The 72,089-nt window shown below is 39.4% G+C and overlaps 1 protein-coding gene across 2 annotated transcripts; it reads right to left on the reverse strand.

The window, feature by feature from the left end:
- Window positions 1-25,285: 25,285 nt before the first annotated feature.
- On the reverse strand, window positions 25,286-46,589 carry INHBA (inhibin subunit beta A). 2 transcript variants are annotated; one of them, XM_055806337.1, is made up of 3 exons: window positions 46,517-46,589; window positions 43,333-43,854; window positions 25,286-32,219 (listed from the first exon to the last, which is right to left on the reverse strand). In XM_055806337.1, the coding sequence occupies exons 2-3, from the start codon at window positions 43,718-43,720 to the stop codon at window positions 31,333-31,335; spliced, it is 1,275 nt and encodes a 424-aa protein (XP_055662312.1). In that variant the 5' UTR covers window positions 43,721-43,854; window positions 46,517-46,589; the 3' UTR covers window positions 25,286-31,332. The 2 variants fall into 2 exon arrangements, with proteins under 2 accessions (XP_055662312.1, XP_013151041.1); XM_013295587.3 differs by lacking the exon at window positions 46,517-46,589 and having other exon boundaries at window positions 43,333-44,182.
- Between the last annotated feature and the right edge of the window lie 25,500 nt (window positions 46,590-72,089).

Raw genomic sequence — 72,089 nt, forward strand, 5'->3', positions numbered from 1 at the left:
TGCAGACAGAACTGTCATAGCTTTTCATCTAATAAACAGCAGAACGGAAATTTTAGGCCACCCATCATTTAGCTTGCTTGATTATGTTTACCGAGGTGATTTCCCAACATGTGATATGAAGTGGTTGGTCATTTCAAATTCTTTTTACCTCCTATCACTATCACTAATAATAAAGAAGTGATTCAGTCATTTTGAGAACTTTATCTTCAAAAGATTTTGCATATTTTGAAGTAATTTCTCAGCTCTACTTGTATCTCTTTAGTCAGGCAATATAGAGGGACCCAACCCAGACATCTGCTAAAATCATCTGCTGGACATCACAGATGCATTTGGGAATCCCTAGCATAGCAAGATCTGGCAAAACTTAATTGTAGAGCCTCCTTCCCTCTCTCCCCTAGATGCTCATGCACAAGCTCCCCATCAGCCTCCATCAACTGTCTGCTTATGCCACAGTTGGGCAGCACATACTCATTCCATGATTTCTGCTAAGTACTGTTTAAGCCATTCTTCTGATGGGTGGCTTATGGCATTTTTATGCAAGTCGCTGTACATCCATGATTCTAAAAAAGGAGATTGCTTACCTTGGGCTTATTTTTCTCAGAACATTCCTATTAAATTCTGGTTAAGACCTTCACTAACAATTCCTTCCTTACTCAGGAAATCTCACATTGTGCTGGCATGAGTGTTGTTTTGTTTAGGTCTGGGGCTTTTTTGGGGTGGGTTTTTTTTTAGCTTTTTAGTTACCTATTACTTATGGTGAGCATTCCTGCACTGTTTTCATATACAGTACATGACGAATGCTATCAGTCCCAATATTTATAAAAATTATAAAAATCTGCTTCTGAAGTACTTTCTTGTTCAGTTTTAAGGTTACGTGGGCAGAACATGAAGTATCACACAGTTGGGTTGAATATCAGATCCACTGAACTGCTGGTTACTCTAAATATTTAGGAAGTACATGTCTGTGATCTCTAGATCTCTCCTCCTTCTCCCTCTTCCTTCTTTCTACAACCATCAACTCACCTCTCCTAGTTTTGTTTTTGATCAATCATTTCTCTTGAAGACCTAAGTTTGGACTCTCTTTTTTTCCCCCTCCTTCCTTTGTTTTTTGTTTGGTTTGGTTTTTTTTTTTTTTTAAATAATCTTAGCTTTTGTGCTTTTGATACAGGTATTTTGTTTATAGCCTTCTACTTAATTCCATATTATTTCAATGAAACCTGTCTTGCACAGCTACACAGAAGTATCCAGCATTTATGACATTTTGACTTACTGAGGTCATAAACAGTAACAGAGATACCAGAAGAATCACAGCCCCAGTGTAAACAACCGGAAATAGGAGCAAAAACGTGCAACAAACAACTGACTGTCCCCTCCATCCCCTGCCCCTGACTTGAGCATCAGGAGAGGCAGAGCTACTTCAATACTGCAGTTGAACAAGTAATCTGTGGAAGATAAAAAGTAGCCCTTTGAAGTTATAAAATATGACTTCTGTTCTCTTGTTTTCCTTTTCTGGCTCTCTTGAAGACAATTCTCTCGGTTCATTTGAAATGGCTAGTCTGCATATTTTGGTATATGAATTACTGGCAGCTATGTCTTGCACAGTTATTTAACTGGAGAAAAAGGATAACTGAGTAATTGAATGTAATAAAATTCTCCAGTGATAGTAAACACATTGGTCCACAGGCTCAAGCTAAGAGGAAGAATTGACCTTAGAAAGCAGTTTTACAGTGCTGGCATGAAAGTGTAGTCTAGCAAACACTGACTGGGTTCTGCTTCTTATGTTCAGAGGAGGAAAGACAATGAAGCACCCTGTTATCTGTTGTGAAAATATTATAATCCAATTTTAAATAGATATAGTCCTTGTGAACAGAAGTCAGGTCACATCAGTTTTAGACTAAAAATTGTTTCACAAGCCCACCTCAAAATGTTAAAGCTGCCTTTGCCCTCACAAGGGTATTTTGAGGATTAATGTCCTGTCAGCACTTTGAAAATGTAAAGTGCTAAGTATATATTATTATAACCCTTTCCATTTATTACTTTTATTGATGGTCTCGGGGTTTCCATGACGCTATGTTGATTTGCACGGGATTTTCCTGCAGTGTGCATTTCATCTCATGAAGAGTAAAAAAACAAATAGTTCTTTTTAGGCCTTGTGCCTTGTTGGATAGTCTCCAGTTCTGGGGGACTTGTTTATGACCCACTATCTCTGTGCTGTGAAAGCCTTACTGCAATACATTATGCAGCTGTTTGTTTTCAACTTTGTTTTCTCAACTGTATAAGCCTCTGCTGCTACTGAGAATAGTGTGCTACTCCTAACTGACTCCTAAGGGGTGCCTGAGTGAAAAGCAGACTTCTACCACCCACTGAAAAACACTCCCTGTGTTTTTTACAATAGTTGCCTTTTTCTGATAGCTGCTTCGGTGTGTTCAAGGAGTGGGGCTGAAGCCAAGCTTGTCAATCACGGGCAATCAGGAAATATCTTGCTTGTTGAAGTTCAGTCCAGTTTTTTCTGCCTCTTCTGGCACTGGCATTACAGCCAGACCTCCTGGTGGCCAAGCTTTTCTGAGGAAAATTCCAAACTTTATTTCAAAATTTTAGATTTACAGTTTGGCTCAGTAACATGTCTGTCTAATTCCCAGCCAAGTCCCCAGGCGGCATTTACTTTTGGAGCAGTTTGCCTCCTCAGCTCAGCTTTCCTGCAGACTTCAGAGATCAAGTTAGTCCAAGAAAAGCCAAAGGCATATGAAACCACGTGTGTCTTTTGCTTCCTCCTCTGTTGAGAGTCTCAGCAGGAAGGTTGGCTCCAATTTGTCAGCAGCGTTCCCTCGACTGACAGTCTCAGCCAGGTGGGTTTTGTTGGCCCCCATCTCCCCTTAAGAAAAGACAGAAAGACATTTGGAAGCCATGACTGCAGAATAGCCAGCCCCTCTCTGACACAGGTGGCCATGTGACAGGGCACAAGCTTAGCAGGTTGTGCCCAAATGTGTGGATGAATTGCCACACAATGCAGACACCCAAGCTATCCAAGTCTGTGGTGTTGTCATACCTCTGCCATCGTTAGGGCCTCCATCAGCTGCCATGCCTTTAACTTTATTTCTCCCTGTCTTTCCCCCCAGGGATCCAGGGTGCTGCCACATCTTGTAACCTTTCATGTCCCTCACTGAATCCTATCACAGACTGACACCTCCAGGGGAAACACAGACTCATCTTTCTTCTGTGAAATAAAGGGGGGTTTGTATCACATAGAAAGGCAAACTAAGTAGGTTGGAAGGGACTTCAGAGGGTTGTCTAGTCTGTTCTGCTCAAATCCAAGCTAGGCCTGGTTGCTCAAGGCTGTCTCAAGGTGATTTTCAAATATCCCCAAAGACGGAGATTCCCTTGCCTGCCTGGGTGCCTGGTCCATTCGGCACCACCTCATGGAGAAGAATTATTTTCTTATATCCAGGCCAAATTTCCGTGACTAGATTGTGCAACTATGCCTCTTCTCCTTTTGCCGTGTGTCTCTGAGAAGCATCTGACTTAGTCTTCTCTGTAATCACCCATTTGTTAGTATTTGGTTCTGTGGAGCATGCAATATGGATTCTTTGCCAAAAATCTATCCTCAACATCTTTTCTAGTGTGTTTTCTTAGCTTAGTTTTGCTCCCTTATCCAACCTAATGAGAGAAGAGAGGTAAAAAAGCTAACGATGCAATCGATGTTATGTTTAGCACCTTTATGGAATAAAGCAGGAGTGTTAAATATTGAAACAAGACCCCCAAATATGACTATTTGTGTAGAAAGACAGATCTTTAGTTCCACCAAAGCAATTCCTTTTCTTTGTGGGAGAAAGCCCAGGTGTCCAAAATGGAGAAAACAGTAAAATATTCTAGCTCCTTAAAATGCTGATAAAAAAATCAGCCAAAGGCTTGAAATGTATGCAACTCAGCTTAGAAATCTGTAGCTCCTTGTTCTTGCTAGGGAAGAACAGCAAGGTTTTCCTAACACACCTTAAAGATTAGTAGATTCTTTATGCCATTCTCAAGCTGTTGCTCCAGACTGCTATTCACTCATGCCCATGTTATTGGTCCCAGCTTACTGCCATATATATTTGCAATAACTTGTCCCCATTCTTTGGTGTCCACTCTAACTGGCTGCAATGCAGAGAGGGACAGAATTCCAAACACTGGGAAAAAATATGGACAAAAAGGAGCCTTTTTTGGCAGAGCATTTTTGGTATCAAAAGGGAAGTCAGTATGACAATGACTGCTCAGGATACAATTCGTTGAGATCTTTGGGCACTGCCCCTTCCAGAGAGATCAAGTGTCCCAACACAATGCTTTGTGTCTGACATGGTTCTCATCCAAGTCAGATGACCACAATCAGCTTTATCTCCAAGAGGAACTGTCCTGATCAGGAGGAGCTCTCCTGACGGAGCATATATCTGATCTCTGTGTCTACATCTGCTGAAAGGGAAGATAAACGCAACATATACAGAAGAATTGCATGCAGAAGTAGGTTTCTTGCATAGCTTCGTGGGCTGGTGGCTGACTTCTTTGGCTATCAGGATAGTTAACAAGAAGCATCATGCAACATGTCTGTATCTTGTGACCTCAGATGCGAGTTGTTAAACGATACAAAGTTCAGGAAGTTTCTTAGTCTATGAGTTCATAGTCTCTCTTCATTGTTCCTCAGGGTAGTGCTGAAATAGGAAATAAACCCAGAAGCGGTACTGTTTATGCCATGCTGTCTCTGGGGCTGTGACTCTCAGGCCAGGTGAACAAAACAGATCTTTAACCTTAGTAGTGCCAAAGAGGAAAAGGACCTATATTCTCTCCAAGACCAGACAGATTTAAAAGTAAAGCCTAAATCAATTATTGCTCAATGGATCCCAATAGAAAAAAGGAAAAATAATAGAAGTTGTGGGGTTTGGTTTTCTTTTTTGTTGTTGGTTTTGGTTTTTTTTTTGTTTTCTGGATAATTCTAAGGCCATTGTTTAACTAATATATTGGTGGAAACAAACCACTGGGATGAATTCACCAAGAACAAATGGATGCTCAAACAGGAGGCTCGGGTCTCTTGTAAGAAAAGGAAATTTTCTACAACTTACAACATTAAAGCTTATATCCTTAGAATATTGTTCATTTGTATCAAATCCTGCAATGTCACAAAACACAGCACTTTAACTTCTTTACTACCTAGAGTAAACTTTATAGTGGATAACACTACATTTCATGTGCTGTAACAAGCTGTCTTCTCTAACAAGACTCTGCCATGTACTTTTATCTCTGACACCTAATCTTCAGAACTGTCATAGCATTCATTCATAAACTACAGGAGAAAAAATTCTTGAACTTACTTAAATATCTATGTTAGGTGTTTTTCAGTATTGTGTTTTGGGACCCGCAGTACCAGAGCCATTTTCCACAGCCCGAGATGTGCTAGGTAGTCAGCTGGCCATCAACACATTAAATACTTTTTACACCACAAGATGGTTAAGGCCAGTTCATATATTTTTATATTGTTTCATTTTTTCTTGTTTTCATATTTTTTTCTTTTTTCTTTCCCTCCATAGATTTTCATATAATCTACCTTGCTCGATTATCCACATATAAAAACTCTTTTTCATGCTTCCACATCTTTAGAGATATGTGAGAATCCGATTGTTAAGAACTGTACATCCTACTAGCATGAAGGAAAATAAGGATTTTTATCCACACATGTTTTAGTAGTTTCTTCTTTTAATAAATAAGATTCTCAAATCTTACTTTTCATTGGAAACAAGTATAACCCTAAATAGAAATATACATTGATGTCCAAGGATTTAAGTTTGCTCTGCAGCAGAAGCAGCTCTTTGTGCTTTTTCCGCATGTTGCTGAAGTGTAATTAACGTAATACATGGTCTGGGAAAATATATCTGACTTAGCCCAACTGTGCAGATTACATCGATTAGAGGGAACATTGGGAGGCAGGAGACCCTTTGGTGTCAGTGTCCTGAAAGGTCAACTTCTGTGCCTATCTAGTAGGTTGGAAAAAACCCTATGGAATGGACTTTTATGTTGTTACTTAATTGTAATATCTTTTCAGCTGACCAAAGATCAATTTTCCTGTATTCTTGCTTTGCAGAAAGGCTGAGATCTCATTTATGTTGCCCCAAATCACTCAGAAACTGCCATTCTAACCATCTAAATAATCCAAATTTATTTCTGTAAAATATGTCTCTGCTAGATGTTAATACAAGTATTGGGTCTTCAAAAATGTATATCTGCACTCTGGACTTTAAATGGAATAGAAGGCTTTCAATGAGCCCAATTTCTGTGTATCCTCAGGTTCTTGCAGCATCAAGAGTGTAAGTTACTTTCCTATTCCTTAAGCATAGGGTAAAACAAAGTGGTATATGGAAATCAGACCTTCTGCTTTGTGGACTATGAAAAAGCATTGGATATAGAGAATGAGAGTGACGTATGCAAATGTAAGATTACAAAATCATCATATGCAATAAAACTTAGTTTGTTATTTCTTTCTCAAGGGAAACCAGGCAGTGCAGAAAGACTGTCAAATCTGGATTATGAAATAAATGGCATGAAAGGGAGAGGGTAACACTTGCCATTATTTCTGCTTTCACTGTATTTGTCCAATCTCTGGAGAATGATCAAATCTCCTTCCAAATAGTAAAATCTTTCACACAAAATAGCTTCAATATATGTTCCTGTGTATGCCAAGATAGATCAAGTGCTTTATGAAAGAGACGCAGAACTTCAATATATCTTTCCTTTTACCTTACACCTTGGAATGGCTCCAAGTTATAAGATCACAGAAATGGAAAAGACCTATTAAATTATGCATTTCCTTGCCAGTGAAAGTGTACTCTAAAGTATATAGTATTTTCCATCTCAGGCTATTAGGCATCTATTCCTTCACTTGAGGACTCTATTCCATAGTGCAATAAAAACAGTGTTGGGAATTTTCCCTACTGCTCAGCCTGAAAATGGATTTGTTCATTTGTATTGCCTTACTCACACCTGCAAGCCACCCTTTTCTGTCCTTCCTCCTTGAGAGTTCAGACACCAAACTCTTGTAAATTGTCATCATATATACGCCAACCTCTGTAAAGTCAACCACGTGCAAAAGGAAAGTGGTAAATCTGTTTTGAAGCTGAACTTATGGGCAAACTGCTACATTTACTATGGATGAAATATTTTTCTCCTTTCCTTTCACAAAATTTCTCAATTGTATCAGTTCATAGCTCTTTGGCCCAATTGTTATCGTTCTCACTGTCTTCCCAAACACTTAGATGACTAAGAGATGAAAAGGGCAATTTCAACAGTACAGTTCTACACTTAAATTTATTTCAATAGGTTTGCATATTTGAATTTAGAAATTACTTAAGAGGCGTGTTTCTTTCATAAAAGTGTGCAACCTTGTTTAACATCAGCTCCACATCCTCTGTTCGTGGAAAAAGAGTTAACTTAGCAAGCAGAAGCTGTAGTGGTCATGTTGTGTGCTGAGCTGGAGGGAGTTCTCCCACAACTCCATATAGCACATGTAGTTTCATGAGGCCTATAATTTCTGTCAAATGGTGCCTTCAATCACTGTCTCATTCTTTCTTTTCATACTTGAATTTAATCTATCTGAATCTTTCTTTAAGCAATTCATGGCAGGTAAAATGAACTGTATCCAAATGGTTACAAAAGACATTTGAAAGGTGCAAAGAAGATGGAAGCAGACACTAAATTCACTTGTTGGAGAAGGGCTATGTAGTTAATTTAAAAAAGAAAAAAAAAAAAAGTGGAGAGGAAACACCACTGGTTTGCATGAGAATTTGTGGGATGGCTGCCCATTGTTAAATTAAGTTCATCCATTCATTTCCAAGTATTTTCATGACACTGCTTGCTCTACTTTTTGCAGTGGATACCAGCCAGGTTAAGGATTTACAGCCTTCTATGGTGACTCTTGCCAGTGCATGAACCTTGAGGTGTTCAGTGTATATAAAGAGGCTTTAAAATAAAACTTGTTTGCTGTAGGCATTCACTGCTCGCTCTCTTTCCTTTCTCTCCTTTCCCTCTCTCTGCCCCTCCACCACCTTAATTTGTCTATGGACTTGGCTTCTTTGTTCTTTCATGACTAATATTACCATCTGTGACATTACATATCAAGATAGCAATGCAACATATTAAGCACAGGAAAACCCGGAATGTTTGAGCTCATCCAAGCATTTGCTGCTTAAAAGCTCCAGCATTACTTGTAGCCACCTGAAGCATCCCAAAGTTTCTGAAAGCACATTGCAATAAATCAGCAGGTTTCTGTGTTGTTATTGAAATGAGATATAGGACTTTATTGGAGCTGCCTTCTGGAAAATAATCTCAGCAATTTACTCGCACTTTTATTTCTCACTAAGGGCTCATAAAAAGAGGTTTTACTTTTATGGTATTAGCCTAACTACCACCGAGGGCAGTTCACTTTGGGAACTCCTCAACTCACTTTTGTTGAGATCTCATAGAATACAAGGGAAGCACCACTCCCAGATCAGACCTATGACCACGGCCTGTGTGAACTATGCTCTTGTGCAGCTGAGGAACAGCAACCACGCAGGACCATAAACAAGTGCTTATCTCTGTCAGCTTCTGCCCTTCCAAGGATGGGGAAGGGGCAGCAGGTGTGGAGAGAAATGTATCAAGTAAAAACATCTTGAAATGGACATGTCCCAAGATGCAAGATCAAAATCAGAATAGAGGTCTTTCCTCCTCCTGCTTCTTGTATAGTTCTAGACAGATCCAAATCTTATTTACCTAACAGGGGTTGCAGTAACCACCAAGATCTGATATTCTGAGAGACAGCTCTTTCCCTCCCTTTGCTGATTCTTCAGACAATGAGTTGCTTCACTGTTTATATCAAAACCTGTACTGATCTGCAGACATCAACCTGTCCAGCTTTTCTCTGCATTAATAATTTTCCACTTCAGGTTCTAGTACCTAATGTAGAATTGAATATTGAATAACTGTATGCTTTACAATGTATCTTATTTGCATTATTGCATTCTACTTTTTAAAATGACTATACCTATAGCACAGTAATCATAAAATAAAGACTGGTTTGACTATTCATTTGAAAATAATGAATAAAGATTCATGACAATATTAGGAGTGTTCCTGCACATCTGTATTTGAAGTCTGTTACCTCCTTTCTAGTTTATCCAAGTTCCCCTCTAGCACAAGTGAGGTGGGAGCACCTCCCCTTGTCTAACTTGCCTGTAGCACCCACAGCTCCTGAAGCTTGAGGAGGTTTTGCATCTGTTCCTCATAGTGCCACGCTGTTGGGTTGAGCTTATGCAGAAGTCATGACGGGAAAGGGAACTATCATCTGTGATTAAGGTAGATCCAGTGCTGTAGGGGTTTTTTCTGTTTCTAGACTAGATGGGGAACCAGAAAGGAAGATTTGACTTTTACATTAACTTAATTGACTTTGATTTGACCCTAGGCTAGGCAATCACAGAGATGCATTGCTCTTGCCCCTTATTTAGCACAAATTGTAAACTAACCCTGCTAAAATATCCTTATTGTGTTTTGATATACAAAATACGTATGGGTACATGTGTTACAATGCAACATTTCTATGTTCTTTTTAATTCTCCTATGTCTGCACATTTACAAGTCTTTCCTGTCTTAGATGACAAATATTCTACTAATTTTCTGTTGAAAAAAAGCAAATATAATTTCTCTTTTTGTGTAAGTCATAGAAATGAAAGAAATATTATATAAGAAAGATATAAAAAGAACTACGGTAATGTTATTATTAGAATTTGTTAGCTTGATTAGGCATGATGGTAGACTTAGAAAAACATGTAATAGTTGCATTATTCAGAGTAAGGGAAAGATGAGCAGGAGAAAGGAGGAAACTGGAAAAAGGGAAAAGAAAAAAAAAAAAAAAAAAGGAGATAATAGACAGCAGGGTGAGGGAAAAAGCATCTCCTTCAACAGAAATCTCCTTAGCTTTTGTCCCGGGTCTGCAATCGACCTTGCAGGGCCCAAATGTTTGCTAGTAGTGATGCCACCGGCCTCTGTTTTGTGTAGGTATGGAGTCATTTATAAGCACTGTGTGGACATGTTATGTGGTATGTGATTTATATTACTGTAGGGTAAATTATCTTCCCCTGAACAGGAATTTAAGGATAACCAATGTGTACACTAGACAAACACGTGTGCAGACTCACATGCGTGCTCAGAGTGCACACATATAACATTAAATATGAGAACCTGTCCATATAAAAATTGACAGAGGTGTAGGTGTTGACCTAAGTGGGGCTGTTTCCAGTCTATAGCACAGACGAAGTTGCCTGTTGCATGCACGTGTATTGAAATATGTGTGTAACTTACTGTAGTTCTTTGCATTATTGTAAGAGAGACAGGTTGGCATAGAAAGTGTATTCAATATTCAGTTTGTTTATGTTATTCAGATCCTATCTAGGTCTTGTAGCTGATGTCTTTAGACCTTTAGTGTAAGAGAAATACTCATGGTATAGCTATGGATGACTGAAAAAGACATGTCATTGACTTCTGGTATCCACTTGTAGGACCCAAAACCACCTTTGGACACAGGCCACAGTTAAAGATGATGGCAGCTTCTGTTTCTGTGCTGTCTTTTGGGTTGGGGCCCACGGGACCTTGTCAGCAGAGAACTTCCCCAGGGAGCTGGGGCTGGGCACTTTGCTCCGTGGGGCTGCAGAACAACCTGCAACAATGAACCATGTTGCTCCACCACACCTCAGATGTTTTCCACCCTGCTGATATCCCCTCCCCATGGACTCAGGAGCAGGGCAGATGAGGCACAAGAGGCTTTCCCCTAGATGTGGTCACTCCTGGCCCAGGGTGTCCATGGGGCGGCAGCTGCCCCTGTGGAGACGGGACTAGGGAAGGCAGGTGCTGTTCCCACGACCAGAGCCCAGCTCCCAGGGGTGGAAAGCGGGGGTCAGGAAGTTAGCAAAGGTCAGCCAAGTCCCGCTGGCTCTTCCTAATCCTTTTTTCCACCCACAGCCCCTTGAAACTCCCCTGATTCCTCCCAGTGCGGTGTCCGGGGGTGTTGCTCTACTGCTGCAGGATTGAATTTATTTTGCTCACTTCCAAATTATGCTTCTGCAGAGTCTCAAGTCAGCTTTGTTTCAGCTGGTGTCGAGCAACACACAGGAGAGATGTGGTTCTATTACATTGGTTTGTTTTTCTTTTTCTTTCTTTTTTTTAACCTTTTTTTTTGTTTTTACTATTTTGACAGGAAATCTTTCTCCTATTTTTCTTGCATAAGAATGAAGTAACCCCATGAAAACAAATCTGGTTACTTGTTGTTTACGTGTATAAAACTGAAGGGACAGTTTTGCTGGTCGAGTTAGTTCTTCCTAATCTGAAGACTAGAGTCGTATAAAAAATTTATTTGTATTTGTGTGCTGGCCAAACCAAAAAATCAACAATAAAAACATTTCTTTTGGTCCACCCAGAATTAAAACTTGTCAGTTTTCTTGCCAACCAGCAACACACAAATTTGAAAGAAATGTCATTTCAGGTCAGAAGACATTTCATTTAGGCTTTTTAGCATTCATTAAAACTGAATATAGGTAAATTTCAAAAGGAACCATTAGTGCAAAATGAGAAGTGAAAGTTTCTGTTTTGAAAACATCAATATGATCCATCTTGACATTTCAAAATGTTTCTTTTGACCCAAGAATTTCATTCTGCTCTAATAAAGATTGTTCTATGTAAGAAAATTAGGGGAAGCATTTTGATACTGATGATGATTCCTTACAAAGCACTGGAATGGTTAAAAAGTGGTTAAGTAGCAATCTTCTTAGATATAGCTGGAGAATGTCCTTTTTTTTTTTTTTTTTTGGCTTTATTCAAAGAATGCAGGCAATAAACCAAATTAAAATACATAGACTATAGTGTCAAGGGAAAGTTTTATCCAAACAAAATTGAAATAAATTCATGCATCTCACTAGGTTAAAAAATCAAATAAACAAATAATTTTGCACATATGTCATGGTCTTAACATTTTGTCATTGCTCTTCCGCTTTTAAAACAATAAGACCCAAATGTGGATAAAATCATCTTACTCTTCCCACTCAAAGTGAACAACTTTTTCCAAGTTCTTATGCTGAAAAAATGTGTTTCTCAGGAATTAATGATTAAAACTATATAGAATAAATGTTTTAGTGCTCTAGTTAAGGAAAAATAAACAACTGCATTAGCTAATCTGAGTTCAAATAAACAGATGCATAAGCTGGGCCATTTCAAAGCAATGCAGAACTGAACAGAGACCATTAACACTCAAAACACTTCATAAGCTTCAGAGATGGTTAACCTCTTCAAAACAATGTGCCTAGGTCTTGCATGGCTGCACTGAAGAGGTGAGGAATAACACCCCTATGTAGCAGCAAGCTGTAACGGCAGATTTGTTGAGCATGTATCAGTACAGAAGGTGGCTCACATGAACTTAATTCTAAAGATGAAGAGAACAGAAAATATGGTCTCATTTATTGCTCACTGCAGCCAGCAAAGCTGACCAGGCATAGCCATATCCAAGGCTTTTGAGTCTTAGCAAAAAAATCTGAATTTTCAGGAGTTTTAGCTACTGTGTGCCAGAGAAGACTCTTTGAAAGATAGCCCAAAATTTGTGACATGGTATTGACCCTTGCTTATCCAGTGCTGTGATTTGAATGATAAAAACTTCCATGGTTTGTAGTAAAATCTTGGCTACCTGTGCATCTTAGTAACAGAGGTGGAAAGCATAAAATCTGTACTTTGGTGCACTGTGGATTTTAAAATAGATCTCTCCAGATTGTCCCAAGTGAACAACTTGGATTGTCTGTGAACAACTGTGAAAAACGGACCCAAAAAATAAGGTGCATGTTCCACTGCATTTATTTTTAAATAAGTATGTGCGTGGTGTGGGGGTGTTAAATACAGAACCATCTGAACTAGCAAAGGACTGAAAGAATGATATATAGGTCTCAGAACACATAAGAAATAAAAAGGCCTCATTAGGTGCAATATTGCTGATATCCAGATAGAAAACAAAACCTGCCAAAGTCCTAATTCAAGCACTGTTTTGCAAATGTTTTAATTCAAACTGGCATGGATAACTTTGTATGAATTTTTGATTCTATCAGCTTTCTTCACAGCTCTATAAAATAATTCAGAATCATTGCCCAACTTCTAAAATTTTAGTTCACTGTGGGAAAGGGGGAGACACTTAACACTTTCTGAAAAGCAAGCAAACAAGAATTTGTTCCTCAGGAGTCCACCCCAGGTTTTACACAGAATTCAGTACATGTCAAGAGACAATTTTGGTGTTTTAGCCTTAGCCAGCACTATGGGATTACACATAGGAGCACAGACATGATCAATAAGGTTTCTAGTTACAGAAGTCACTATTAAAACCTTTACAATTGCCATTTGCACGTAATTAACATTAGCATGTGGTTTACAGCATTCCCCACACTATGAATGCTGCTGTAAAGATAATTAGGTAAAAGTTAGAATTGTAAAAATTTCAATTTGTGTATTCCTTAATATGGAGTCTCAATGTTGTGATTTAACTCCCAATAACTGCAGAAGCAACAGAAGGCTTTGCATGGGAAAGGAAAAATAATATTTCTTTCAAGAGCTTCTTAAAAATTTGTTTGATTTACAAAATCCTCTATAGTCTGCATTATTATAGCCTAACTAATCTATACTATAACTCCAAATGTATATATTGTAATCACTTAATTTTTGCTCTTGCAGAAATTTTTGTTTCTTCTGTTAGAAGAATTCCACTTGGAAAGTTCAGTTTCAGGATTTGATAAAAATAGCTGTAGGAACTCCTGCTGTTTTTGAGGTCAGAACTTTTAAACAGGTTTTCACATTTGCCAGTTTTTACAGCCCATTTTAAAAATATGTGCTAGTGTCAGAGAAGCCCAGCTGTGCTGAAATGATAAACATGACTAGGGATGCTTCGGACTGTGGATGACCTATTCAAAACACAGGAATGAGGACTGATTTTTCAGGCAAGGGGAGAGCAGCACTTCTGGCACCCTAGGGACTTTTTGCATTGTACTAGGTGTGTACTCACCTGCTTCCAAAATGTGGGCCCAGGGAATGGTCACACCACACTAGGAAGCCATGAGCTACCTCAGCTGAGATGTAGTATCTCTGCATCACCTCACAGCCTGCAGTGTAGACAACTCCTGAGTGTGTTTGAGCTGTATAAACATAACCACAGGCTAAACAGTTCCATTGTTGAATACAGATTTCTACTGTGCTTGGAAACAGAATTATAAATGCCTTTTCATAAAAGCATCCTAAGGGTAATGGATGCCTAAAATACATCGGCTCCATTATCAAGGAGTAGATTATCCCAGCTGAATACACAGTATCAGAGTTTCCTGATTTGTATATAACCTACATTCTGAACATTTTCCTGGAGTGCTGTTAGTTTGGGTTAGTAGGACTTATTGTATTCTCAGTGTTGAAAGATGAATAGGCCTATCAACTGAACAGCATAATAAATTTGTTAGGCTGCACATGTAGTGCTCCACCTCTCGCTCGTTCTTCATCATGTATAATGTAGGCTAATGCAATATGACAGCTGTTAGCAGAAAAATGGTGCAGCAGCCATAAAAAAGTGATTTATGTCTTATTACCGAGGCAGCTAAAATTAAGAAGCTGGTGTTTGGGAGGGCAGCAAACAAGTGAAATGTGAAACACAGCATATATATATATATATATTCATGAAACATAGGAAGCTGTGAAATGCTTAGACTGACAGAGAAATTCTCCCTGGATATCCACCACAAGGTTAGACTAATAAAGGACATAATTGGCAGTGATGTTTGTGGATGTTCAGAGTTGCCTACATGTCACAGCTGCTTATGCTGGAGTATCAGAAGCATGTTAAATGCATCTCCTGACGTGAACCTAAAGATCCTTACTACAAAATGACATAAGAAAGCCTAATTTAAGGTGGCAGCTGGCAGAAAGAACAACATCTCAAGCAGGAAAGTTGTTCTTAGCAGCCACAATGTAGGGGAAACAGTGGGATGGGAGAAATAACGTGGGCCTCGCTCCCTGCTTCATTTTTTCTGCTGGTGTAAATCCACCAGTTTAAGGTTACAGTCACAGATTAGGGATTTTTCCCTAGATGCTTAAACGATGAGCATCAGAGAAAATTCTGCATTTGGTTTACAACATACTTAATGTGACTAAACATGATCATGCAACATCTTGTCAGTTTTGCTACTGAACGATGTAACACATTAATTTAAGGCTCAGTGAATTATAACCACAACATCAGATCGCTCCTTGGTTTCTGTTCAACATACACTGTGTATATGTACTATAAACACACATATGTCTATGTACGTATATACTCGGGCTGCTGTTAAGTGTGAAGTTTTTGGTTCAGTGGGTGGCACTCTTCCTTCTCAGTCAGTACTAAATTAGTTCTTTCCCCCATGGTGCTTAATGAATAGTGGAATATGGTCAGGTCAGAGAGGTTAATAGCCCTACTTTTGTGAAAAGTGCCAGGGGATCTTTCTTAGCAAGCAGTGAGAACCTCACATTAAATACCATTTGAAAGGCAGCCTGGGACATGCTCAGAGTTACAGACTGGGGTGCTGCTGTAAAGCAGAAATAGGGGGAACCATGCTACATGGTTAAGCGACTGAGTCATCCAGCCCCCCTAGATATTTACCAGATGCAGTGAAACTTTATGTGGAGTTACGAAGTAATAGCCAAGGGTAGTGTGGCTGGAAAATACTAGAGCTTCTCTTTGGCATTTTGATTCAAGTAAGTATCAGAGAGGAAGCTTTCACCTGGTAGTGTGTAGTCATGTTGTAAATAATCCTGGATGGGGATCTCTCAGACCCTTTGCTGTCTTACTCTGGGTGCAGTAAAAACTGAATAGGTTGGAGGAAGTGAGACCTGTGGCAAAAATGACCGTATTTTTTGCCATTGGTAGAGGCCTTAGCGTGGACAACAATTCCAGTCCTTTCAGGGAAGAGCTATAGAAGCCCTGGTTTCTATGCTTTAGATCTCCTGATTGACTTTCTTGCCACTGGGTAACCAGGATAGAGATTATTTTAACAGATTGTTTTATGTTTGATCATATCCATGGCAAAGTGAAACAGCTAGGAGAACTCTATTTTGTGATGCCTTGTTGAGCTTTTTCCCTTTGCAATTCAGTGTGGCTAGAAGTTGCACACTGGCAGCTATATGGGCCTCTGTGGGATGACAGCCACTGAAATTTAGCCATCAAAGTTTGTGTGACTACAGGATTAGGTACAAGTTTGGCAAATGCCAGCAGTGCCAGTGGACAGGCATTAGTAACCATAGAGCATTTCTATACCTAACTCCACAGAGACCTAGATGGTCACTGCTACCACACTGAATTTTTCAGTCACAATTGAAATCACATCTGGATCCTCAACTGTTTCCCAAGGGCATCAATGACACATTGCCCTCTAACATACTACTGACCAGTGTCCTCAGGATTCAGCTTCATACATGGCTTGTCTCCCCTCCCCAACCTTTCTGTCTGATACACAAAGAAACTCTTTTGCATGGGCAGAGAAGCCTACTAGACCATTGGTGGTGATTTCTGCCTCCACAAGCCACTTGGGGATTAAAGTACCAAACCCCGGTACGTGCTCACATCTTAGAAGAGCATATATGATTTTTTGCATCACTGCTGTATGCCTGAGTGAGCATTGCCTTGCACTGACATCAACCGCCTCGCTGCAGCATCATGCCAAGGAACTCATGCTGCTTCTGCACCCATGACTGGCTTTGTCTCTGTTCTGAGCATCCTGTGTAGGGAGCCTATAACTGCCAAGTGTGGTAAAGTGGCTTGAGAATGATCCTGTCCCACTGCGGCAAGGGCCAGAAGTGACAAGAAACATGTACCTAGTTCAGTGGGAATCCTTAGCAAAAAGATTTAACAAGGACAGCTGGATCCACCCCACTAGCTCTGTGAGATTGAGATGCCTATAATTGTGTCTCTCTGCCATAATTGTCTTCGCAAGCTGCATGATTAAATTTTACTGTAATTAGGGTACCATACTATTAAACATAAACTTTTTCATCAGTTTCTCTGCAATCTCTCTATTAGAGGATCCAAAATACTGTCTTTACATTTCTGGTAAAAAAATATTCATAAATCCTTCTGTTAGTTGATATTGAAATAATATCATTACATTTGTCATGAACACTGTTCGCTCACTAGGTTATCTCCTGAAAAGTGTGATTGTTTCAGATGTCCAAACTAGATGTTGAGACTAATTCCAAGCATACAGGAGTTTGTCACATAATAAGATCTTACATTGATATGGCCTGTTACCTGAATAGATTCCAGAAATTAAGTACAAACCATGTTAGGAATCACTTCAGCTGTCATTGCTCAGTGGTATTCAAGGTGAAATGAGGTAACTTTTAAATAGCATGAAGTAAGGTTGCATAATAATTTAGGTCAAAAAGTGAGTAACATGTCATGTAACTGAGAAGTTAATGAACAAAATATAGTGAGTGTAGAACACCAGATACCATGCATCACTGTCATCATTGTAGATCCTTTTAGACTATTTCTTGCAGTCCAAGTAGAGAAAAATGTTAACATTGCTGTCAGAAACAGTTTCTGCAACGAGATACTCTGATGACAAAGGATGCTTTCCATTTTGATGGGCACTGTTTAAAATATGTTTACAAGTACAAGGTACAATGAGTGTACATATATTGGAAAGCTGAAGAAGTTACTTTCTTGTGAAGTATAACAGCTTTAATAACTGCAGTAGAAAGAAGTTATTCCTGCCCACTACAGCAGGATTTTTTTGCCCAATTATAAAAGGTCATGTGATATCAGGAATTGAAGCAGTGCAGGCAGACTGAAGCAAGCTGTACTTATTTGTTTGCCTTTCCTTTTTGGAATGGCTGTGCAGCACACATGGATCAAAGCAAAGGGTCGTGTGTGTGTGGCTGCAACCTCTACCATTTCTTCTTTTATGCCAGATCACACAAAAGTGTTCCAAAATCAGGCAAATTTTGACAAATACTCCTAATCCTAAGGAATATAATCTGATCAGGTGAACTTGTTATTCTACGTAATGGTTTTACCGAGCCATCATTTTTTTATTAGTTATATGTTATATATCATCTTGGCCAAGTATACTGCTGAAAGATTATTTTTCTACATGTTTTTTATCTTTCAGTGACAATTTATGCTTTACTTCTGTGTCTTTCTAGCTTTGCACAAATCACTAAAGCACCAAATCCTTTACTTTTCAACAACTACCTTAGTAGATGCAAGATTTCCTTCTAGAGAAGCACCATAGCCTCTTTGTTTATAAAGACAAGGCATAGGGCCACATGTAATTTTGCATCTAAACAAATAAATATGATGTTTATATGCCGCTTCAGTTCAAAATCAGAATTTTTATGTTAGTCTTCAAAGTCTGTCTTGTTCTGCTTGCTATATTTTACAATACTTCCCTGACCTCCTGCCTCTTTACTCTCTTGCCTGATAACTGTACAGAGAGGTATTGCAAGGATCAGCCTGAGGAGTAGCTTACCATTCTCCTTCCACGCCAGAGTTTTCTTCAATAACACCCTGAACGCCCTTGCCACAATCCAAAATTAAGGTTCTTCAACAGACAGAACTGAACTGTAGCACCTCTATTCTGTGCTGGCTGAAACTACCTGGGCTTGGGTCCAGACACCAGAAAGTTTTTTGGGGAGCGCTATGCCTGTGCTTATGTATGCTTTGTGCTTTGCCCTTTTTTTCTTTTTTTTTTTTTTTGTGTGTGTGTGTGTGTGTGTGTGTAACTGTCTTCAAGTGCTCCATAATGAAGGCTATTTCTGCCTTTGTTTATTCCAGAGTTTGCTAGATCCTGATTTCAGTTATACTTTCCTTCCTCAAAAATAATCCTAATGCAGTAACTTCAATACTCCTCTGGTATCCCTGAGATCAGGTCTGATTCACTTCTCCTATACGTAGCCTTTAAAATCAAATTTGTTCTTTTTCTCTTTAAAACTGTCATTATGTTCTACTGTACTTTAAAATGTAGTATTACTTTGAAAAAAGAGCGTAAAAATGACATCTCAGGATTCTATATTTGTCTGACAGTTGTTTCTGTTGCAAATGTGCTCATTTTATAAGTTAAAAAGCGATTTCCTAACACTTAGCCCTGCAAAATGCACAGGCTGTTAGGATTCAAGCTGTTGACATACCATCATCAGATTCTGCAACCAGTGTAGGCCACCTTATATTGTAAAGCCTCTGTCTGCTTGTACCACCCTGTCTTCTTCATATCATGCCCTTGGTGACACCGTCAGGCCCTTTGCATTGCATGAGCCTGTTACAGGACTAAAGGATCACATTATGCAAGGGAAATACACGACACAGAATAAAATGCAGCTCAGGCTTTGTGTTAGAGTGGCAGAAATGACAAGTATTAGTAACAGTAAAACTTTACTTCTCTTACGAGAGGCAAACATAAACCTGCTTGAGGTCATTCTTGGGGGGGCAGGTTTGAGGCATAGCACTTTTACCACAGAGATCTGGTCACCGTTCTGCTGAATGTACCAGGAAAACTTTCATTTGGTCTCAAAGGAGTGTCTAAGAAATTTAAAGCAGTACCTCTCAGTTTTGTAGAAAGGGTGATCTGTTCAGCTGCTTTGACAGGAAATGTATTGCTAAGGGTGCATAGGTGGCAGCTGGCCAGGGAAGGGGTTAACTGAAAATGGTGGATGTAGCATATTATGGCACCAAGCACACTTCCACATCTCCTTGCAGTCAAAGGTCTGTCTTTCATTTTCTTTCATAAAATGTATCAAACAATTTGGCATTAAAAGTACAACTTTTGTCATATTGAGAATAACAACGTGTTATAAGACAAAGGAACAAAGGCTGGAAGTTGAGGGAAATTAAAAAAAGGAAGAAACAAAGAAAAAATGAAGATGTGAAACAGTTGTGTTTAGTTTGGGGAGGGGGGGGGGCGGGGAGGAGAACAAAACACTTCATCTTTCCCCTACCTCCTTGTCTCTTTTTTAATATACTTGAAAATGCAGCATTTGGGAAAATCTACATGTGTCTAAATTTATGGTCTGTGTTACTTTACTCTGCATTTCTTTATCACACTTTAGTCATCCATATATCATTTTGTAGAAAGCGTATGTGGCAGGCTGATGCATGTCTTATTTTATAAATATTTATTACCTACTGGTGTGTTCTGATCTTTGAAGTTACATCCACTTCTTTTCAGTGTATGTTTCCTCCTTTTCCCTATTAAAAAAAAACTCTTGTCAAACAATTTTCTTTATGTGGAAATACTATCAAGACTAGTTTAATTTTGTTTTAGCTTCATCTTTGTTTTAGTTTGTCTTGCTTCCTCCTACCTCCCTTCCTTTTCTTTTTAGATAGTGTAGGCCAGGAATAATAATGTAAACACCATCTCTGTTGCTGTTGCATGAATGCAGCAAGGCAAACCTGGCCATTCATAAGCTGATTTGCCCGTCAGTCAGTCTCCTCAGGGATGCATATGGCTTGTGCAACTGAAACAGCTAGGAGGACTTGAACTTGAGCTTGAAGGAAGTAGTGACTGAAGTAGTGACTGGCCTTTGAAGAGGGCTCAGAGGTAATCATCACAGGCTGTAGCTCTCAACAATGAGGATAATACAGTTTTCTGATCTTAAAAACATGCATTTAAAAAAAAAACCACCCAAAACAAACAAACAAACAAAAACCCAAAAAACAAAAACACACACATAAAAACCAAAACCAACTGGGTTCATTAGAAGGATAACCAAGCTGTCTGGTTTGCTGCAGCATAACTGTATTTTTGTTTTGTTGTGTTGAGTGAATCCTCTCTGTACACACAGAATCAGCATCTGTTCATAACCTGATCCTCCGTGTTGTTCTACCAGAGAGAGAGTACTACTAAGGTAAACATGAAGTAACTAATGGAGAATCAGCAATGAGCTTTTCCAATCAGAAACATGATTACCTAAAAATTAGGTCTTATTTTTCTTCCCTCTGTCTGTCCCTCAAAGGAAATTGTGTGAGGAGAGCTTGAGTGAGCTGGACTTTCTCAGCCTGGAGGAGAGAAAGTAAAAGGGAGGCCTAACTGTGGTCTTCAGCCAGCTAAGGAGTTTCTGTTTTACCCTGAAGTCTGCCGTTCTCTTTCGATAGCCAAAACCATGTTTGCATTTTCCTGCTATACCAACCAGTCTCATAAGCAACGAACCTTGTCTTGCCTAGTAATCCCTAACATTCAGCTTCCTTTTCTCACTGATACCACTTTGTCATAATGCTCAAGTCCCTTTCCCAAGGTGCAGCTCACTTCTGTCCATGTGAAGTCAAGACTTTGTCATACATGTCCTGTGTTTCCTGTCACTTTACAGTTATCAATACTGATTTTCAGCTGCTTTTTCATTGTCCTGTCTTTCTGCAAGTCCTTTCTGCTAAGTCCTTCTGCAATTCTGTGCCACCAGCCATTGCCTTTGCTATTTTGATTAACTTGGTATTGTTAGGAGACTTTGTCATCTGACTTTTCATCCACTCTTCAGATTTCTATGCAATAAATAAATGGTCTGCAAGTTGCTTTGAAATATTTTACCCTTCCAGCTGTCCCTTTTAGTTCCTTCAAGTTTTCATAGGTTTTTGCAGTTTCTCTTTCTGAAAAGGCACTCTGCTCTAGTAGAGGTAGGTAGATAGAAAGATGGACAAGTAAACTTACCTTCTTGCTGAGTGTGGTATAGTTACTGTTTCAGAACAATGTTTTGGTAATAGATTCTTGAGCCAGGTTCTGCATAGCAGTTTGCTTCTCTTGTGCGATTCCCTGCCTAGCTGAAGAGGTCATTTGTGACAACAAAATATTTAATCTCTTCATCATGACCTGATGTGATAGTTACTGTATGGGAGTAATTGAAACCAATCCCCCATTGCTGCATTTCCTCTCCCTGCAGTTCCTCTGCTCTTCCGCAGGTCCTGCAGACCCTCTCGGTACTTGGGCTGGGTTACTTGCAGGGAAGTTCTAGTACTGGGCTTCTCCTGTTTGGACCTGGAGTTTCTATTCATAGAGAATGTCTCTTATTTGTTGACATAATTAGCTTATTTATCTGATCTCTCTCTTTCCTGCCTGGACATGCTGGGGTAGCATAAAGCTCCTGTGCCTGAGGGTATTTTCTTATGCTATGGAAATAGGAATGAGAAGTGAAGCCTGAAGCCTAAACCTAGAGCCAATTTCACCACAACAGCTGTGTACAAATGACCAGGCTGTCCACTGAAAGCGTGAGAAAGGAGTAGGATTTGCACAAAAAGGTATGCATTTGAAAGCATGACAAATTTAAACCTGATTCATACTAAGGTTACTTGCCAGTGCTGAGACAGGCCTGAATTGCTTCTAGGAGTTGTGTCATGTGCTAGAAATTTCAAAAAATTGAAATAGTGTGATTTGTCACTTGTTAACCAATCAGTCTGCTCAGTCTTTAAGTAGATTTGTGGCTTCTGTACACACCCAGGGTGGCAAAAGCAGTGAGTGTCTGATGCCTGAAAATGGTGCTGCATCCTCTTCCTGCATTGCACCACTTCTGAGGCTGGCAGGACGCTGGGAAGGGCTCTGTCAGTGAAGTAGAAAACACACAGCTCAGCTGATAACTAAAATTTAGACTTTTGAATGGGCTCTTTCTATGTAGAAAGATCCTGTGAAATCGCATTCTATAACTACAGATTTTTCTGCCGCTACCCTGATTTCGGTTATCTTCACATTTTTCAAAGGCATTCAACTCTGATCACTCTCATATGTGGTTCATTAATGTGCCTACATCATCTACCATCTTACTCTTTGCTGTTTTATACTCGGCGACCTTTCTTGAAAAATAGGACTTCATTTTACTTTCAGTTAAGCCATCCAGGTCTGTAATACCCTGCTGACTTCATTACGATCAAACCCAGGCCTATAAACTGCATCCTAATGCAGCCATAAGAGACATTCTTGTGTGTGTCTAAGTTGTGGAGGAGCAGTCTGCTCAGAAGCTCCTCTAGGGAACTCCGTTAGTATCACTTGCCAACTTTCCTCTGAATGTTTTTCTTGTTTAAATAAAGCTGCTATGCTGTTTTTGTCTGCTGTTATATGACATTCAGGAGGCCATAACTCTGGTGATATGCATTTCTATCTTCTCAGAAACAGTAACTTTCTCATGCAATAGAGACTGTATTAAATAATTGTTATGGTACTTCCTAATGTGGTGTTGTAATGCGTACATTGAATTTGCCATGGTGTCCATGTGACATTGCAGTGTCGCTATTCAAAGATAAAATAAACTGATTCCCTCTCATAGTCGTCATCAGACAAAGATACATAGATAGTGTACACTCCTGTGGACCTTTCTCCCAACCCTTTCACTTCAGGTACTCAGAGTTACTGACTGTCGTAGAGAAAAGGGAAATCTCACTGTTCACATAACTCTGTCCTGCAGAAAGGATTTGTGATGCTTTGATGATGAGCTGATTTGTAACAAGCTGATGAATTTCTGCACTTTTTCCAGTCAGTGCAATTTGCAATTCTAGCAAAGCTGATGAGAAGCAATAGTAGATGGGAGAGATGTGATCAAATGGTGACAGTGTGCAATATAGCTCTTTTGAAACCATGAAATGCCCAGGGGTCATAGAAGCTGGGCAGCAGGTATTTGCAAGCCATGTATTTGATCACTGTGCTATATTTCTATCAGCAGCATAAGGGAGAACAGTCACTCTGAGCCTTAGGCAGTACTTGAAATCAGTCTGGTGGTTGTATTTCAGGGAGACAGACAAACTTAAGAAAGAAAGGGCTCACTGAGGGCAGCCATTAAGACTACCAAAACATAGACTTTGTTAGCCCAGTGACAAGCACGGAAAGAATCATGATATGTGCAGAAACTAGCTCAGTGACTCAATAGTCAAAGCAGCAGTCTGAAAATGTTCCTCTAAGGTAGGAAATCCACACTGAGTAGACACTATCTGTGTATCTGTTTCGCAAAATCATTTGGTGTTATCTGTCTTTATCCGTGTATTACTCGGATAAAGTGTAAAGAGCCAGTAAAGGCTCGGCCTAATTTGTTTAGGACAGTTCTTTTTGAGTTTTAGTAGATTGTTCTTCTTGTGGAAAAGGCAGCTCTTAGTTCCCCACTGTTCTTTTTGGATGAGGCATTTCAACAGGCCTGTACAATAGCAACACTTCTCAATAGCATTCTTAAAATAAAAAGAAAATCAAACGGCTGGAGATAATGGAAAAAAACCTGGATTATACCATACAGTACTGCACTTATGTCAGAGAAAGGGTAACTCCCCATTTTACACCTGAAGTGTAAGCTTCATTTATACCAGGTTAATACAATAGCAGTGGGATTCAAGTAGCCCTTATGATTTTATTCTCTTAAGCAACTTCCAAATCCAGTTGCTGACAATAATAATAATAGTGATTATAACAAAGGAAAGAAAGCAATATTCAATCATGTCTTAATTATATCTGAAACAAAGGCTTTCTCTAGGATTGCATTGATTTCTTGAAAACTTATTCTCAGTAAGAGGAAAGCAATTCACCCTCCGTAGAAAGGCTTTTAGTGCCTTATTAGTAAAAGGCTTGCTTATAGCTGTGGTAGCCTATGCTTGAGCACGGTGCAAATAATCCATTTAAAGATCAACCTCAAAATTCTTGCTCCCTGATTCTCACCCCACTGGAATGTAGCAGGAGTCTATTTATCACAATAGGAATGCAATGACTGGTGAAAACCTGTCATAAATTCACTTTACTTTCAAATATGAGGGTATTCAGATAATTTCTCACTCAGACCACTAGGGATCAGATTCCTGTGATCAGGCCTCTTTGATCACTTCATTTGACTACTAATCAATCTATAAACTAGTGCATGTGAACAGACAACCTTGCAGTTTTGTCTTGGTAATACAAATTCTCCTTTTATCTGTGTAAGCATCGAATTCTGGATTATCCAGGGGAATTGTGGTGATGGTAGTTGAAGACCTTACAACCTGCAGGCAAAGAAAAGTTGCTGTTGCTTTTAGGTTTTCTGCTCAGTATGTTGTCACAAGGAGAAGTGAGCAACCTAAAATTCCATTACACACGTAGGGCCATGAATTCCAATGTTCATTTAGCACAGTCACACCAAAGAGAAGACATCACACTGTTCAGTGCAAAGAGGCACTGATATTTTTCACCTCTATTTTTTTTCTGTTATTTCCCCAGCCTCTGTGAATTTCCCAACCAGGAATGCATATTAAGAGACAATTACACAATGCTTGGTGAAACTCCCTTTATTTATTTCACTTGTGGTTTTGCTGCTGTTGTATAAGAAAGAGCAAAATAACAAAAAGAACAAAGTAAAATAAAATAGTAGCTGACCCAAACATTTTTAACACGTTGAAATCTCCCTCCGAATGCAAAGACTTTTACTTTTTCTTTCTTTCTGCTGTTTGTTTCTTTCTTTCTGCTGTTTATTTCTTTCTTTCTGCTGTTTCTTTGCATTGATTTGCACAAGCATTTTCTCTGTGAGCCAAATACATCTCTGGTATAACTTCACTGAAGTCACTGGACTTACACCAGAGGTGGTTTTGGTCCTCTGTCCTGGGTAAATACAGTAGGAATAAATTGGTCACACAGGCAGAGTGTCTGGCAGTAAGTGCACTGAGTGGTCCTGGCAAACCAATAGGAAAGATCTAAAATAAAAACCCCAAACAGGTCTTTTATTTAACATAGGGCCTAAAAATCTACCGGGAGCTGCTGAATACTGCCCACTAACTGTACAAAGTATAGGTAGCATGCCTTCCAAATATCAAAATACCAGACGGAATGCCGTGAAAATAAATAACTTCTAATATAAACAAATGAGAACATATCAAACTGTTACCTCTTTAAACATACTGTAAATAAAAAAAATACCAGTCCTTCTACACAATAAATATTAAGAAACCATTGACATAGTTGAAATGTACTCATATAAATTAACAACTTTAATTACATTAGCCGAACAGACATTGGTTAAAGCACTGCATGTAGTATGCAAAATAATAATAATAACAACAATAATAATAATAATATCAACAACAAAACACAAAATGATAAAAACAAAATAGGCTTCATAATATCTTGGCTTTCATAATTTATATATATGTATATACATATATATAGTTGTGTATATATACTGTAGATATATATAATATGTATATATACATACATATATATATCTTCAACCCATCGTCGATGTATTGTTTTTGAAAGTATTTAAATACAAAGAAACCCATTGAGAATTAACACAGATTCACTATATCTCAAAAAATAAATAGCTATATAACCCAGAAGTGCTGTTTGTTTCTGCCCATGAAAATGTTGCTTATAGTTGTTCACGAAAGGTCAAATTATGATTTTATTTACTCATACTGAAAACCTTTTTACTCCACACGTAATGCAGTGAGAGCAGATGGGGAGTAAAGCTTTTTTCAGTGTGAGGAAAGTAACTAGCATCTGATTCTTATACTGATGCACACTATTGACATGAGGTTTAACTTAAAGAACTCAATCATTTCCAGCTCATCTCTTCTACCTACACTCCAGAAACAGATTTTGCTCACTTTACTGATGCTGACTTGTAACTTTCTAGGAAAGGAGACCCTCTGAAATTAACAGCATTGCTTACAGAGTAAGGCACTATTCCACAAGAGTAACTATAGTCCATAAATTTTTCATTTTGCACATAGACTTTACAGATGCCTGAACTTCTCTTCTTCAGAGATATTGCTGCTAGCCTCTTTGTGGCCCTGTGGTGTCACAGTAAATGAACTTGATGGCTTAAATCTCAACTAAATACAGAAAAAGGAGGTATATATAACTGAGCCCTACTTTGCAGTGATTTGGTAAGAGACTGTTTCTATTAAAGTCAATGACAAAACTCCCATTTTATTCAATTCTAAGGTATTGGGCCCTAGATTGGTATTCTGCTGTGATACATGAGTGCAAAATAATTTCAAGCATCTGTAAGCATTTCCTTTTGCTAAACCCTAAGAACACAAATACATTCAGCCCTCCCAAAGACACATCTTAGCATACACTTCTGCCAGTTTCTTAGGCCTTGTATCTAGTGAGCATCTGATTTAGAGAGAGGAAAAGACAACGAATTGTGGGCAACTGTGAAGTAAGAAGATTGTGGAAGTACTAAATAAATACATCTCTGTGATTAAATATATACCAAAAATACATTTTCAGTATAACCAGGAAGTAGGTTATATGGAAAGGAATGTGTTAGTAGTTGAAAGCTGCTTTTTTTTTTTTGTGTGTGTGTATTCATACCTGAAAGAAGTAATTTTTGAGACTGCATGCCCTTAAACAACTGTTTAAATATGGTAACAATTTCTAATGCTATTTTAAGTGCATATAGTTTTAATTAAATCAAATTATCAGGATGGGATGTTTTGCTGAAATCAGTCAGTTTTGATTAACTTCCCGATTTCTTGTTTTATTTTATCATATACTTTTTCATTTCCCCCTACTTTAAATAACTGACCACAAATCGAAACCCCATGACTGAATCTAGAGATCGGAGGGAGAAACCTTTAAAATTTGTGACTAGTATACACACAAATGAAAGCTAAAAAACAGGGCTTAAGAACAGTTGCTTCTTGATTTGAAAACCTTCTTGGGTTTGGTGTATCTAAAATGAAACATGCTCACCACATCTAAAATTGTGTTTTCTTTCCTCACTTTTAAGTTGTCTCAGGGTCAGTCCCCATTCACAACATAAAAGCTGGTATCATGCTTGCTATCAGACTTCTTTTTAAAGGCAATTTCTGCTTTGGCCAGGGAAACCGTGAGTTTGAACATACTCTGTTTGCAGCTAATGGGAGTTTTGTCATTGTCATTTAGAGGAAGGTGCTGGGATCTCAGGTCCTCCCAATGCTCTCTAACTAATCACACTTGAGAACAGTTTTTACCAACATGAGCCATCTCACCTGCTTCCCTTGCCACTCTGTTCAGAGATCAACCATGATGCAAGCAGCCTGGTTTAAATAATTGAATTGAACAATGTTGGATATGGGGCCATTCATTCAAAATCCTTTCTCTCCCTTCACACTGCCTACAGCAAAAGGAACCTGTGATTCACCCTGGCTTACTTTTACTTGTGTAAGTAGTTTTACTACTCTTGTAAGGAGACCAGTAGACATCAAAGAGCCTGTTAACATGAGTAAGTGTTCTGGGACAATATGCATCCAATTTTAAGGACAGGTCTAAAGCCCAGTGAAGTAAAAGGTATTCCCTTCAGCAACTGTCACAGACTGTGTCCCTGCTCCTGCTGTTCCAGAGCCTGGCTCTACTTCTAGAAAAATCAACAGTAATTTTGCCAGCTGCTTCAAACGAAGCAGGGCTAGGAAGTTGGTTTGTTTAAGTTAGAAAGATAAATTATTTGTGCATCTTTTTTTTTTTTTTTTAGTTTTTCTACTAGCATTTGGTATCCCTCCCTTTCCCCAGGAATAAAACACAAAAAACTCGACAAACTTCTGCAAATAATTTAAATCAGAAAGCCTTGATATTTTACAGAATACTTTAGTGACAAATTTAGTGTTTACCCAATAGTTATAATTTTTTAATAGTTTTTTTTTTGCAAATTGCAAACAAGTCTGTAAAAAATGCATTGTATAAAAAGTACATAAATGTATAACCCATTAGCTGTACTATGCAATCTAAATAATGTGGAATAAATTAGATAGAAAACTTAGCTATAAGCATGTATGTTGATATCTATTCAACAGAGGAAAGGGCTTTTTTTCCTTTTCTTTCTTTTTTTCTTTTTTTTTCTTTTTTTTTTTTTAATCTATTGATACGTACAAATACGGACATGTGCCCATGTGCACATACATACATATGCACACACAGAGAACAGCCACGCACACATGCACACACAAACAGTTTTGGCTGACAAAAATTTAAGGCCCTGATTACACTGTTTAAACATGGTTCTTGCCAAGAAGGTGCTAACACGCTATCCCTAGCGAATGTGACAGGGTTAAATTGTGCTATCTTTCTTTTTTTATTTATTTTTTTACATATATTTATATATATATAGACGGTGCTCTCAACAAGGTGGGGAGCCGCGTTAGCGTTTCTTTCTGTGAGAGGTGTTTTGAAGCTTGTCCCATCAGAAGGCAGCTAACAGGGGCCTGGTCCTGCAAACCTTTGAGAGTCTGAAGCTTCAGGCTCAGGGTTATCAAACTCAGTGTAAACAGGGCCTAAAGGTTTCTCCCATTGCCTCTTATCATCTCCCTCTACTCAAAGACAAATGTTCTAACTGAAACATTCTTTTAAATATGACAGCAATAGAATTTTTTTTTAAAACTATCTACCTATGCCCTACGGGTTGGACCCTTCAGGTTAGGTGTTGACACTGAAAATTAGGTCTTACAGGTAAAGCGCAAACCCATCAAGAGGTGCCATGCTAGAGGGTGGTGGTTGAGACAGCCAGTCTTTCGCTGAAGACTTGCATTTCAAACAGAAATCCTATCACAACTGCCATTTTCTGGATATTTGCAGGGGTGATGGTGGGCAGGGCCCAAAGCTGCTTGCAATTTTACGTCAAGACTTTCTAAGTGTACACCAGCACTTTAGGTTTCTCTCACAGAAAAACTATTTTGAACATGTAACCTCCCACTTGGTAGTAACAAACAAACAATCTTTTAACATATTGTGCTTTGCACACAAACATTCATTGATTTAAGAACATTAAAGTGAAGCCAGAAGTGCTTATACTTTGTGTATACATACATATATACATACAGAAATATATACATATATATATGTATATCCTTTGCATGATGTTTCCCAACAATGCACAGTTCCTGTGCACCAGGGACAAGTCTTAGTGTTGTACATGCAAAAAAGTACAATTATGCTTAGGTGGACCTCAGATCCTAGACCTTGGATCCAAATCCCAGGGCTTTTCTGGGCTTACTTCAAATGGCAATTTTCTGTCGAGGGCATTATTTGAATTTAACTGGTTAACAGCCTGAATGTAATCAACTCACTGACCCTTAATTCAAACCCTAACTTATTACATTTGAATGGTACCAACCACAAACGGACTGTTTAGAAGCTCGCACAAATGTCTTTGGTGTATGTGTCTATTCATTTTAAGGTACAAAATAATAATAATTATTATAATAATAAAAATAGCTATTTTGTGTGCTGTAGCAGTTCTTGTATAGCTCACAATAAGTGCAGCTCTCAACCCCTCCCACACCCAACCACCCTCCCTTGCAAATATTTGTTAAATAAGGATTAGACAGGTCAGACACCATTGTAGTGCAAATAGTAAACGATTAAAAATTTTTTTTTACAAAATATAGAAATGTTTGGCTCCAGTAACTGGACAAACATGTTCCTTTCAAGTATCTCTCACTGAAGAATTTTTTTAAAACAAGTTATTTCCATTTTTAAAAAAGTCTTTCTGGTTTGTTTTTTTTTTTTTTTTTCTCTCTCTCGCAGGTAAACAGGTTCAAACCAACTAGTTTGCATAGTTCTAACATTGTAAGCACCTTTACAAAATGTAACTTTTATTCTTTCATTCATTCTTTTTTTTATTCTTTTTTCTTCATTTTCCTTTTTTCTTTTTCTTTTTCTTTTTTTTTTTTTTTTGTAAATGTAGTGCAGAAGATGAAGGTGTATACACCTGCACAATATTGTCCCTTTACCAATGTTAAGTATATGTATGTGTATAGTGTCTATATGTATAGAGATATGTATATAAATACATAGCCATATATATATACACACAAACACTACACACCTACTCAGTCCCTCAGAAATTTGGGGGGAAGTGCCAGTGAATGTAATGTTCATACACATGGCTTTTCAAGGAATTTCAATGATATTTTGGACGTAGTCCAAATTGCTGCAGGTTAGATGAGCTGCTACCATGGCTTGAACTGATAGGTAACTAAGGGATGGAACGTAACTCCCCTAGTAATAACTAATGTTTAGTATACTATGTAATAACATAAGGAGCATACTGAAAGGAAGGGGAAATCCCCAACCCATACCGCCATTCAGACGTATCTCATTCAAGCCCAGGTTCATGAAACTTTCTTCCTTTTTATAGCCGAAGTCTTTTCTGATCCTCCATAAGTCGTCTTTTTCTTTTTCCCTTCTTCTTCCCCTCTCTTTTTTCTCTATCTTCTATTTTAGCTTTTATTTCTGATGTTTGTTTCATCAAAAAAGGTTATACCGTGTCTGGTCTTTCCTCTTGGGCTTTTGATAAATTTTCTTCTCAACTTAATGAGAAGGGTCTTGCGCACACATGCGTCTATGAACAGCCACACTCCTCCACAATCATATTCTGTATGTCTTTCTTAATGATGTTCTGGCCATCGTCATAGTAGAGCATGGACATGGGCCGCAGCTTGGTGGGCACGCAACATGACTTGAGGTTGGCAAAGGGGCTATGGCCCCGCATGCGGTAATGGTTGATGACAGTGGAGTGGAAAGATAATGATGAACCAGATGTGCCTGCTATATGGCTGGGGCACTCTCCTTCGCAGTAGTTGGCATGATAACCTGTAGGTGCAATGATCCAGTCACTCCATCCTATGTCCTTGAAGCTGACAAAGAACTGCTTCTTGCAGCAAATGTTGACTTTGCCATCACACTCCAGGCCTCGTCTCCGCCGCCTGTGCTGACGGTCCTCTGAGTGTCGGGCAAGCATCATCAGGAAGGGCCGATGTGATTGCTCTTTCTCCTCTTCTCCTGTGAATTCTCCAGCATCCTTTTCCTTCCCTTCCCCATCATCTTCCTTTTTCTTCTTCTTTCCCAGTAGCACCAGGCTGGCACCCGTCTCTTGGCACAGGTCACAGGCAATCCGCACATCCAAAGAGCTCTTCCCTTGGTCCAGAAGTCTCTGGACACTGCTGGAGACAGGAAAGATGTGCCAAGTGCTCTTACGGGTGTCCACTGCCTTTTCTGAAATCAAAGTCTCACTCTTTTCACCTTTCAGGCCCCCATCCTCCATATCTTCTGCTCCTTCAGAGTTGCCTTTTGGCTGCCGCTGCTGTTGAAACAGGCGGATGGTGACTTTTGTCCTGCTCCGGTTGGCCTTGGAGACCTTCAGGAAAAGCCACACTTCAGCATGTTCCACCACCGATAATTCACTGCCTTCCTTGGAAATCTCAAAGTGCAACATTTTCTTGGCTGTGCCTGATTTGGTAAATGGAAATAGACAGGAAGAACTTGTTAGTATGTCTGCTTGCATTCTGTTAAAGAGAATTCTGTTACTGTCTCCACAGGCATGAAGTTCCCTAGGTTTCCTACTTGACTTTTTGATTTTTTGTGATTCTTGTCTTCTAACCTTCATTCACCTGATCCCCTCCTCAGCTTGTCTGTTGTGAAAATTATCTCCTTAGAAAGGTATTTATTTGCCTGTTATTTTCCAGTATCACATTTTAACATTTTGTTCTATAGTAATGATACAGTCATTTATGTAAAGCATCTCATGGCAAATAAGCATCAGTAGTTGTTAAGAGTTCATTTGCCCAAGCTATCTTTGTGATCATTGCTAGCTGAAAGGCAAAAAGGCTTTTTCGACAGCAGTCTGTGACTGTACGTACCATATACATAGAAATCTGTGCCTAATAGCTAAAGTTAGGGACTGAGTTCCAGCCCTGCCAATTCTTTGGTAGTACTTTGGACATTATGTGGGGATAAGGTCTGCCCTTTCTCCCTCTGTAAAATGCCATTCTTCACATGCATCTTAAAGAGAGTTGTAAATTTCAATTGTTTCAAAAACAAAGAAATACTAAAACATGAGCATTGGCTTTGGAGGTTTGCAGAGTTACTTTGTAAAGAATTTCAGAATTGCAGCAGGCAAACTCTTCATCCTGTGAGATGTTAGCTGTAGATCCTGTTCTTAATTTAACACACTGTACTCACTGTGATTATAGTAATGGTGAGTACACTGAGAAATGAGCTAAAGAACTGTATAATTATGGGGATGGTTCTCTGGCATAATTGTATCAACTTGCTGAGATGTCATGATGATGATTATGATGGTGAGGAGGTGTTTCTCTGATACAGAGCTCATATCCCTGGCAGAAGTTGGAATGAATAATGAGGGCTCGTTAATGATTTGATCACTAGAGCATGAAAAAGTTAAGAGAGAATGAATTAGCTGGGGGGTGGGGGTGGGGTGAGGTAGGTGGGTGGGTGGCATTATTTTTTTGAGAGGTACTTTTCTATTTTCTTGACAAAAGGAAAAGCTGTGTTGGCATCTTTTGTTCTTTCTCAGTGTGGAGGCCAGGATGGACTGGGGTCACAGATTTGAAATGCACAGATATCTGGCCTTAGTGAGAAAGAAATGGTATTCACAATTACCAATTTGTCATTGATATTATTCTTGAGCTGCCCACAATTGTTGACCCAATTCTCTATGCAGTGGTTCTACTTGTCACAGAACTAGAACTTTGCACTCTAGAAAGGGCAAGTGGTGACCAAAAGTGAAGTGGTTGGACACGTACAGGAAAAATTGCTCTCAGAGCAGCAAGGCTCTCCTCCTTGCTTCCCATGATCACTGAACTCGCTAGTAGGGGCTCCCTGTCCATCTCCTTGCTCCCCCGTTCTCAGGTGAGGCAGAAGTGGGGCAAAATCACAAGAGACATCTATCCCATATTCACTTCCAAATTCAAGAGTTCCTGGTTTCTGAAGTCTGTAGGCAGGCTGTGCTGCCCTTTGAGCTACCTGTTGCTTTCCCTCTCTGTGAAGTCCTGGCACTGACACACTCAGCTTTCCCTGGTGGCATTCCCAGGTCAAAGAGACAGACGTTTCTGAATTGCAGTGGCCAAAGGGCACAGCATTTTGGTTTTGTTTTCCCTGTAAGTGAGAGTGTGAAACTGTAGACTTTTAACTGTAGCTGAGATAGGGAAACACATGGTTTGTGTTAACTGCTTCTACAGGCTTTGCTGATGCCAGTCTCCAAAGTGAGTTACATTGATTTCTCAGGGAGCTACACGAACCAGTGGGACAGTGCCTTATAGAAAAGTCAGAGCAAGCCAACCAGTACTGCAAGGCATGGTGGAGTTACTCGGGTTTTATTATTTTTAAAATAACATTCATTCAATACTGATGGAAAGTTCATTAGTCAGCTCTTACCAGCTAACACCAATTTTTTTCCATTCTGGAAATGAAACTACAGCAAACTTCCCAGCTCTGTTGGAGCAAAGGGCAGGAAATAGGCATTAATCCCACTCCTGCCCAGGTTTCAGACCATGAGGATGTAGATGTGCAATGACATTCCTCATTCCCAGGAAGTGTGGTCAAAGAGTCTGGTTGCTTTGTATGTAGGGATGCTATAAAGAGTGTGTTTTATGAGAATGAAGACTTCTAAGGCCTGCAAGGACCAGCCAGCCAGCCTGTGGCTTCATTTCCCCTGACTCTTCTAAAGCAAGCTTCTAACGTTATCTTATCCCCTTCCTTGGCACAGTCACAATAAATCCTTTCTGAGGGAGACCTGAGCTTCAGGGGAACCTGAAGGCAGGTGACTTGCCAGAAGTGGGTTGGGTTGTTGCCTCCAAGACTCTCCATTCAACCCTTTCTGCTTGCTGTCCCTAGTGAAGGAAGCCTTGAGGGGAAAATGGTGGTCTAGACCAAGCTGCAGAAAGTGTTCTGGCACCAGCAGCCTCTTCCCAGCTGGTTTCTTTCCCCAGAGCTCACAGACTGGTGCAGGGAATAGGCAGATACTGCTGGGAAGTGCAAAACTTATTCTGTGTTCCTGAGGTACCAAGCTGGGCACAGACAGCAGTTCTGGCACTAGGGGGGTTCCCATGCATAAGCAGATCAGCTGTGCTGGACATAAACATGGAAAACTGGGCCAGTCATATGCTCTGAAGACAGGAGCCGGGGTGTTCAGACCTGGCTCAACAAGAGAAGAAGCTGTATGGCCCGTCCGATCAGAAAAGTCAGGCAGTCGTGTGTTACAGAATGACCTAATACTGTTAAGTGCTAATGCATGATATTTCACATTCTGTTATTTCCATGCTAGTGGGAGGTGAAAATAGTTATGAAGCGACTTATCTCCAACAGTAAATATTCATATTACCTTATGCACTGGTCAGAAGCGTAGCAATACAACCAGTCTTTTTGGCAGATATAACATGAAAGAAACAGGACCTCAATAATTCTCTTAATTAGTTTTTCATATACTTCTCTGTGTGTGAAAGTTGAATTCTTCCTCATTACGAAAAATACTAGAATAGTACGGTGAAAGTACCCAAGTACTTGCTTTTTCTTCACTTGAGGGAAGAAGTGAGCTTGAACAAGGTAGTATAAGACGTGTCCTTATACAAGGATAACAGCCTCCCTGTAGGTTGTTAGCTACAATAACAGCCTCTCTGGATGTGGTTAGTTACGTTTTCACATACGAATGCTTGATTCAGATTTTAAAGAAAAAAGATGCAGGAAGCTTATATGAGCCTAATATTTCTGGAAGAAACAAAATCCTGAGTCCTCAAACCTGCATAGCTAATAAAAGGTTTTATAGCAATAAAAAAAAAACCTTTCCCTTTCACAGATCTTTTTAGAAGGAGACTGGGAATGGTGAAAAGTTAGGGATAAAAAGCATGCTTTCACATTAGGAAAAAACGAAGCTTTTCTGAATTCTCTCCACATTCACAACTAGTTTGTTGCGATCACACAGCACAAATTGTATGAATCCTGCAGTCTTTACGAGGTCACTATGCTCAGAGAAGCTCATTTTGAAATCAGAGTCTGGCCTGTGATAAAACTGAATTGAGATCTCTGGATCCGGCTTGTAATGATTACACATGCATTTTATAACAGGACCTTTATTTCCAATAGGTTCGGTGCTACAATAAAATAAATACTTTAAATGCTCTGAGACAAAAAAAAATGCTGTATTTCATTTTCTACAAATATTGCTTAGGGATTTAACAGTCTTTCCTTTTTGGTCTGAGTTAATGACCAGGTTCAAAGCTTTGGCAATATATACTGTTAATCTAACTGAAAGTGAAAAGGAGACCTTCCTGAAAGTTGGGGATGGTATCACTTCCATAATTACACTTTGTTTATCCTCTTGTCCTGCCTTTTCATCTACCACAGCTGATTTGCAAGGGTCTTTTTCCATTTCTAATCATCCTGCTCCTCCTGCCTGATTCCTGTGGAAAGACCCACAGCCCAACAGTGGTAATGCCTTCATCACTTCCATGCTCGTATAAACGGCGATGTCAACAGCCTGGATAGTTATCATAGCGGAAAGCAGCTGAAAAAGGAGATGAGGGATTACTTTGGGCCCCCTTTGATTGCTTTTCCTCATCTCCCCTTCCCAAAGCCTTGGAGAGGCCACCTCTCTGCTTTACTGCTGAGCAAAGTCCCTTCCAGGAAGAGGGCTGTTACGCCTAGGGAGCAGTCTAGCAGCACAAGTGACACCGACAAATGCTGTGAGAAATGGTTAAAAATACAAGCCCTAAGAAGTAGTGCATATATGGTAAAAGCTTTAATGGAAGGAGTTACTGAATGGAAAGAAAGTGTAGCATCAGTATATATAGCATGAGAGTTTGCTCATATCTGTTTTTCTCTTCAGTGGTGCTCGCGCACCTTTTTAGGCCAGAGCCCTGAACATGGGAGCAGAGGTGTGCCTGCACAGGTACCCTCCTCCCCACCTCTGGAAGGGCTGTTCAGGGCTCACACATGGGACTCTGCCCTCGGGACCCACTCCCAAGCGGCACTGGGCGGTGGGCATGGTCGAGTCACAGGAGAGTGTGAGGGACTGGCAGAGCCCCGTGGGCCCAGGCGCGGGGAGGCTGGTGGGGCAGCCCTGTGTGGGGCAGCTCGCACTGGGCTCACAGCAGGAGCCTGCGGCTCCAGCGCTCTGCCTCTGAGGCTAAGGGTCCTTCCGTCGGTGTCGCTGGCTTTATGCAATTGAAACTGATTTATTTGCAATTTGCAGTGGGATTCAAGACCGAGCCCTGTTACTTCAAGCTATATACATATACTAGGTAGGGTCTAAACTATATGATTTACAAGGATCTTTTTTTGAGTAAAATGCTACTATACTTAACATTACTTTTTTTTTTTTTACTATATGCTGTTAAATGATTATTTTTTTTGTAATGAAAGTGATTATCCTTCCTGACATTACAATATGATTTATTCTTAATTCCTCTTAATACACAGTATTTAAATTTTCCTTTGAAAAATGCTCACTGTGTAAGAAGGTGCTGTTACTTTAAATTTCCATGCTTCGCTGGTGCTTAATTTTGAACTGTTTTTGCATTATACTGTAAGTGAACTGTTTTTCCATACAAAGCAACCTTTTTTTTTCCCTTTTTTAGTTGCTAACTTTACTACTGCCTATGTTTAGATTTGGGGGAATTTGTACCGCGTGCCAATCTGTAATTACATTCAAAAGCATCCTTTTCTTCACTTCTCATTTCCGTTCCCCAGGAGACAGAAAAAAATAGGTTACTAGAAAGGTTCCTCTAAAGAGAGTGAAGAGAAGAGCATGGTTATTGAGAGATAATTGCTCAAAATGTTTACTAATGAGTGACCACTAGAGTTACTTGAATTGTTCACAGTGTAGAATTTATTCAGTGAATTTAGCACTGTTATCGTCTGGCAATTATCCCCTAGGCAGACTGATTATTACAAATGTGTTATTACCACGATTAGACAGTGGCTGTTTCTGTGAATGCGTTTCAGCCTATGGATTACTGGCAAACGATTTATTCTAACTATTCATCACCCCTCATGTGTGACTGGTCATCCAGGTTACATACTTTTGTTCCTGCTCCCTGACTGCCTGACATTTGCCTCTTACAAAGGGATAAGCAACTATGACACAAATAACAAACACCTTATCTTTATGTTCACATACCCTTTGCTGCCAGCAAAAGGAGATTTTTTTTTGTAAGAAAAAATAAACCAAAAAAGAAAAACAGGAAAAAGAACTATTCCCCAAGTGTTCATGAGGGGGAAAAGCAGCATCAACCTTATTTAAATACCTTCTCTTGAAAAGTTAACCCAAAGGAGCATTGACAAGGTCATTCAGAATGTGAAATAATTCAGTTCTAGTGAACGTTGACTCTCTTCTGCTATTTTGTTAGGAGGGAAGTACTTTACATCCACAGCCTAGTTTGTTCCAAATTGAAAGCCCTTCCCCCACATGGCTTTAAATATTTAGAGACAAAAAAGGTGTTTGTTTGGTTGAAGTTTTTTGTTACTTGATTTTTGCATTTACCTCTAAAATAGCTCAAGCAAAGTTTAGGGTCACTTGCACCAATAATATATTTCAAGGTAAAAACATTACCATACTCTCTCTAATAAAAGGGAGAATTTTGTGGTTTTTTACATACTTTTAATAATTTGTTTTAAATCATAACATTAAGTGGATCAGAAGCTGCCAGTCTGTTTTCATGAAAATAATTATTTTCTGTGCGCTAAGGTTGAAATCCCAAGCCCATTGAAATGAATAACAGAAATTTCAGTTGCTTCCAGTAGAGTAATGGTCAATCTTAAATCAATCTTGCAAAGCTCCATTGCATTAAATGACATTGCCTTTTCATACCCATATAGACATATCTAGCTATAAGAACTCCTCACCATGCATCATTTACACATATGCAATATAGAGACATCATGCACACAGCAGAGCACATGGATGCATGTACTTATCTGCAGGAATCTATTCATATTGCAGTGATGTAGGTATAGCTACATGGGTGTATAAGCATGTCTGCCTTGGCATACCTGTACATATGGACATATGTGCACTATATACAGGAAAATGCATATTCAGCTATTCGCAACTACATTTGCATGCAAAACTGTGTGCATGACTGCACACAAAGATTGGCACACATAGTACTTTCTGTCTCTCTCTCAGGTATCTTTTTCTAAACTGGTTCCCATGTTCTCAGATTTGTCTGTGCTTTCTTAAGTTGTTCTCAAACTAACCAACCTCCCTGAACTCTCACATTTTGTTACAATGAAACAGATAAATACAGAATGGCTTTCTTCTTCTGGAAGTAACTTCCTTTCATTTGGTAAACTTGAAATCTTTGATACAGTATGCCAAAGCACAACAACAAACAAACAAAAAACCCCCAAAAAACAACCAAACAAAAAAAACCCCAAAACCTCCAAAAAATCAGGGGAAATAGGCTTGTTTTCTAAAACCCAAGGAGATTGCATTAAAAAAATGTGAGAAAATCAGCTCAGATGATGATTCATGGTCACATTTCTCAGTATCTTGTAAAAAATAATAATGATAATTTCTGATGTCTCTAGATTCCCAGAACTTCTAGTGTCTAGTCCATCTTTTTCCCTTTGCCTGTTTCCTTCCTGCACTATTTTACTTGCAGTCTTCCACTCCAGTGAATCTCTGCCTTTTAAATAAGCTAAAAGTAAGAAATGAGCTCCACTCAGAGAAGCTACAGATAAGCATAAAGATCTCTGGGATTCAGGATCTAATTAGGTAGCATAAGAGCTTGCAGGAAGGTTGCCTTGCGTGGAGCAAAAAGCCTTTGGAGTGTGCCCTCTCGTGGCCATTCTTTATTCAGCACGGATACCTGTGCCATTAAATACATTCGCTTTCAAAAGAAAATTGACTAAATGATTTAAAGAGACACAAGCAACCCATCCATTTTTTCCTCCTGAACTACCAGCCTGGCTATATAGGAGTAGGTGTCATCCTAAGAAAAGGCATGAGTGTGTACACGCATGTATCTGCACATGAAAGTAGGTCTCACATGATCAAGTCGGTTCACCCTGAAGTCAGTATGAAGTGATACAAGAAGGTAGAAGCAGTCGAAACAGCTGTCAGACTTCTCATTTTTTCCTTATAGTTTTCATAAAGATAAGCCTTTGGATTTCAGTATTTCCACCCAGTAATTCCTATCACCTTCTCGGGGGCTGATGTTATCAACCCATTTCATTGGTAGTTTAGTTGCCAGGATCAAATTAACTTGGCAAAATCCCAGCTCTGCCTAATAAGCTATCTACTTAAAATAATGAAAGAGTTAGTAGCCAAGCATATTTTATGGGCATTAGGTATTTCAGTTATAGAACTTGTTGGGTTTGCTTGTCACAAAATTATATGACCCCTCTCCTCAAAAGACTATTTTTAAGACCTTGAAGCAACCCACAACTCTGGCACAGCTACCCTCATAGAAGAACTAATCGAGGTTAGTAATCTTATTTTGATATGCAAGTAGAAAATCATTTTCATGTTTTACTTGTAAGAGTGCCAAAGGACAGTAGGGTGCATTTGTAAACTTTTGCCCAATACTCACGGTCATTAGTTCTGCAAAGATCTGCCTGGATTTGTTAGCTGTGAAAAGTACCTGCCAAGTATTTTGCTGATTTCCTGGACATAACTACACCTGTGCTTCAGACAAGTTCACTGCATTTAGTTTCCCCTCTAATTGTCCAAAGCCTGTGCTCATTTGATTTTTGGTCTATTTTAGAAAATAGCAGTCTCAAGCCAGAGCCATGTGCACAGGGCACTGTTTGTTCATTCACACCATTTCATTGTATGTCTGACGATACAGCTGATGAAAGATGGAAATACTACTTTTTTATGAAGGCAAGTAGTAAATGTGGCTTCTGGAAGGTCGGGGGAATGGCTGGTTTGTGTCAAGTCATGCCCAAAGGAACAAAAAGCCTAAAGTCTTATTTCTCTTTCCATAGACCTTTATTTGATACAACGTGAGATGTTTCCATTCATTTTCATTGATTTCCCATTGCCCTCTTTCGCGACACAGCGAGTTTCATGTTAAAAGCAGGAAGAACATTAACCTGACTGTGAGAGGAGCATGTTTACTCTCCTGCTCGCTGCTCTGAACTTATCCGTACTCTTCCCAGTTCTCACAGAGTGAAAAGTGGGGACTGACCATGTGGTTAGATTCTATTCCTATGTTTATAACACACACTTCTTATATGGCATGTCACTGGCCTTCTTTCTGCCTCACTTTCCTCAGTAAGGAAAAATAAGAATGCCTTAATATCTGCCATGCAATACTGCTGTTGCATGAGTGGAAGAGATCCCAGGTAGAGTTTCCTTAAGCTGTTGCAGCATTGGCATCTGGTAGATCTTCTGACGTTAGCAAGACACCAGATATGAATGGCTATAGATGAGAAATGTGTTTTAGCAGTCTGACGTTACTCCGCAGAGTGGAGTTATCATTTCCATTATAAGCCCAAACCCTAGAGCTCAGTATCTAGGTTGCTAAATACTCCTTCCTCTCCCAAAATCAAACTCTAGTGGGTATAGGAAAAGGCTGGAGCAGCCCTCCTCCCTTGGCTTGCAGGACGGGCTTAGTGTGAAGGTGGAGAAGAGCAGCAGGGAAGAAAAGGCATGGGAACACAGCAGATGCCCCCCATCCTTCAGCTGTGCAACGCCATAGCATATGTCTTCTTAAACTAATTTGGCTAGCAGTGGTAGGTCAATGCAATGCAAATCAAACAAAGTGACGTGTTAATGCTGGGTAGTTTGTGGAGGGGGATCGGTGACTGGACTATTGGCCAGCGTGTGGGTAATGGCACGAATTTTGCTGCTCACGTGACCCTGAGAGCCAATAGCTTCAGGAGTCGCTGTTGGAGGGTGTCGTACTGAGTAGGCATATATCAAATTCCAAATTCCTTTGTGTCAGAGCTCAGGAGAGACAATAATGTGTTTACAAATGATTGGGACTCACACAGTGAAGAGAAAACACTGCTCATGCCATATGTGTTTCACTGTGCTTAGAGCGAGCTGCTGAAAACCAGGTGGGGAATCCGACGCATAGACAGCTTAGAGATTTCCTTGCTTTTAAAAACTCATTTCTAAACTAATTTTGAGCTGCCCCTGCTTCTAATGACCACTGGCATTGACACCTTCTGCATGCTTTCTGAAGTGGAGGGGATGGAAAAACCGAAAAGCCTGAACTTTGATACTGAAAGAACTGATAATGTGTATATTAACAAGGACTCCAAAATCAAGGGCTCCTTGTACAGTTGGAAATCAGACAGCCAGCAGGAATGTCTGCTCTTAAAAGCATGCACACTTCTTGTGCATGGCTTCCCTGCAAACAGAACATCTGAGTCAACAGGTTTTCAGGACTGGAAACTCTGAGTGTTGTCTTAATTGTTTATACTGCTGCAGCAAACTTTTAAACAAAAATGCTTGGAGTTCCTTTGCATACTTTGCCTACCATATGCTGTACCAAACAAAACAATGACATTCTTTTAAAACCATCTTGGCAACAAGAAAAATACTTTGGCTAGACAGCATCATAAAAAGTTGCTGTTAGTTAGATGATAGAGTTATTGCAAGATACTGCTATTGATGCATGTATAAACATACTCTCATATACTAACCGATATATATGCACATACATACACATTGAATTAAAATGGGTTCTGGTCCTATTCATGTAGAAACAGGACAGTAAAATAAAACTTTAGAGCTGTTTCCTGTAGGCAGCTGATGTGATTATTAAGCTATTACTTAGTAAATATCTATATTCTGAGCTCTTACTGTATAAGAGTTAGAGAAGACAGAACTGTGAAAGAGTTCAAAACACACCCTACCAAGGTTACATTTTTTGGCAGGAGTGTTTTAGGAACAGAATCTTTTTTCCAGTATGCAGAAGTCTGCATTACAAATTGGATCAGCTACAGCAACTTGTCCGGTTCTATTGAAGTCATCTGACAGTCCCTGCAACTCTTTATTGCCGAAGATGCTGTGTTAAATTAAAAAAAAAAAAAAACAACAAACAAACAAACAAAAAAAACAACGCCCCAAAAAAAACCCAAAGCCAAACACATAAAACCCTCTCACTTCTAGAAGTTAAAGCTGCTTCATCTGATTTTCTAGCTTCCACTATAATTTTTTACATGAAAGGGTTGTTTCTCTAGTTTGCAGCTCACTTTCTGTCTTGATAAACTCCCCAAAAGGCTTCAGCCCTTTTTCTTTCACCATCAGCTCTGCAGTCCAGTACTTTACTGTAAGTACTCTGGCTTCACAGGCACAGTTTGGAGGACCCCGCTGCAGCCTGACTTTCTGCTCAAGATTGGTTAGAGAGCTTCCTCCCTGTGTGGCTGACTGTGCTTAGCAAGTGTAATCTGTAGCCAAGACTAAGTCAGAAAAATCAAATTCCTTCAGAGTCCTACCCCCCACCCCCCCATCCCATTCCTCCTTCTCCCTTCCCCCAGGTCTCATCCTACAACCTTGCAGAAAACATTATTGCTGAGGAGAAGAAAAGAAGTTAATTGCAGTTCTGGCACAAAGGATATTTTACAGGTTTGTTTTTCAAGCACTCACCTGATTCTGCAAAAGTGATGATTTCTGAGGTTTGCTCCACAACTTCATTCATTTCGGCTCTTCTTCCAACATCATCCTCTATTTCCACATAACCATCCTCTCCCACCTTTCCCACGTGGAGTTTTTTGATGGCATTTAAAAGTGCTGCCTTGGGCACCGGCTGGGTGATATTAGGTCTGTCCCTCAAGTGCAACATGTTCAGTATGTGCTTCTTTACTGCTTCCACCATCTCAGGCTGTGAGCTGGGCACATCCTTTGAGAGCGTGGCGAGGGCACATGATGGACAGTCAGTGACTGAACTGTGCCCCTCGGATCCTGGGGTTGGGGAACTCCTCACTATAATCCAGCAAAGCACCAACAAAAATCCTCTCTTCCAAAGCAAAAGCATCCTGGCAGCAAAAGTTGTTGTGATTCCCTTTTTAAAAGGCCCTGCTTTTCCTCCCCCTTCACGCACAGTTTTTTTTGGGGCTGGTTTGTTTTGTTTGTTTGTTTGTTTGTTTTTCCTTCTCTTCAGCAAATTCTCTGGAACAAGAACCAAAAGTTTTCTGTGAAGTTTTGTTTGCAGGTTCCCTCTCTGAATGCAATAAGTGCTGTAGATGTTTGTGGCTGTCAGGGAGAAGAGTTCTGACTCTGTCTCAGACTAGGAGAGAGACACAGAGAGAGGGGGAGAGAGAGAGAGGACGGATTGGCCTAAAGTGAGTGAGTGAATGAGAGAGGGAGGGAGTTTTGTCTGTGAGTAAAGGCTATGATTAGGAAGGGGGAGGAACAGGCAGGCTGGCTTCCTTATGCTCATTGCTCCCCTAACACACCTCTCTTCAAATATCACTACTCGTGGTTTCTGCCCTCCCCCCTTTCTAAAATCTCTTTTCATGCCTGTAAATTTACTCTTCTTTTTTTTTTTCCCCTCCATTTGACCCTCCTAGCTCCCCCACCACCCCCACCCCCTCCTTTTTTTCCCCCTTTCTTTCTTCCTCTTTTTTTTTTTGTTTTGTTTGTTTGTTTTATTCCTTCAGCGGTATCACTGGCTTAACTAAACAGAGGAAATATGAATGAATGAAAAGAGAGAAACCTTATATTAACAAGCACCTTGCTCTTGGTCCTGCCTGCTATTGTTAGGATAGCAGGAGATGCTAAATAGCTTGTGAATGAGATGGGGATGAGGGCAGGGGCTCTGAATATTTTGGGCAGAACATTATTCTGCCTTGAGTAGAAGAAAAAAGATCTTTCATCCTCAGTTCTAAATGCTGGAGGTTATCAACACTGGCAAGAGATCTGACAGGAGCAAAATAACACTGTTGTTTGTAGGGCTATATAATACATGATACACTCCCCAGCTGCAATATGCAGTCAGGCACTGAAAGGCTAAGCAGGAGTTGGTACAGCACATATTTGTGACATGCTAAGGTTGTGCTCTCCCACCAGAAATATCACTACTTCTATGCTAGTCTGTGCCTAGAAGTTCTCAGGCAGATATATTTAGGTTTGGGGTTAATTTAGTAATGTCTGAAAAATGCTTTGAAGGTGAAAAGTGTTACATGTCATCTGGCCAAATCATACTCCTGACTCAGGCAAATCCCTCATCGGTGCCAATAATAATTCTGCCTGATTGAAGACTTAGTAAGATCTTCTACATTTGGCCCATTGTTTTTAGAAGGCACTTTTTCTTTCATTCATTTAAACCACACAGAGCAATCATAATATCAGAATAAGACACTGGGAATGAAAAGCAATCTACAACACTGGTAGAAGCTGGAGTTTCAACCAGCGTTGGTAGACCCTTGTCAGTTTATGCCAGTGAAGGTTTTGCTCTGCAGTGAAAAGACATTTCCTGTGTCACTGCCATGGCTTCATGTCGCCTTTACATTCTGTAGCCTCGCCATTCTGTTCCTTAGCTAGCAGACGCACTCACATTTGAACATGGTAATGGAAAATGAGAAAACTGCAGCTGATAGACTGTAATTTTGAGGTTCTTCCCCTCCACACTTTAACTTCTACAGATTTTCTTGGAAGAGTTTCTGCTCTTTTAATATTTACCCTTTTTTTTTCCTTCCTTTCACTCTCTCTTTCACACATCTCTGTCTTCTCAGGTGTGCTTACCTCCTACCCAGCAATTATTCCACTTTTGCTATATTACCACTGACCATTGTATTTTAGTGGAAAGGAGTAATTTATAAATACAAGCATTGTAAGGTCTCTAATTTCCATGAGATGACTACAGGCACATAGGCTGAGAGACAGGCAAGGAATTATAGTTAGAGTAAATGAAACATACAGAAGTAATTGAATAATCAACCAAAGTTTTACAAATGTTATATATTGCAAGTCCTTTTCAATTAAGCTCTTTTATAAGTCTTTCACTGTTATAAGGCATCCACAGTACACCCTCATCTGTGTTTTACTGACCTCAGTTGCTATACTGTTATATACTGTTACACTTACGGGTCTGTCAGCATTATAAACCCTGCAGCCATTCTTATAAACACATCTTTGTAACACAAACCTCGCTATAATACATCTAAATTTCTTGGATCTTGTGAACAGCCCAAAGTCTGTTGTAATTATGTGAAGTCTGAAAGTCAGCTTGAAATAGAACTAAAAGTTTAATTGGACGAAAAAAATAATTTCAGACGAAAATATGCATTCATGATTAGATGTACTAACAGAAGACATAATTAAAGGAGTTATTTATAGTTCTAATATAACACCTATCCCAACAGTGTCTAATGAAAAGTAAGGGATAGGCATAAATCAATATAAAATACAGGTAGGTATATTTAGGTTCTTGCTGTGGGGTATACGTTGCTTGCCATATATAACAGGTACACATCACAAACAGTCCCTATTACATATAGGTATAGCATACTTTACTTGCATGCCATGATGATGACAGATTTAACATTAAAGCATAACTTTCTAAAAACCACTGTTTTCTAAATGCAAGTCCACTGATACCGCTTATATATAGTTCATTTGTACTTACATACATACATATAGATATATGTAGGAAAAAGCATAGTGTTTTAATAAATACAGAAATAGTGGTTCAGACTCTTTCTGTAAAATTACCTGAGCTGCAAAGCTTTGTATATGCATTCATTCAATATAGCCCTAACAGTATGCAACAGCATGCACAGGAATTAAAAGTTTTAATTTTAAAAGAAAAAAAGCTGATTTAAAGTTTTACCTCTCTAGTCCTGACTCTCAGAAGGAGACTGCTGTATTGTGCATTAAGAACTGCTGAAGTTCCTCTTTGTGGTATTTATAATGCGAAGCTTTATACTGTACTTCTCATGTGTACACTCACATATAATGTCTGTCAAAAAGTAAGTGGGCCGGATCACTGTGCTGGATTGGTTAATCCTGTTACATCAGCAATTGACTGTTTTTCCTGTATGAGACATACTTCTGGTAATTATCTAATGGAAACTCCTAATTGTCTAGCATGACAAAATATCGTGGATTCAACTTGTAGTGGTGATCTCTGTATCCATTTAAAGAATAGAACTTAAAATCAGACTGAAAGCAAACATTATGAGTCAGGAAGACATACTCCAACTTGTTTTATTGCATAGCTAGATATAGATATTATTAGATGTAGATATCATTGATTTAGTTCAGCTACAGTATTTGCCAGATACTTAATTACTAGCTTGCAAATTGTTTTCTTCTTCTTTCATACTTAAGGATATACCAGATAATCTATTTGCAAATTTGGATTATTTTCAAATTCAGGAAAATGCATTTGATTAAGAATCCTTTTTCTGTGGATTATTTTTTTCTAAATCAATCTTTGTACAAATATGTCCTTCTGTTAACTTAGGGATCTCTTTAACACTTTTAAAAAATGAATCATATTGCTCTTGTCCAAGTCTCCTGGCTTCTTGATGTGCAGATTGCATCACACTATTAAAAACTGTTTAGACATCTAAAAATAAGTTACAATGAATGACAAGTCACATTTTTTGCAAGTGTGATATTAATACATGTGGAATAAAATAAAATGCAATTTTCATTTCAGTTTAGTGAAAATCAGAAACAACTATGCCAATTAGGCAGCACAAAAGTAATATATATAAGGTCAAAAGTAAATCCAAAATCCATCTTCTTTCTTGAACACACATAATAGCTGGCTTTATGTGGTACCATTTATGACAAATGGCATGATCATGCAGTCTTTACTCATTCAAAACACCCACTGATTACCAGAAAATCCCCATCCTTCAGATTTTTTTTTTTGGCCTGAATCGTACTTATAATTGTATTTTTATGTCCTGTGGTAATGTACGTTTAATCTGGATCAGGGAAGAAAGATTTTAAAATTTCAATTTAAAGTGATAACAGGGAATCCTAATAGCAACATTGATTCCAACCAGTGTGTGTGCTGTATTCTCACGACAGCTTTGGTAGAATGAGCAAAATTCAGGAGTTAATATGAAACATATGACCAGATAGGTTGTTTTGTTTCCCAGGTTTAATATGCATATAATAAGTTTTCAGGCTGTAACGTGCTGTGGATTGAACCTCTTGAAACAGGTTTCAGTAGCTTTCCTGTGATCTGACATTGGTGGTTCCAGTTGTTACAAAGAACAGTGCTTTTTTTTTCCCTTCTTTTTTTTTTTTTTTGTTATTGTTGGTTTTTTCCTTCAGGGACAGTGCAAGACACACTTGAAGAAACAAATAACAAGCATGCACATACCTAGTTATTTGCAGGACTGTGTTTTTAACAGGGAACCGAAACATGAGTTTTGGCAAAGGAATGGAACTCTGTTTTTCTCAGGACCAGGCTGAGTTTGGTTTTTAGATGACATCCTAAAACTCTTTGAAATTAGTTATGTACTGGTAGTGCAGTGACTGCTGTAATTTGGCAGCAGACATATGCTCAGCAAGAGATCTTGTATTGCATTAGTTTTACAGAGAATAGAAAAATTGCCCTGAAAGTAACAGAGTTATCTTCTCCTTGGGCTCGGGGGTAGCACGGTGCTGCATTTGCAGCAGCTGGCATGACGGCTGCTGCCCATCACACCCCTACTGATGCGGCACCCAAGCGGGTCCGTAGCTTCTCCCACGACGGCAGCAGATCAGAGAATTCCCAGTGTGAAAGTGTGTGGTCCGTGACAAACAAAAAGAGAAGGCTACCGAGTGAAGCACAGCAAACATGTACGTGATTTATAGTGCAGGATAACTTCTGAAAGGAGATTAGGAGAAGTGAAAAGCATTACTCATTTCAGAGCATGCTCCTTATTGCCTCAGGGGAATTTGTTGTATAGCTTATACCAAAGGCCTAATGAAAGCTTTACTCAGTGACTAATTTTTTTTCACACCTATTTCTCTCTTTACAAATATTTTTCTCCCCACCCCTCCACTTCTTTTCATTTTGTTGAACACAGCAACACCTGCTGGCAGGTGGGTCCGGGAGTACTGCTGGAAAGACCCACTGATCTAACTCTTCAGACCAGCTGCCATTAAGCACTGCCAAGCCATATTAATGAGCTGCCTCTATTTTTACCCCTTCCTGCCAGAAAGGGCAATTGCTCTTGGGAAAGACTGTAGCTGTTTTTTTTGTTGTTGTTGTTGTTGGTTGGTTTTTTTTCTTTCTTTCTTTTTTTTTTTTCTGGCAGCTTCAGAATTCAGATAATCATTGTTCATTTAGGGAAGTTGGGATTTCTAACTTAAATTCTGATGCCACCGATTGAGACCACATAAAACATTGGAGTGATGCTGAGCCTATCTTGCTGGCTCGCGGGCATGTTTTAGTTCCCTGCTGGATCAGAAATAATTAAAGGAATAGGAATGAGAAAGAAAGGTTAGTATTCCAGCAACCTGTCTCTTTTTTTCCTAATTGTGGATTTTATCTTACAAGTCATTTAGAAAAATGACCCAGTGCCACTTCATTATTCCCCTAGTGGAGATTGTGTGATTTACTGGCTATTTTGGAATCCTGAATTGCTCACAACAGTATTTCTGCACCTTTATTCCTGCTTTGCAAAGCAGTCACTAGAAAACACATTGGCACAGATTTCTGTGCAAATCAGCTGGAATCTCACTCTGTTGTACCTTATTTTACTGTAGTAGCAAGAAAAGATATGCCAGAAACTTATATTTAGAAGTTTTATGTTTCTACTTTTATGTAAGTGGACCAATTAAGGCCAATCTTGCTGTTGCTGCTAACTCTAATGCTTATGTGTTGTTTAGAGGGGCCAGTGATTTCAATCATAATTAGTGAGCTGGTCAAAAAATAAAGTTCATCTGAGGATAAGAACTCAGTCTAGAGGGTGGGGTAAAGAATAGCTTTCAAGTTCTCGACTTTTTTTTTTTTTTTTTTTAGTATTAATGGATGACACTTTGCAGGGGGGGAAGGGTAAGTCTGTTTTAAGAGAATATTATATAAAGTCAATCTGACTAATAGAAGCAAGTATTTTAATTTTCTCTTTAAACTATACCTATGTCGTCTGCTGTATCATTCATTGATCTTTTTTCTTGCCAACTCATGGAACAGTGAGCTATTTCTTACAGGGATATTTTTATGTCCATGTTATTTTAGCATATGTGTTACCGCTTTACAGTTAAAAATAAAAACCTGGAGATAGGAATGCATAAGTCAGGTGACACAGACGATTTTATTAGTGTGATAAGACACAAATGTGTTCTGTAATCAGAGCTTGTTCAAAACTTTGCATTTGGGGGAAGACCTATTTTCAAAGACAATTTTCTTGAATTTATAGGGAGTATGGAGTTAGGTTACGATTGCAGAAGGTAGTCCAAAGAGCTAAATCTGTTCATACAGGTTGTCCATCTGACAGGTGATTTCTCAGTACATTACTGGAAAAGTAATATTTTTAAATTGAGAAACAGCCCTGTAATGTGTAAAATGTTGAGTGATGCTGTCTTCAAAGATATTTCCAGAGGTTATGATTAGAGTCACATCGATTATTTAAACCACACAGGGAGGGAGCCCCAAATGACATATTCTATTTGTTTCCAAGGAGGGTGAAAAATTTATGGCTAAAGTTGGAGCAGCTTTTAACATTTATAGGTAAATGAAAGCTATTATTGAAAGGTAGATTCCACTAAATTAATTTGCATGCTGTTGAAAACTTCGACTGTTGTACAGTACATAAATCAAAATTATTCCTTATGCAGTTGCACTTTGATCAGTGGAGTTTTATTAAGGATATATTTTGGCCAGCTGCAAAATAACAGGGAATTATTTTATTTCTCTGACAAGCCCTGAATTCTCTTTTCTGTGTTCCTTTTACTACAGTTAGCCAAATCACAGCAGGCACAATGGTGTAAGTACAGACCGTGTTATCTTTCAGCTTTTGGGGCCAATTCTTGATGCCACTGAAGCTAGTGCTGACTGTGGGAGCAGAAGTCAGTTGAATCAAGCTTTGACTCTGAAGGTTAATATTAACCATTGGTGGATGGAAAGAGAAACAAGAAACTGGGTCTTACATAAAAACTGTTCAGATAATTTCTCACTGATGTACTTCCCAAGTAATGTTGCCTCTGGATTTGAGAAAGATTTACCAGTCTGTTTGCAAGAGGAGAGCTGGGCCCTTAGTTAATGTAAGTTGGGGTAGCTCTCCTGACTTAAGAGACTGGGTTACATCAGTAGATCCTATCTAAAGCCCTCTTTTGTTTGTTTGTTTTCTTAACTTCTACATATTAATGTCTGGCTTGTGGCTTTTCCTTTTTAAAACAGATCCCAGTTCTTGTATTCTAAGAAAGGTCCAATTTCACCTTGTTTTAACTCCCTTGATGATGGAGATACATTTTACCTGTTATATTTTGATTACTTCTAAATCTGCTGATGTGTGGGAGGGAATTGAATGAAGCTTGTAAGCTTGCCACTTTCGTTGAGCTGAACTCAACAAGAGGGTACACTGGCAAATCTTCCAAGGCAGTAGTCATGGACAGGCCATTGGGAAAAGCTGCAGTGTCACACATGGACAGACATTCCCTGTCTGTGAGAGTGGCCAGCAAAGAATTGGCATAAGTGAAATACTGAGGACACCAACAGGTGGCTTAGAACAGATATGTTGATCTTGTGCATCATTGCTGCTTTGTCCATTGCAAATCCCCTGTGGAGCAAATCACAATGTAAAAGGAAATATATCCTGAAGTGAAAATGGTAAGGGGAAACCTGACTGCTTACAACTGTTTACTGAAGAGTGTGTTAGATAGGGACCCAGGAAATCTGAATTCTCTGGCTCTGTCCTCAACTGCTGAAGAGAGTTACCTCAACTCCCCACCTGTAAAATGGAAAGAATCAAGATCTCATCTGAGATCTGTGGGTCAGAAATTACAAACAAGCTCTTGCTGTTGTTTGGTTTCTCATGACCCTTTGGGATCTGAATAAAAGAAACCATAAGGGGAGGCAGGGTGCAGGTGAGTGCATAGGCACCAGCTGAGCTTGTCTGACATCAAGCCGAGTGTCACTGCTCCCCATGCCTTTTACCTTTCCTTGGTACTGCCTCAGTACCATCTTGGCACCACTTGTTCTTGGTGTCCTTCAGTGCTCCTTTCTGAGGTGCCAGTGATCTTCTAGGAGACACTTTCCAACACTGCATCACACAGGAAGGAAGAGCTGTGGGGGCTCCCCCAGGAGCATGAACAAATATCTGTGTCTTCACTGAAAATCTCAGTCTAGCATTTTTGCCATTAATCACCCAATTCAGAACCTCCTCAACTTGACACGATGTCCAGTTAAAGCACGTAATGTGCAATGAGCAGCACCATGCTGTATTCTTACTGCCAGCACTGATTTTCATGCTGGTTATTTAAAGTAACATTTGGACTGATGTCCAATACAGACACAGGTCACCTCTGAAGGGTGGGTTGGAGTTTGGTGATTATTTTCAGGGAAACACAGAAAATTACTGAAAACATTTGACATATGGGGAGGTGACGGGAGTAAAATAAGCAGTCATCATTTGTTTATGTAATAAAGCTGTGCGAGCCCCCCCCCCCCCCCCCCCCCCTTTTTAACAAGCATTGGAGATGACCTTCAGTTTCCAGGTTCAAATTTAAACCTGCCTGAGTTCTGAGAATTTTTCTTAGAATTTTACTCAAATCTGGGGTTATAACAGTTGAGATTTGACTTAGTAGCACTGAGGTTAAATCTTTGGAATGGATATAAGATCCTCAAATCTGGATTTAATTCACTAATCCACTTCCGTTAATTTTCCTCATGTGACTTCACATTTTATGGTTGAAATTTTATACTTGTAGTTCTGTGCAGGTGGGAGGTGTAACACATAGACAGTTAAATACCTACTTGCCTGGTGTCTGTCTACAGACTACAATGTGCATGAACAATAAAGTTTAAGTGTATATATTAGTGAGCACAAAATTGTACCTGCCAAGCTTAGAGGTCTTGTAAAAGTGTTTTTAAAATGAGCGTTATAACACCCAGTAATAGTTGGAGGAACAGAGAGCTGATAGGCAGCAGCGATGGCCAGTTGCCTAGAATATCAGTTCCTCTTCAATAACTTTTGTATGCCAACTATGAACTTATAAACAGTTATTTTCTTTATTCATTGTCTGCTTATTGGTGTCATGCCCTCGTGATGACTCCTGCTAAAAGGGGTGACATAAGGTAGCTCAGAATAAAGTTTTTGTGTGCAAACAGGGCTCATCTGTGTGTCCATGCACACATTTTTTAATTGCTCCTTTGAAGCTGCCCATTCAGGGACAGTAACCAAGCATCTAGGAAGTATAAAAACCAACAAAGAAGTGTTCAGATGTTTCTCATGAAGAAGATTCTTTTGGGGAGGGTTAGTTCTGATTCTTTTTTTTTTTTTTCCCCTTAAACTGAATTTAGCTCATGTGATCAGAGCCAAATTGACAGCTTTGAACAATAATTTAATCTGCTTGCTTACAGGAGAGGTGCAGCAGGGACAGCCACAGGACAGCCTTCCTCACCCTCGTTCTTGGGTATGCAGAAGTTAGCTCATGTCCTTGGTCCAACAAGTTTCTGGGATTCTTAGCAGAGCTGCCTGCTCTAGTATCTTGCTTTGAGTAGGAACTGAACTGAGAGAAGTGAATCCTTTCATACAAACCAGCAAACAGCCAATCTGGAAGTGACATCCAGGGAAGTATTCCCAATGGGTAATTGCAGCCTAGGGAGAGAAGGGTCTTGGAGGTATTCAGAGGTCTCCAAACTTATAAATTTAATGGGCAGTGGCAGACCAAAAAGCCAACAGAATGTTAGGTGGTGTCAGGAAGAGAGGGAGAGCGAGACAGAGAGCACCACTTTGCAACTATATAAAGCCCTGGTGCCCCCACAAGGTGGGTGTTGTATGCAGTGCTGGTCTCCGCATTTCAAGGACATAGCAGCATTAGGGAAGAGCCATCAAAATAATTAAGGTTGTGGAGCAGCTGATTAATAAGAAATTGAAAGGCAGCTTGGAAGAGAGAAGGCTGAGAAGATATGCTTTGGAGTTTAGAAAATCATGAAGATGGCAGATAAGGTGAATGCCGAACCAAATCCTGCAGTACTAGGGAGAACTCGTTGAAACTAGTAGAAGATTTAAAACAGATACAGTGCTTACACAATGGAGACTGAGCTTCTGGGATTTGTTGCCACAGGAGGCTGTGGAGGCACACAGTATCAGAAGATTCAAAAAAAGTCCATAAAAAACTACCAGAGGGAATAGGCAGGGACATATCCTTTAACATCCTTAATACAACAATTGCAGATGCTGGGGAGTTTGAAGGGACAGGCCCACGGAAAGCAGCCAGGCTCACATTTTCTCTCCAAATAGCATGTACTGTTGCCACTGTTGGCATGAGAAAAGGGGGTTAGATGGACCACCAGCGGGACCCTGCAGGAAGTTTCTCATGTCCTTACATGGTAGTGAGGCGCTCCTATCTTCATGCTGTGGAAAGAAGAAGAAAGCTTCTGAAGGTGATTCACAGCAAAACCTAACTGTTCCTGCCCTGAATCACCCTCAGAAAAGCCAATATCTCACCATCAATTTCAAAGAAAATCTACCGTAGACAAAAGTTAGTCTTGTGAATAACCACGTTAGTCACAACTGACACAGGCTGGGTTTGAACGGCTGATCAAGGACTAAAAAAAGTGTCATATACAAAATCTCAATCCAGACCCCTCACAGTCATTTTGGTGAGTGTTTTTAAGAGCAAAACCACTGTATCGGATTATTAGTTAACTTTGATCACAGGCAATTGGAAACATTTCCTTAACCAGTGATGTTGAAGCAGTATGTCAAGCTTTGGTTAAGATGAAAAGTTAAGAAAACATCTTTTGTATACATTAGACTGCTTTCTCATAGTCTCAAAGCTGAATCACTTGGGAAAGACTGCCTCTGCTGTTCTAAATTGCCCAGGTATGGCTGGATGTCCTAACGTTTATGGGAAGCCTGGTGCATGTCACTGTCTGGAAACAGACACGGGCGGGCAGCAAGGCTGGAAGTGCAGGACGACATCTGAATCAGAAAGAAAGGTGAAAGTCAGGAGTTGATTCTTTTATGTAAAGCTACCCCAGTAGCTTCCTTTGACCACTCCAGCTCATAGAAATGAAATAACCGATTAAGTGATAGTTTTCATTACCTGATCTCTACATACAATGATCTATTTAGACATGCAAATATTGACATTCTTGGGCATATATTACTAGAGTTGCAGATGTGTGAGACATTTTTAGGTGTCTGCTGAAAATCTAGTCACACCATGAAAAAAAAACCAAGAAAAATGTTCCCAAGCATATTCTGAGATTCAAGAACAGGCTAAAACACAGCAAGAACTGCACAGAATCTAAACTTGTCTTTTTGGTTCTAACTGTGAAGTATAAGGGATAAAATGACTGATCACTGGTAGCATGAATACTTGGTATTCAGATGGTATGCATATCTTTTCAGAAATCAACTGATTAATCACCACTGTATCCTCTGAAATAGGTATGTCTTTTAACTTGGAAGATAAAACGTGGGAGCTTGGTCATAGTGCTTAATTCATTGTCCAGGGCTACCAAAGAAGCCTGTGGTCAGGATGGAAATTGGAACCTTCCATGTTTCCCAAGTTTGTCTTCCTACTTGCTAAAATATGTTGATACCTACTTATGAACTGTAAAACCATTCCAAGCTGCACAAAGCCTCCAACAGAAAATGTTTAGGATACAGTTAACTGTTCTGTGATTGAACATTTCAGTATCTGTAGTACTCCACAGCTCATCTTCTGGCTGAGTTTCCAGATATTACCATTGGGACTATTATTCACTGATTCAGTTTAGAAAGTTCTTGTTTTGCTCAAAAGATGTCTTTGTGAAAATGAGAAGCACAAAGTTATTAGCGTTTGGACAAGTAAATGATTAGCTTGCACACTCTATCTTTTGTTTAATTGATGTTCAAAAAGGGCATTTGAATTGTCCCAGCTCAGAGAACGTTTTAGTAATGTAACATCAAACCTCTGTGGCTCTCATTTGGAGCTGTTTTCTTAGTGCCTGCAGAACAGAGAAGTTGAAAGTAGCATCATATGCCCTTTTTATTATCAGTGCAAATGCTGTCCACCTCACATGAAAAAGTTAACTTGATAGAAAGAGTCCAAAGTATCTGACCTTCTCTCAGGGCACCTCATAGTTATATTCAGGGCTGTATAATGCAAGTGCTGTTAAACTACAAAGGTAAGAATTTACACTGGTGGTGCTTTCACAAGAGAATTTCAGTTCCGTTGGTAAATATTTCCAGGTGGCCAAGGCTAATTTTAGGAGGGCAAATTTTCAAAGGTTAAAAAGCAAGCAGGATTGCTGTAAGTCTCTATCAATTTGAAAAAAGAAAATGTAATTAAACACAGCATTCTTGCAGAGATTAACCAGAGGCTTGGCATTCTACATTCCATGCCTAGCTTTTTTGTGTTGTTCCTTTTAAAATCCATGCTCCAAAGATGCGTTAAGTTCCTTTTGCAAAGATATTATGGAATTAGCAATGAAGAAAGAAGTTATTATAGCAGCAGATGAGGCAAAAAACAGGGGTCGTGCAGCTTTATGTTGGAAAGGCAATAGCCTTTTTGGTAGTTTTTGGCCAGTTTGGAGTTTGCGTGTGTGTGCGTATAATGACTGGAGAAAGGCAAGAGCTTGCTGCAGGCCAACCAAAATATCTTGCAACTGTAAAATGAAGTAGAAGAGTTAAAATGGTGGCTTCTATTCAAAACTTCCACCAGAAGCATCCTTCCAGTTTCAAGGGCCCTTTGTGCTGTTAGATGATGTTAGTCCCTTGTTAGTCACTGCTAGAAAAAAAACCTCAACAACACACAACTAAGTTTGGTCGGTTTGCTCAGCTGCTGTTGATGTCACTCCTTGCCCACTAAGAGTAAGTTACTGTAATAATCCTTCCCTTTTATTAATCATAAATTTGCAGAAAGCAAAAACTGGGTGACATCATTGTTGAATTGGACTGGCTAACTCATGCTCAGCTTTAGTCAACTTTGCTATAACAGTTCTTGCGTGTCATATGAAAATAATTAGCAGCTCTCACTTTTCATGTCTGACCAATCATCCCCTTTTTTCCTCTTTATGAGGCTACAGGCCTCTGCCTATTTCAAACACCTGCTAAAGGTGTAATCTATTTAGAGATGAAAGAGAATATCTTTAACTGGAAGCTGGGACATTCCAGGAGATCCTCATAGGATGAAATCACTTGCTATATAAAACATTAGTGGTATTTATTATAGTGAAAACATCATCTTCTGTAGTATAACATATTAAAGCTCTTCAGACATAGGCTATCATCATACTCTGAATGTGGTTTCAGCACTGGTACATTCCACTGTGTATTTTCTCCTTTTTTGTTTTAGATAACATAAAATGTTTGCCTGCTTGTAAATCTATCTGTATAAAAAGGCAAATAAACCAAACTCCAAGGGCAATTTGTTGTTGATGATTTTTTTGAAGGATATTTAATTAGTCATCTGCTAAGAAGCCAATATCTTTCTAGTCTTGCTGACCTATTGCCTAAGACCAAGGAAGAGACAAACTCTACCCTTTACTTTTAACTCCATATTGCAGACATTTTGAGGCCAAAAGACACCTTCTTACTTTAAGAGAATTGCAGCTGAGAAGGGGTATTTAGACAGTAAGGGAGAGTATTTTCATTAGAGGAGGTGATTCATTTACACTGGGGAAGGAAATACAGGTAGGACTTTGAGTTAGACAGCTTTCATCTGTTAAGGGTCAGGGAAAAGAATAAAGAATGGGATGAATGGGAAGTACTAGGCAGACAGATCAAACATAAAGGTAGATGAATTTCAACAAAACACCTGGCGATCTGAGATTGGTATTTCTATAGCTTTTGACTGGTTTTTTTTTTCCACATATTATGTTAGAATGGGTAAATTTCCTTTTGGGCAGTATAGATTATTGGAGAGATTGGTCACAGATATATACCTTTTTCTCTAAAGACCTAATTTAATTTCTATTTCAATCAATAGCAAAACTCTCCTTGACTTCAGCTGAAGTGGAGTAAGTCTTGGGTTGTTCTTGATATGGCCAACAGTCATTTCTAGCTCTTCAATTCTGTGGTGTTTAAACTTCTGTAAAATAATGGTCTCTTTTTCCAAGTAGACTGTGTAGTTCCTCAAGAAAACATCACAACATGATATAGTTGCAGAATAATAAATTTATCATTATATAATCCAGTCTCACCTTCCATAAGATAAAAGATGTAGAAATTAATTCAATGATACCTGCATTCCCATTTCTCCAATGTGACCAAATGCTGTTTTCACAAATATGTCCACTCTTGATGACAAAGATCCTAAGGACCAGGTTCAACAGCATAAGAAGTTCCTAAGTTCTCATAAAATCATTTGTTGAATCTGAATAAAACAAATACAGAATAAGACAGATTCCATGGCAAATTACTGATGTGAATAATTGTCATTATTAGTAGGCAAGTGCCCCTTAGTTCCAGTTTAAATTTAGCTAACATTAGCTTCCAGCCACTCTACACTGTCATGTGTTGGTCAGCTACTTAGAGATGTTTTTACTGTCTGATACTTTCTCTTATTGTAGGGATTTGGAAATCATCATTAAAATTAGATTTTAACATTCTCTTTGGAAGGTTAATTTTTTGAGCTTCATAAGTTTGTCACTAATGAACACTCTTCCCAGGTTAAGTCATTCTTGTATTTTTCCTGAAACCGTTCTGATTTTGTGCCCCTCTTTAACATCCCCTCCCCTTCCCCACCCCACCCCCACCCCTTTTGCCGTGGGTATGACATAAATTCTGTTGAAAGCTGTATTGCACTACTCTCTGCGGCACTAAGACACCTGTAATGCACTTGAGCAGAACTTAGGAAGTCAGGTCAGTATGTAAGACAAGGTCATCTATACAGATCACTGTCAACTGAGTACTTTGCATAAGTGATCTACTCTTATTACTATTACTGTGGCACCAAACTTTCATTACCTTTAGCCATTGCCCGTAGTGATTTAATATTATATTCCATGTAATGTTTTCAACTGCTATACTAAGTAACACTGAGACGCTGGAAGGTTCAGTGGAATTAAAATTAATTGCCTTATTCTGTACAGTTCCTCATGAATAGTTAAGTTTATCAACCAATTTTTAATTTGATATAAACACATTTAATGTCTGCTATGTTGATATTATCACATTGATTTTCCATTCCAAATACTCATCAGATCGGTATTCCATAAAATCATAGAGACTGGTATTATTTATGTTTTCACTCTTTAATTTTTTTACTGAAGGAATCCAAAACCAGTTATTTTGTCCTGTTCAGTGTCAATGTGCCCAATGTGCAATAATGATTCTTATCCTATGTACCCGTTTTAAACATAGGAAAAGATAGTTTGACTTATCTGGATCTTTAAGAATCCAGCAGAGTGTAATGAATCTAGGTCCTTTTTGTAATAATCTGAATTCTCTCTTTATTTTATTAACGTTAACACCCAACACTCAGGAGATAAGAGAGCACCGAAGTCAACTCCTTTAAAATAGCTTGGAAAAATGCATTTGACCTGGGAATGGTTAACATAAATACGTGAAGTTGAACAATATCTGTAGTTATTGCTAAAACACAAAGTAATTCATTATAAAACATGCATGCAGTCTCTTTTCTTTTTTACAGAAAAATACAGAAGAGAAATATTTATCATACATGTTTGCCCTTTTTCTGTCATTATTGCTGACAGAAAAACTTCAAATAGAATTTGACCTGATGTATTGCTAGTATTCCTTTTCTGCCTGATTTATAAACTAATTGGGACAAGAAGTATTTATTTTTGAAGTTAACTCCTATTGATCATGGAGTTTCATGAGTACTTTTAGCTTCCCTTATCAATTATTTGCATTCCTCTGTGTCTAATTTATTGAAATAACATGCTGTTCAATATTTCAGCAGAATCTATGGTTTTAATAGGTAGTAAAGGGCTTTAGGAAAAAAAGAAATCGTATCACTAAAGAACACCTATAAAATAAGGCAGTTTAGAGAAATACACACTACTATAGATAAGGACTGCTTAACTTCATGTCAACTGACCATGCTTAATCTTCTGGTCCACTTAGGTTAACCATAAATTGCCGTAACGTTTAAATGTCAGTCCTTCTCAAGGCTGTCTGATTCAAATTTAACATCATGTTATTTGTCATATTTACCATTTTGCCTAATTTTCTACTCCAGTCTGTCTTGAAATATGCTATAACCTTTAAAGAGAAGCTGTCCATGTCATGTTTGGACAGTGTTACTGAAACAATTCAAGGAACTTGTGCTCCTTCTGCCTGTAATGTACTTTGTTCTGTGCATAAAAGGCATTTTAGTCTCCAGGCCATTAATCTGGCACCTTTTATGAACGTTAAATTCAAAGCCAAAAAGGTTCAGCCTAGGAAATAAAGAAGTCTGTATCCATTTCACATCTCAAGGAAAATACAGGCAGTCAGAAGTTAATTGCCCAGTTTAGAATTTGGCTGGAATTACTTAACATGCTTATTCATAAATTCAGTATGCCTAGATTTGATAACTTGCCCCTGTATGACCTCACTCCAGTATTTGCATTTTCTAAGATGATACACTTGAAGATGTACTAGCATCATGCTGCAAAATATAATGTAGCACCAAACAACATTATATAACTTGAGTTGTAAGAAATTTTATTTTCTTTTAATCAGTTTCTGTATGTTCATATATGGTTACATCTACATACATATATATACACAGACATGAACAGATGATGATGAATTTTTTTGTGTGTGTGAAGCCAAGTGCTTCACTTGCCAGGTGTTAGGAAGTAACAGAAGGGAGGTGGATTTCTCAAGCACATCTACATGTGGTGTCCTGCGGGTTTTGTCATGTCAATTTATGCTTATTAAGCCCAGTTTCTTTGGGCCGTGTATGCACTGCAAATGCCATATCATTCCTTCAGACCAAACGGCAAGGGCAGAGTTAATGAGTCTGCCCCTGTAGCACTCTGCATCCTCCTAATGGTTGTGATAGTAGACTAGAGCAGTAAGAAACATTGCATTGTATAGCATTCAAGTAGATGAGGCCCACTTAATTTCATTGAATCTTCTCATATAGTTATAGATGACTGAGACTGCCTTTTTTCATATGAAGGTGCACCTGGCCAGTACAGCAGCCATCAGTTTGTACAGTGTCTTGCTGAATGTTTTTTGTCATTTTTCCTGTGATTGCCCCCTTGTCAAGGGCTTGCATCTTCTCTCAGTTTCAGCCAGTGACATTCATTTAAGATTATTTTTGAGGGACTAACCCTTATGGAGTCCCTTCTCCTGAGATTCTTTTTCTAAAACAGGTTTCTGCTCTTTTTGAAACTAGCCTCTCTTTTTGTGCTAACAAGGCAGAGATTGCACAGTAGGAATATCATACTTCTTAGAGCTTGCAGGGCAATCCACACTGTTACAGCTCCTGACACGTCAGGCAGGAAAGTGTAGACACCGGTCATCATCCTTCATGCCAGTCAAGAAGAAGTCAAGAGACTTCTGAGTTTATCAGAGGCACTGATGCTAGGCATGGCTGTCACCATGGGTCTGTGAGATCTATCAGCTGTGGTCACACACCACGCGTTTCTATTTCAGTAGTTGTGTGCTCAGTGCCATCAAATGTGGCATGGTTGGTATTGTGTAATAGATAGATGATGACTCCACCTGCTAGGCCATTTCAGTTCCCATCTCTTTCAGGGAAGAGTTCTCTAGCTCCAGTGCGTTTGTAATGCTTGCCAAGCTGGATATGACTCCTAACTGGCATCTTTGTTCTTGGATATTTCTTCCTTGTGTCTAAGATTTAAAGCCTCTTCTGATGATAGCTCAGATTGTTGCCAGTAATATAAATATCGTTATAACCATTATCTCTGGCCTTTGTAGCTGTCTTTCAAAGGTTTTTTTTCTAACGGTCCTTTGTTAGTCCTAACTATTCACAGGTCCAATTTTCAACCATCATTGCATCATATTCTCCTGGAGTTCCTGAAGTAAAATGTCTTATTTCCCAGATTTTGTTCCTGAGAAAATCACTGGGAAAGAAGTTCTACTCCACACAGAGGAGAAGGTTTGGAAATGTCAGAAATGGGACATACTCTGTTCTGGGACATGACTGATCTTTAAAGCACAATTCCTCTTCAAGTTCGTATTAATTTCTGTTGTAGCATCATACCAAATATTATACTGAAATACAAACTATCTTTTCTAGGAAATTTTTGTTTGTATCAAAGAAAGATTCATGGGTGTTCTGACATGAAGTACCTCTGATGAAACTGTGTCTACTTTTTACCTTTTTGCTACTCAGCTGCATGTAGCTGCATGCCCTCAATTATTCTCTTCTTTAAAGTACTCCTAAGATCAGTCAAATGCCCTTTTTTGCCTGGATCACGTTTCCCTCAGTTATCTCTGGCTGCCACATTCAAAAATTGCTAGTAATTCAGTGCTCCCACAGCTTGACAGATTTACTAACAGATTGTTACCAGGCTTACTGTTTAACAGGCCAATTTAAAAAAAAAAAAAAAAAGTGGGGGGTGGCAGTTACCTTGTGATTTGAGCATGCTTAGTTGTTTCAGTTTAGTTTTTACTTCAGATGTGTCTGTTAGGAATTCTATTTGCATTCACTCTGTAACCTTGCCCTTTACACTTAACAGATGCATCTTCCGTGAAAAGTGAGGCAACACAGTTCATTTTTGGAGCCGTATCTTGAGCCTTATCCTAACCTTTCTGCACAACAATAATAATTATTCTCATTTGTATTGAACAAAGGGCCTTTTGCTGTTTGCTTTAAGAAAAGTCAGGAAATTCATGAAGTTTGTGTAACTCAATATAACTTTTCGCAACTTTCACTCTTCTTGACCTCCAAAATACAGTCTTATTCATGCATACTTTGTTACTGGTTTTCTTCTGCTATCCTTGTCCACCCAGTTAGATCTGAAGCCTTTGTCAGATGTCATTTTTACTTTTATAGAATACAAGTCCATGGTTAAAGAAAAGTAAGTTTTGTATCTATTGAAGTCTGCAGGATTGGCAGAAAAGGATAAAGCATGAAAGCTGCTAGAATTTTTAAAATTTTCCCAAGCTGCAACAGAATAAAAAATCAAACTGAAAGTTCAAAAAATAAAGTTCTGGACTAAATACTCAGTTTATGACATTTTCTGGCTACTTCAATCATTTGTATTGTTTCTAAATGTCCATATTATTAATATTTGAGAATGTAATTTGAAAAGTCTTTCAAAACCCATTTGTCAGTTTCTGAATAATTGGCACTTCTACCTAGGACAGAAATTCCAGGTACTTTTTCCATCTTTGTTTCCCAGTAAAGATATTCAGGAAGCTGCCCTTTTCTGCTAAGCTTCAGTTTAGACATGTCAACATCTTTGTCTGGAAAAAACCTTTATATGGTCAAAAATTTTCTATCCAAATAATTTCATCTGAGTTTTATTCTCCAGGGCCACATTATAATGCAGTGTCATATTAAGCCACTACCTTCAGTCACTTGGCTATCCCTTTGATTTGACAAGATGCAAGTTCATTATATGCTGTAGTATTCTGATTCTGAGGGATTTAATCATACAAGCTAAAGTAGAAGAAGTGTAGCGGTTTGCCTCCTGGCAGTCCCACCATTCTGTGTCGTACCCAGTTAAAGTGACGTGAGTGGGTCAACGTTAGCTGAAAGGTATCTGTGTGAATGGAGGAGGCTGAGGAAAAAGAGGCTCTTTCTCCTGACAGAACTTGTACCAGTATGTCAGAAGCTGAAAGGATTAATCCTGGAATAGAGATAATGTCTTTGGGAAACAAGCAAGGCCAAATTTCTGCCCATTTGCAGTCATTAAGGTTCCCAGCTTAAAGGCACTTTCTACAAATGATCCTCTTCAGTCTTGCCTTTTTGACCAGTTCTGCCTGACAGTTATATCCCACTGATCTAACATTCTATCACAGTTCTACCTGCATGTTACCCTTTCCAAAGCCCTTCTGCACAGCAAAGGTATGATGTTTAGAAGCTGTCACCCTTCACTTCTGAGCTAATTGTACGCAACTATTGGGAAAAAGGTTGTGCAGTCAGTGAAGTTTATAATGCTCATTTTCATTTCTGATTGTAGAAGGATCAGCTGACTTCAAAACTGCCTTAATAACTTCCACAAGTCTCAGTGGATTTCTAACACTTGTCTCCTTAGTTTCCCCTGTTACTCTGTAGACAAAAAAAGTTTGTGTACCTCAGTGAAATTTAAAACATGTCTGTTCTTTGTATGCCCCATAGATCAGTAACCAACACAGTGCGGAAGTTCTTACATACGTACCGTGGAGTCAACATGCCTTACTGATTGTGAACTGAGTAAGCTGTGCAATATAACAAGGTTCTTCTTTCCATACCTTCTCAATGGAAGCTGGAAGTCTCCCGAGAACAGCAACTTAGCAGATAGAGTACCCTTCTTTTCACCATTGTTCAACTCCTAAATAAAATTCATTTATAGCTCTTGCTTCCTGACAGACAGGAATTTGTATCTTAAAACCTAAGACTGTTAACTCATAATTTGTGCAACTTGACCATTTCTGGTGGGAAAAGTCTTGAGTGTGAACTCGCATAGAGGCTGAATTATCTCTGGCCCCACAAGAAATAGTCCCTCCAGGTCATGGTTGAGGTCATTATTAGAGTGTTTTCTAAAGGCTTGTCAGCATTCAGAGCATATTGTTTGCTTGTTCTTGAGGGATTTAACCCTGCAAAGTGCTGAGCATTTCTGATAGACACTGAGCACCATCAACTTTCATTTGGATTAAGATAAAACTGAGGACACTCAATCTGTCTTGAAAATGTTTAGTATTTCGTAAGATTGAACCTTGACCAATTATTTTTTTTCACTTTATAGTCCCTAAAGAATTTTAAATTTAATTAAAAAAATTCTGCTGAAGCTCAGGCAGAATGGACACTAGTACACGCCAGTGGTATTTAAAACTGTCTGTCAATAGAGTATTGAATTGCACAGTCTGGATTTTAATAGCTTTTTCTAAATCAGTAAAAAAATATTATTTAAATCCCACGTAATGTAAATGTAATTAAAAAGTACTTTTAATGTAAGACAGTACATGCAGAAATCTTTGGATATCTCTCCTGTACTTACTGGGAAAAAAAGACATTGGGCTTAAGGAGCTCTTTTTAAAAGTCTGGTGAGTGCTTAACATTTCTCTATGCGTTCCTTGAAATCAGAGATAACCAAATGATAAGATAAGTGGATAGCTCTTTTTTTGTTGTTTTTAATTCAGTGAAGGCCTCCCAGTGCATGTTCCTGTTGGAGCTGATGAATAGCTCCTTTGGGATACTGTAAGCTCCACTCAATGTGCTTATGGAATACCTTCCATTTACACAGACCACATTTTTCTTGATCAGCCCATTAGGATCAAGGGAGAGAAAAAGAAGCAGTAAGCTTCCTTTTTTTTTTTTACTTCTGGACAGTTGTTTTATGCTCTGTTTTATGGTTGTTGCAAACTGAAGCTGCTGGGATTCAGTCTGGCCTTAACCCTGGAAGATAACATCCTCCAAAACCCTAAAGCCATCCAGTTAAAAGCTCCATTAGGCGTTCCTTTTCCTTTTTAGATTTAATAGTCATAGTGTGTAAGGAAGACTTACTGGGAATGGATAGGAAGAAAGGCCGCCTTTCAGCCCAGCCCACAAAACAGCAGCATTTTTGATGCACTTTTTCGGCTATACCTTTAACGCAACCTCAAATGCTTCTTATATTTTCTTTACAAGGCCACTGGCAGCAGATCAGTGCGCTGCTATGACACCCTTAAACCTTTGTAGTACATACTCACGTAAAGTGAGTTGGTCCAGAGTTGCGCATCTCCTGTATGGTCTTCTCTAGCTTTTTCAGACCTGCCTTATGGCTGAAATACAGTGGCTGTAGTACTACTGATGGGGGGAAATGAAAAGGAGATGAATTACAGGCAATAACACATGCTTTCATCATGAACTGCTCTCCTGTAAGTGAGTGGGAGGTGAATCTGATTCACACGCTCCAGGCTAAATGGATTGCCAGTTTCGAGGTGAAGAAGAAATCCTCCCCTGGGTAGGAGTAGTGGATGCTGGGGTTTTCTTGGTTTTACCTTCTTACAGAAAAATTCATGCTTTATTTATTAAAAACATTCCACCCTAAAATGATGATAGCCCACAGGACTCAGATGCTATGATGCTTGATGCTATGTTCTATCTATGGCACATTACTGTTGTGGGTGCTTATTATTATTCATCATCTTTCTTAATTGTGTTACGCAGGAACTGTTTTATGGCCTGTGACATGTGGAGTGCATGTTCTATGCACTGTATGCAATTAAACATCTAATTCATAGTAGCCTACAGTGCGAGGAACGGCTCACAGATGGTTCCAGATGGTCCTTTCCAGTTCTGTGTTCTCACGTTTCTATTACAGTAGAAGGGTAGCTGCAGCAAAAGGTAACTGGCAATCCCTGTAACTCCTCTTCTGTGGATTTACAACGCTCTTCGATCTCCATTTCCTTTGAAATAAAGAAGGAAAAATACATTACTTGAAATCAACTGCAGAAGAGTGTAATACAAGGTTAAAAAGAAATAGCATGAGAAATTATTTTGCCATAGTTGGTTAGAAGGTTCTCACTACTGTATTTTTATCATATTGCTTTGAATAGCAGTGCTTTGCTCCGGCTGCCAAACCAAGAGTTCACCAAATGTTTTCATCCTTCAGACAACATCTAAGAACAGTGTATTGCCTCTTCTCTGGTATTAGTAGATTTAAATCACATTACCCTGTGCCATAGGAAAGTATTGACATTTTCCAAAACTATACAGGTGCATGTCTATATCCATGTCTTTATCTGTACCTATACCTTGCTAGTAACTTACATATGAAACACTCTATATCTTGCAAAACAGACATATGACACTTTTCTGCTGCGTAAATAGTCCACACTAACATTCCCACATGCTTTACGTAACACACACACATGCACTCTGACGCAGAGGAATGAAGCAACCTGGTAGGGGGAAGCCTCGGACCAAAGAGGGTCACTGAAATGCAGAAGTGGGAGAACAATGGATCTGGTACAGGAAAGGTCCCAGAGCTTCCCTGTAACAAGTAACTCGTGCACAGTTACCACAGTAATCCCTTACAGTGAGTGTACAGCTTGTCCAGGTCGGACAGGCAGGCACAAAATACATTCTAGTTGGCAAGGTCAGGGTAGTACTGAAGAGCTCATTTTCCACATAGTGCGTAATACTGTGTTTCATGCTCCTTTAGTTGTTAGTTACAGGGATAAGGATCTGATTAAGCCCATATATGTTTACAGGCTCCCCCTTAGGGAGATTCATATGTCTATGTTTCTGTGCTGTGTCTGTAATTGTGACTGTGTATTAGAGTTGAGGCTGAACAAAACTAAATCCACGATTAGGGAGACACAGGGTGGACTTTGGATCCAGAGCAGTATTTTGTAGCTCGGGTTCATCTCTGCTGTAAGAGCTTGTGTGACTGTGGGTGAATGAATGGTGGTGATTATGGGTGTCAGTACAAGCAACTGTGTATCTAAGGCTTCAAAACAATAGAGCCAAGGTGGCAATAAGACCAGTCTTGTGCTTTTGCTGGATCAGAATTGCCTTTTGATTGAAATGCTCTGCTAGTGTCACTCCCATATTTTAAAACAAGAATTTCCTGTGTGCCAGCACTTAGAAGGACAATCTCTAGCCAGGGGGTTAAAGGCTAGCCAGCCTTGTAATTTATCAGTTTCAACTGGGCCAGAGCTGAGGAGAGGGTAAATCATGAGACAGTTGTCTCCTGACACTCCAGCAATGTATAGCAAATGAGAGGCTGGTGTGCTTTCAAGATTAACTGATTTTTCCCTGAAGAGTGAATATTCTGGACCACATCTATGCCGCAGACCTGTTCCTCAAGGCATTGTAGAAAAGGTAAATCTGGCCTGGTATATATAAACTCATTTTCAGTGTTTCAGCCTTCAGGAGTATTCAGCTGGAGATAAAACATTGGATTTTTTTCTCTATTTGAATAAGTAATGGGGAAAGAAGCTTTAATCTTACATCTTTTTTCTGTCATGGATTTCATACATTGGAATATTTTTTTTTTCTCCTCAGTCTGTCGAGGTCTCAGAAGTGACCTTGACAAGGGATTTCTCTCACTTCTTCTGGGTGTGAATAATCCCAGTTATTTCTGTGCTGATGGTTTGTTTTTATTATGGATTTCCTTGAGACTAATAAGCTTGAAATAGCAGCTTTTATCTTACAATATTTAAACTTCATTGAGTCACAATAAGTCTGTAGCTGTCTGGATATGTAGATACATATCTGTTCTCGGCACCTATATGGCCTTCACTAATGCAGTCTTCAAACATCTTGCAATCCTAGAAGGGTTTTATTCCCACTGCCCCTGACAGGCAGGGAAGTACCAGCTGCATTTTGCAGATGGGAAACTGGAGTGTAGCACAGAGCAAGTGGCCTGTCCAGGGACTCCTGGGATGTATAAGTACAAGTTCATAGCAGCATCCACTAGGTGAAGCTTATCCTGTCACCATATTATCAGAGCAGTTGCAGGAACAAAGAGCAACCTTGTTTGTTATACATTAACACACTTCTAAGTTTGGCCCCTCAGGACACTGAAAATGGTTAAAAAATAAGTTTAAGCATGGATAATGTTCTTCCTAAATAATATATCTATGCAATTAAATCAAATCGATAGCTAAGGGCAGGTTGTCTTACCAGGCTGTAACAAAAGCAGGCTGATCAAACCTCAGGGACTTCAATAAACAAATTTTGGATTTATGGCAGTAGTGGAACTTAAAGGAGTGAACGAGCAGATGCACACCAGTGAGCAGCTGCAGTGACAAAAAGTGACAGTCCTTTGCCTGCTAGCATTGAAAGAAACTTTTTCATCATTTCAAATGAGTTATTTTTCTGGTTGGCCCATCAGCAAATGCCATATTTTCCTACGGGATGGACATACACCATCAATTAAGTTGTTGATGTTCATATGTACAGTGAATCCAAGAGTGTAACCCATATATAATCTAACATAACCCATCCCATCCCCTCTTTAGAGAGTTTATAAAAGAAACATTAACAGAGGGGAAGGCAGTGATTTGCTGGGGCTATCAGCTTACCGGTCCTGTTATGGCTGGCTCCACCTGAAGTTTTCCTAGTTATTTTATGATCTGCTCAAAATTGATCTACCTGTATAAACCTTTTGCTTCTGTGGTATGAAATGGGAATAAGGATGTTTTACCTGTATTTATCCAGCACTGAGACCTTGTGATTCAGATTATGGGGGAGGGGGAAGGGGCTGGGGGAGCCCACAGGGCAGTTTAGTCCCTGATGCAGGCATTCAAGGGATGCTTCTGGCATCCTGGGCACTACAGGAGGCTAGGGTTTGGCATTTCAGGTAGGTGGGATGTGGGCTTTGCACTCCAGAAGCCCCTTGGCTGTCTCCTCACTGTGCAGGAGACATGCCAAGCCTAAGGGAGAGGTGACACATGTGAGGGCAGCAAGAGGACGGGAGCCAGCATGCCATGGCTCTTGCAAGAGCAGCTGTGGTTTCGCTGCATGTCTGTCCCCGTAGCTACTGCACGCTGGGGAAGGGGCAGCAATGGGATCAATGAGGAAACTCACAGCCCCCAGGAATAAAATAGGGTATGAAATAGCCTTATTGCTCCCCTGCCTGAGTCATGTTCTTCAATCTCTGCCTTTGGCAAAGAATCTGGCCTGCATTTACCAAAGGAAAACAAAAAGGGAGGCTTCTGTGAATAAACTGCAGCTGCTTCGCTGCAGCACGTCTGTAACGTCCGCTGCCTGCATCCGCCTCTCAGTGCGAGCGAGCTAGTGCCCGCAAAACCGGAGCCTTTAATCGGAGCGTTAATTAGCTCGAAGCGCTGATTAAGGCAATTCCCGGATTTGGTTGGTGTTGGAGCGCCCTCTTCTGGCGCGGGCCGCCGCGCCGCCCGTGCGGGGGACACTGTCAGGGGAGGGAAGGGGGGCTGCCTTTATCCTGCCCTATGGTGTATGTAGGTAGAACCCCATACTGTGGGTGGGATGTTGCTGAGCACTCAAACTTGGCCTGTCAAGTTTCCCAGACTCCTCCTATCCCCCCTCCCCACTAGCTGAAAATCCTCCCTTTTTCAGCTATGTTGTTTAGTGTCCCAGAGAAAGGTTGAATTACCTTACGTCTTTTCTATCACCGGCTTCTCTGACAGTGTGTGGAGATAGGCATTAGTCTGGGTTTGCCCCTTAGTATTGCTCTGTTCTTCTGAAGGAAGCATCATTTTGAACTATCGTTTCTCATCTCTTCCAAGCACCTGGTTCTAACAGTGTGTGTTGCTGCAGAGGAGCCCCAGACCTGTTAATCTGATTAATTTAATGCTGGTTACATACTGGTACATGTGGAGATTCTTCAGGAGCAGCCTTATAATTGATTTCTTGGCTGAGAAAAAATAATGTTTGTATCTCACTGTTTTGACACCACAACCATTGTTAGAGGATGCACAACTTACAAAGGCACAGTAGCTAGAGTAATGGCCTTGCAGTGAAAGTAATGAACAGCCTGGGTATAAGTATAATTCTCATTCATTTAAATAACTTCAGCTATGTTCAGTGAGCTGTAATCCACTAGAGGGTTTTTTTCTTCAAGCCATTCCACAAGAATCAAGGGATTCTTCAGCCTCTTATAATGGATGAATTCCAGCAATACAGGAACTGCATGAAGAACCAAAGTCACCTACTACAGGGACCAGCAAAGACTGAGAGCATCATGAAAAAGGAAAACCTTCTACATATCTGTGAAAAAGAACCTGGATGACCAGAAAAGGGACTTGCTTTGTTCTTGGATATAGATTGCTGTCACATGTGCAGGAGGTTCAAGGAAGCTGGGTCGAATGAGGTAGGAGGGTTCTTCAGAGTCAGAGCAGCTTTTACCCTTGTTCAGCTCTCAGAAAGATGTTTAACATACTGTCTGCTGCTCTCTGGAGTCCGTTCCTGGCTTTGTTTCCTTCACCCAAAGATCCAGAGAGAAGTCAGTAGTTGTGTAAAGTTGGAGATGCCATGTGGTATGCCAGGGAGTGGGAAAAAAAGCAAACCTTTGGCTTACAGGCCACAGAGTTGACATAGACTGAGGTTGTGGGCCAGCCACAATTGTCTTGGGACTGCTGTTCTCTTCTGCTGGCACGTCATCTGCTCGCAACAATGTGCTGACTGAGCCTGCTTGTCTATTGTAGCACTTATCCTACCACTCCTTTGCCCTGTAGAACATTTCTGTATTTCAGTTGTGGATAATGGCAGCAAGTCTTGTTTCTGTCCCTCTTCACTCAGGGCAGGAACAGAAGCAAACAGATATTCTTGAGAGCACAGATATCCTAGGGTGTGGGAATGTGCTTTTTAGAATCCTTGCTGCTTTTACCAACCTGTGAGTCTCTTTTTTGTATTCATGAAGTTCATGTCAGCACAGTATTTAGGCTTTGGTTGTGGTATTTAATAGCACAGAGGAGCGACACTCGCACAGCCCTCCTCTCCCAACAACACAATGTGTGTTGCAGTGCTATGGGTAGTACCCTACGTACCCTAGAAGCTTGCAGAAGTTAGAAGTAGTATGTCTTCCTAGAAAAGACAGTAAGGAGAAGTTAGAGATGAGTGTGTTTTATTCAGTGAGCTCTCTGCAAACAAATGACAAGGAAGAAGCTTCCTTTGAGAAGGGTTCCAAAGCACTTGTGGGACTGGCAAGTACAGCTAGAAACCAAGTGGCCTATGGGTAAAAATGCATATCAAAAGAAAAATAAAAAGAATAGCTTAGAAGAATTAAAGCTTTGGCTTCTCTTTCTGTGCTTCCTCAGAAAAAGATATAAACTAGCATCAAAATGTTCTCAGCATCAGCAAAAACTCTAGCGCTGTCAGAAAGGTCTGAGATGTGTTAAACTTCTGCAGATGAGGATTGTAGTCATATCAGATCTGATTGCTCAAGGAACTGTGTGCCCTGAAATTTCACATGAAGCCATGCCCAGCACCTCCCAGAATGCCTGTTGGGACACAAGGTTTTACTTATGGTCCAAAATATGGTGGGGTCATAAGCATTCTTCTTTCAAAAGTAATTTTCTTGCTGTTATAGCAAATACAGACAGTCTTATACTGAGAGCATGGGATAAAGAAGTGTAACAGTGCATGTGGCCCCTTGAAGGACCTGTGGGAGTTGCTGGTGCCACTGTACAACAAAACCTTACCCAAATACTGGCAATTAGCCGAGAGCTACAATTCCCAGCTGACAACCCAAAAGGAAC

The sequence above is a fragment of the Falco peregrinus genome, chromosome 5 (assembly GCF_023634155.1).
Source record: "Falco peregrinus isolate bFalPer1 chromosome 5, bFalPer1.pri, whole genome shotgun sequence".
Classification (NCBI taxonomy): domain Eukaryota; kingdom Metazoa; phylum Chordata; class Aves; order Falconiformes; family Falconidae; genus Falco; species Falco peregrinus.

Excerpts from the sequence above, each read along its gene's own strand:
- INHBA (XM_055806337.1), bottom strand. The coding sequence starts at position 43,720 with ATGCTTTTGCTTTGGAAGAGAGGATTTTTGTTGGTGCTTTGCTGGATT. Across the intron at positions 32,220-43,332 it reads CATCACTTTTGCAGAATCAG|GCACAGCCAAGAAAATGTTG; the intron begins GTGAGTGCTTGA and ends TTACCAAATCAG.